The sequence below is a fragment of the Octopus sinensis genome, linkage group LG11, assembly GCF_006345805.1.
Source record: "Octopus sinensis linkage group LG11, ASM634580v1, whole genome shotgun sequence".
In the NCBI taxonomy this organism is placed as follows: domain Eukaryota; kingdom Metazoa; phylum Mollusca; class Cephalopoda; order Octopoda; family Octopodidae; genus Octopus; species Octopus sinensis.
The window spans coordinates 53,356,538-53,414,037 of record NC_043007.1 but is presented as its reverse complement, the minus strand read 5'-3'; the positions used below and the strand labels follow the sequence as shown (position 1 = coordinate 53,414,037).

At 37.7% G+C, this 57,500-nt stretch overlaps 2 long non-coding RNA genes across 2 annotated transcripts in view; one reads left to right on the top strand and one right to left on the bottom strand.

Annotated features, from left to right (window-relative positions):
• Nucleotides 1-21,437: 21,437 nt before the first annotated feature.
• LOC118765427 lies at nt 21,438-42,277 on the top strand. The gene is made up of 3 exons (XR_005001291.1): nt 21,438-21,687; nt 31,606-31,609; nt 42,264-42,277. It is a non-coding gene; the product is annotated as an uncharacterized LOC118765427 (long non-coding RNA).
• A 9,200-nt stretch (nt 42,278-51,477) lies between these two features.
• Nucleotides 51,478-57,500, bottom strand: part of LOC118765277 — a 7,659-nt gene continuing 1,636 nt past the window's right edge. Inside the window, exon 3 of the long non-coding RNA XR_005001116.1 lies at nt 51,478-51,686. This is a non-coding gene — a long non-coding RNA (uncharacterized LOC118765277). The remainder of the gene's footprint in view (nt 51,687-57,500) is intronic.

Genomic DNA, 57,500 nt, shown 5'->3' with positions numbered 1-57,500 from the left:
TTGGGCAAGTGTCTTGTGCTATAGCCCCGGGCCGACCAATGCCTTGTGAGTGGATTTGGTAGACGGAAACTGAAAGAAGCCTGTCGTATATATGTATGCGTGTGTGTCTGTGTTTGTCCCCCTAGCATTGCTTGACAACCGATGCTGATGTGTTTACGTCCCCGTCACATAGCGGTTCGGCAAAAAGAGACCGATAGAATAAGTACTGGGCTTACAAAGAATAAGTCCCGGGGTCGATTTGCTCGACTAAAGGTGGTGCTCCAGCATGGCCGCAGTCAAATGACTGAAACAAGTGAAAGAATATATATATATATATATATATATAAATATATATATATTATATATATATGAAAGTAAATAAATGGTACAACGATATTTACTGGAAAATAGCAATCGTAATAAATACGACGCTATTGTATATCTTCACTGCGTATATACTAGCAAAGACGCGTGTGTGCAACAAACATGAAAAAATTTTCGTCTTACCTCTAGGAAGAACATCTGCAAAATGGAAAACCTAATGCTGTACCGGTTTCAGACTCTTCAAATACGTTTGACAACGTATATTTGATTTGTCCTCATCAGCTGCATATACCTAGACAAAATTTCATATGTTGCCACATCTATCCCAGTACACTCGACTGAACGCCAAAACGTTAACAGAACGATAAAAGTGAAGAAGTTTCAATGAAAATAATAATGCAATACGAAAGTATTGCTTTCCAGTAAAAGATAGCCCATAAGGGTAAAATTATACATATAAAAGTAAATAAATGGTACAACGAGGCACCGATATTTACTGGAAAATAGCAATCGTAATAAATACGACGCTATTGTATAGCTTCACTGCGTATATACTAGCAAAGACGCGTGTGTACAACAAACATGAAAAAAAATTTTCTTACCTCTAGGAAGAACATCTGCAAAATGGAAAAACCTAGAATCGGGTAATGCAGTACCGGTTTCAGACTCTTCAAATACGTTTGACAACGTAGATTTGATTGTCCTCATCAGCTGCATATACTTAGACATATATATATATATATATATATATATATATATATATATATATATATATATATATATATATATATATATATATATACGAGGGACGTTCAATAAGTAATGCCTCTGACCCACTTGCAGTTGTTTGATCTAGCTGAAATTTTGCATGTGCAATCATTTATATCTCTATAGAGTAAGTGGAAAATTACAGCACTGAATTAATTGTGGTTTCAGGTTTACAGGTGTTTGAACCGAGTCAAGTGTTAAATGGAGCCTGTTGAGTGTCGAGCAGTGATCCGGGAAACTTTTGATGAAATGAAAGTAACTTATGGTGATGATGCCCCATCATATGACCTTGCAAAACGCTGGCATCGTGAATTCAAACATGGTCGGAACTCTGTGGAAACAGCTCCCAGATCTGGTCGCCCCCTTCTGCCATTGATGAGGCATCTGTCCGTCAAGTTGAGGCTGCCATTTTGGAAGATCGACGCATAACTATTCGCCAAATAGCCCATGAGGTCAAGATTAGTACCGGGTCTGTGGAAACTATCATTCATGACCATTTGCATATGCAAAAGGTATCTGCCAGATGGATTCCCAGGTTGCTCACACCTTTCCAGAAGCAAGAACGCGTCGAGTGCTCGAGGGTGAATTTGGAGATGTGCCAAGAAGATGAATCAAAATTTTTCAAAAGACTGATTACACAGGATGAAACCTGGGTCCATCACGATGATCCAGAGACCAAAGCCCAGTCAATGCAGTGGAAGCACCGTGACTCACCCCCTCCAAAGAAGGCAAGGGTGCAGCCCTCCGCTGGCAAGGTCATGCTCACAGTCTTCTGGGACCAGGACGGAGTAGTGATGACAGATTTCCTGGCAAAGGGTACCACAATTGCAGGAGCCTATTATGCTTCACTTTTGAGGAAATTAAGAGAAGTTATCAAAATCAAGAGGCGGGGCAAGATCAGCAAAGGCATCCTCCCCCTGCAGGACAACGCTCCGGTCCACAACTCGCTTGTCGCCAGATGAGAAGCACAGGCGTATGGCTATGAACTCCTCTGACCTTGCACCCTCTGATTTTCACCTCTTCCCAGTCTGACCTTGCACCCTCTGATTTTCACCTCTTCCCAGTCATGAAGTTGTTTTTGAAAGGAAAGCGTTTCCCAGATGATGCAGCCTTGATTTCTGAAGTCGCGTTCAGGTTGGAGGACCAAGCTGGGGTCTTCTATAAAAACGGTCTGCAGAGCTGCATCAAACAATGGGAGAAATGCGTAACTCTGGGTGGTTCCTATGTAGAAAAAAGACTAATAACTGTGCCAAGTTTCGTTGCTCTACTGCTATGGGAAGTGGGTCAGGGGCATTACTTATTGAACGCCCCTCGTGTATATATATATATATATATATATATATATATATATATATATATATATATATATATATAGATAGATAGATAGATAGATAGATATTTATATATATATATAACAAACATATATATATAACAAACATCCTAAATTAAACACTACATGGATTTAATCACATGAATCTCAACCCTCCAAGGTAATTTTTCCAAAAACTATCATTGAACTCCAGATACACAAAGACTTTACAATGTATCGGTGTACCTATTTTTTGATTTTTGTATATGTTTATTATTTTTTTGCAAAAAACAATGTAATTTTCTTTTTTCCCCCTCCTCAATTATAAAAAAATTTTCTTTTCACCTTACGATTCTTGAAAAGTCGCATTGCGAGGAAAACCGGTTTGAATTAATATATATATGTATACTTTTTTTTTAATTTTAAAAATTTTCCATGCACCCATTTTCATTAAAATTTACCTTCAATTTAGCATTCTGCCTTTTTATAAGTTTTCCTTGCCTATCATTTCTCCACGTGCGGTCAACACAACCCCACCATTTATTGATTTATATATATATATATATATATATATATATATATATATTATATATTATATATATATATATTTATATATATATATAACAAACATATATATATAACAAACATCCTAAATTAAACACTACATGGATTTAATCACATGAATCTCAACCCTCCAAGGTAATTTTTCCAAAAACTATCATTGAACTCCAGATACACAAAGACTTTACAATGTATCGGTGTACCTATTTTTTGATTTTTGTATATGTTTATTATTTTTTTGCAAAAAACAATGTAATTCTTTTTTCCCCCTCCTCAATTATAAAAAAATTTTCTTTTCACCTTACGATTCTTGAAAAGTCGCATTGCGAGGAAAACCGGTTTGAATTAATATATATATGTATACTTTTTTTTTAATTTTAAAAATTTTCCATGCACCCATTTTCATTAAAATTTACCTTCAATTTAGCATTCTGCCTTTTTATAAGTTTTCCTTGCCTATCATTTCTCCACGTGCGGTCAACACAACCCCACCATTTATTGATTTATATATATATATATATATATATATATATATATATATATATATATATATATATTTATATATATTAGAAGAAATGAGGTAATCAGAAGATCGGATGGTTTATATTTACAGATATTTATTTATATATTACATTTTATATATATATATATATATATATATATCATATCACTTAGATCGTTAGCACTTTCTCCCATTCTAGTGGGGTTTTCAAATCAAAATAAGTTCCTTTGTGGGGAATTTTAATCATTTTATAGAGTTTCGTAGTGGTGGGGAGGAATATAAGACAGTACAAGAGGGTGAGGTGGATGAGGAGAAAGTGAGAGAGAGAACATGTGTGTATGTGTATGTGTGTGTGTGTGTGTTTGTTTGTATCTGAGGTAAGTGCTAAAGAGAAAGAGGGGAAGGGAGAGGGAAGAAGAAGGAAAGAATTTATTGGTCTGCTGGACAGAATATTGACTCCAAGGGGGTTCTAAGAATTTCAGCTTTGACCACTTCACAGTGTCACTGAGTGAGTGGTGGCGGGGAGGTAGGCCATAAATTATATTTCCTTTTATCATTGTGAGAATGGTCAAATGCATTTTTGGGATTAAGAATTATTTCCACTTTTTATGATCGTTTTGTGGAGGTGTGTGTGTGTGTCTGTGTGTGTCCGTGTGTGTTTGTGTGTGTGTGTGTGTGTGTGCGCATGTGTGTGTGCGTGTGCGTGCGTCTGTGTGTTTGGAGAAGGGGAGAGAGACAAAAAAAGAAAAAGAAAAAGAAAAATAAGGGAGGAAGGGGAAAAAATTGTGTTGATATTTTTACCACTATATATATATATACACGTTTATACATGAAATATTTGGAAAAACCTTTTATCGGTTCAAAATGAACAACTAAATTACATCATCTTGAAAATTGTATATCATAGGAAAGTTAAAATTAAAGTGACAATTAAAAAGTAAAGATGAAGTAAATTATAAAAATAATATAATGTATATAACAGGCAATATATATATATACACACACACATATATATATACATATACAGACATATACTGAATGTTCTACTATATTAGATTGTAAATCGAAAGATGTGTCCTTCAATGTCACTATATATATATATACATGCTTATACATGAAATATTAGAAAAAAACACCTTCTATCGATTCAAAAGGAACAATCAAATTACACCATCTTGAAAATTGCATATCATAGGAAGGTTAAAATTAGAATGACAATTGGCAAGTAAAGATCAAGTAAATTACAAAAATATATTATGTATATAACAGGTAATATATATATACACACATATATTAAATGTTCTACTATATTATATTGTAAATCGAAAGATTTGTCCTTCAATGTATGATGACTAAAGTTTCAGCCATTTAATTTGGGGGAGAACTTAGCTATGAAATATTTTTCCATATTCCTCCTGAAAGAGGTGTCGTTCTTCGGACATTTGTAGAAGGGAAAGGTCTTAAATTTTCCTTCTCCACACGTATCTAGGTGTGTACTTAGTGGTATTTTGCGTAGTTCTTCCTGCCGAATATGTTGTCGGTGAATCCTGGCTCGCTGGCACAAAGAATTACCAGTTTCACCTATGTAATTCTCCTTGCACGTGGGGCAGGTTATGCAGTATATAACGTTCTGCGTCTTGCAGTTCATATCTGCATTTACTTTGAATATGTCACCACTTTTAAATCTCATCTCTCTGTTTCCCTCTATGTATTTGTAGGTGGGGTTGCTGCAGATCCCACATCTACCATCTCCGCACTCTTTTGCAAAGAATTCCGTTTTAGTTTCTGAAGAGAATTTCGCTCTTGTTAGATGTTTCTTTAGGTTTTTGTCCTGTCGTCTACTGTTTTTTATGCTATATTTGTTTAATGTGTTTTTCATTTTGGGGCTTTGTAAGGCTATTGGTAGGTTTGAATGTATGGTTTGGAACTCCAGGGTTGTGCGTGTTTATAAAAGGATAATGTTTTCTTTGTTTTTTGTTTTGGGTGTCCTGAGTTGTGCGATGTCTAGTTTTAATGCTCTTGTGATTCCATTTTCTATTAGTTTAAGGGGGTATTTTTGGTCTAGGAGGAAGTTTTTGAGTTCATCTAGTCTTATTAGTCGTATTTGTGAATCAGTTACTATGCTACATATTCGTATATATATATATATATATATAATATATATATATATATATATATATATATATATAATATATATATATATAAATTTATATATATATATATATATATTATATATAATATATATATATATATATATAAATTTATATATATATATATACTCGTCCTGTCGAAAGACCCTTGTCCTGACGTCCTGGTTTTGTTTTTATCCTTACCATTATTGTTTTTACGTATTTGTATTCTTATTCGTGCTTTCTTTATTGTTTTTACGTATTTTTGTATTTTTATTCGTGTACATCGTCCGTTTTCCGTCCTTGTGTTGTATACATTCGAGGCTTTCTTCCAAGGGATCTAATGCGCTTGGCTTAGATTTCCCTTGGGGGCTGCCCAGATCGGAGCAATCTCAAGATTAATCAGCCGAAATTGCGAAGACGATCCGGTTCGTGACTGATGATTGAGGGCTTCGAATGTCCCGTCCTGTGTTTCTTGTGTATATATTTATATATATATATATTACTTATATATATATTACTTCCGGTTTTCGTGGAGGAAAGACGCGTTTGCTTTTGCTCTGTGAAAAAACAAAAAGGTTTGCATAGATCGACGAAAGAATCTACTAAAACTAACAAAACATAGAACTTGTTAACTCATAACGATCTACTCAAACACATTAATTAAAAATATATTAATTAAAAACGTAATATATTTCGCTTGAAACCAAATATAATACATTAAAGTAAGTTACGCATGCTAGATTCTTCGCCGAAAAGCACGTGGTGGCAAGTCTTTAGTTTATCTCCAGCCAAATGTAAGAAGGAAAAAGAATTGTTGTCTTTTCTGTTTTGAAAGAAAACTTCTTCGTACAAGCACGAGGGTTTGGACTGTACCTTTTACGATAAGTATCGTTTCCAGTTGTTTGTTTATTATTCTTTTATTTTCCTTTAATATAAGCTAACATCTCAGTTACGATTTACGACGCCATCTTTATTTACACTCTGAGAATAACTTTCTGTCAATTTCTGTTTCGCTTTCAATCTATCTTTCATTTCATCTCTATAAAACTAATGTTTAAAAATTATTTTCATATGTATTTTTCTAGTAATGTAAGTTAAAATTTGAGGTACAACTGAGCGAGAAATATAATCGTAATTTTATCGTAATTTCATTTTATCGTAATTTCATTTTATCTCTATAAAACTAATATTTAAAAATCCTTTTCAATCGTTTATTTTCCTGTAATTTAAGCTAACGACTGAGTTAGAAATATAATCGTAATTAGTTTAGAATTAAATATTTCTTTCATTTCCTCATTCTCTTCTACCTCCTCTCTCCTCCCTTACATATATTCCCCCACTTCCAGCTCCTTTCTCTTTTCCTTTATCTCTCTTTACGCTTACCCTTTCTCTCTCTCTTGCATATCTTACTCTTTTTCTCATCTCTCTCCCTCCCTTTCATATCCTCCTCTTCTCTCATTTCTCTTTCCTTTCCATCTCACATCTACCTCTCCTCTCGTCACCTCACCCTCTCTCTCATATACTTCTCATTCACCCATTCTTCTCACTCCGTCTCTCCCTCTCTCTCACATCCCTCATCCTGTCTCTCCTTCACTCTGTCTCTCTTTCTCTTGCTATCCTCTTCCTCCCTCTGTTTCTCTTTCTCTTCCCCTCCTCTTCCCCTGCCTCTCTTTCTCCTTCACTCTGTCTCTCCTTCTATTCCCCTCATCTCCCCCTCCCCTACCTTCCCCTATCTATTTAACACACCACACCCCTTTGCTTTCCTCCTATCACCCTCAATGGTTACGAGAAATTTATTTCTCCTAGCCGAGGGGGAGGTGCAGGCGTGGCAGTCCTTATCAGGAAGAACTTAGACTTACAGGTAAGTACTGTCTTTCTAGACCCAGAAGGTAGGCTGGTTGTCCTAGATGTGACTCACGTGAGTAAGCAGTCCTTCAGGTTGGTAGCTGTCTATGCTCCTAATGGTTGTGGGCAGACCGGTTTTTATCGGGACCTGGAGCACTTTTTAGTGACGTCTAAAACGGTAGTCTTGGTAGGGGACTTCAACACTATTCTCGATGCGCGGGTTGATAGTGTAGGCTCGAACGATAGAAAAGGGAATCCTTGCCTCAAGGCTCTACTAGCGAGCTTTAATCTAGTAGACCGTTTTTGACTGGAGGAGCCGAACGTTCCACAGTGGACGTGGAGTAACAACGACGGCTCACGCAGATCGTATATAGATACGGTATTTGTTAAGGAACGAGATAGGCATAGCGTTAGCTGTCCACAATTTTCTGTTGTGCCTTACACGGATCACAAACTTGTGACGTGTGAGGTACAGATAGATAAATGCCATAGACAGGGTCCCGGGTACTGGAAAATGAACAAGTCTATTTTGACTTGTGAAGCTTTCCGTACCCGGATAAAGGAATTAGTCCAGAGGGCATTAAGTGGCACCATCATTAATAATAGATGGTGGCTCGCCCTCAAAAGAGCTATCCGCTTGGATTCCATTAGATTTAGCAAGCAGCTAAGTTAAGATAGGACTAGAATAGAGGGCGAATTAGTTAAGAACTTAGACGAGGCAATGGAATCTGGCTGTGCATCTGGAGTGTTAGCAGCGAGAACGGTCTTGTACCGTCACCTCAAAGCCAAGCATGAGGGGTGTAGAGTCAGAGCTAAATTACGTGCAGGGAAACGAGAAGGTATTAATGTTGCCGGATGGGCCCGTCGTGAGGAGAGTCAGAAGGGCAAAAAGTCTTGTATTAAGTCTTTAACTGATGAGCAGGGTCGCAAGATCTATGGACAGGAGGAGATGCAGAAGGTCCTTCACCAGCGTTTCGCCCGGTTGTTTGGGGATGGCGGTCCGCTCGAGCGAGGGGAGGCCTTAAAGGTGGGCCGCGGCTCTCGACACGTGAGGCGGAATGCTGTGAAGGATCGATCTCTCCCGCGGAGGTAAGAGAGGTTATGGCCGGTTGCGCCGGGGTTAGAATTATGAGTTCTATTGTTGTATGCCGGACTTGTTCGGAGATATACTGGCGGGAGTCTATGCGAACTGGCAACAGAATGAGAGGATTCCCAATTCTGTGAGCCGGGGAGTTGTGACCCGAACAAGGGGGATAGTATTAGTAATTATAGGCCCATAACTCTACTTAATGTAGAGTTTAAGATTTTGGCCAACTTATCGGGAAGGCACAGACATGTGCAATCCCAGGCAGGTCGATCCAGGATAATCTTCACCTTCTCCGCTACACTATAGACAGGGTCGGGAAATTAGCCGGCAAAGGAGGGGCATTGGTCCATTTAGACCAAAGTAAAGAGTTCGATAGGGTAGACCATCGGTACTTGGCGGCTGGGCTGGGCCCTGGCTTTTGCGTGTGAATCTCAGCTATGTACAGCGGCATCAAATCCATAGTCCAGATAAACGGTTACCTAACGGAGCCGTTTTCGATTAAGCGTTCAGTTCGTCAAGGGTGTCCCTTGTCCCCGCTCCTGTATGTTTTGGCTCTTGAGCCATTGCTGCGGAAGTTGGAGAAGTTGGGAGGCAACCCTAATGAAATCGGATGCGGTAAGTCTGTTTCTGCCTATGCGGATGACGTCACCCTCATCGTGTCCAACGAAGCACAGCTAACTCGTGTAGAAGGTGCTCTCCGAAGATACGAAGCGGTGGCAGGGGCAAAAGTTAACAAGGACAAGTCCACCGGTTTGCGCCTCGGTACCTGGAGGAACAAGCCGATATTGTCCAGTGTTGTTGGACACTGGACAGATGGTCCTGTTAAATTGCTCGGAGTTTGGTTTGGTCCAGACTCCCAGACGGAGAAGAATTGGAGCGAGGTAGCGAACAAGGTAGAAGCTATAATACGGAAGTGGTCCGGAAAGCATCTTTCCTTGAAAGGGAGGGCGGAGGTGGTACAGATGTTTATAGCCTCTGTCATCACCTACCGCCTGACAGTCGTGCCCTGCCCCGATTCGTGGTTAAGCAAGTTAGAACGACTCCTTTTCCGCTTTTTGTGGAGGGGAGGAAAGCCCCTTGTGAGACGCTCCGTGTGTTGCCAGGAACCGCTAAAGGGAGGGCTGGGGTGCCTTGGCTAATGATGCGCAGGCATGCGTTGAGGCTGAGACATCTCTGGTGTCACCTGGAGGGTGATAAGGTGTGGAGTCCGCTGGCAGAGGAATTCTTCCCGCGACCGGCCTCTAATGAAACCCGGTTTCATTAAAAGACGTAATCTGACTTTATGGCAGAAGGAGCGCCGACAGGCACTCTGGCTGATCCACAAGGTGGGCAAGGCCGGCAGCGAGAATACCACCTCGGTGTTCTATAGAGGGCTGGTTGAGGCAAAAAATGACGACGTCCTAGGAGGGGCTCTGGGGTTCGATGAGAATCAACTCTCCAACCTGTTTAAGAAGACTTTCAGGCCGGGGTATTTGGACAATTACTAAAAATCCCTGACCTGGCAGTGCTATAGGAATGCATTACCTGTTCGCGATAAGTTATCCAGGCACGGAATGTCAGTGCCACCGACGTGTCCAAGATGTGGGTTGGACGATGAAACCGTTCAACACGCTTTTGTACAATGTTGGGAGCTGTCAAGCTTGATAAGTTACGTTGAACACGTGTTGTCGCATCTGGGACGAGTACAGCTGTCAGCTGGATCTATGATAAAGATGATACCGCCAACTGGACTCTCAAAGGAAGGTAGGGCTTGTTTTTACTGTACGGTGGCAGTTCTGAAAGAGTGTGAGTGGAGAACCAGAATGGAAGGTTTAGTGACAGGGTCCTTTGTCTCTGGCCCCGGTTTGTTAAAATACTTCAGATATCATCTGAAGAGCAAGATGGGGTTGGAGAAGAGGAGCCTGCCACAGAAAGAGTATATGAAACATTGGAAGGGTGTGATGAGAAAGGTGGGTGTTAGTAACCCAGCTTAATCATCGAAAAAAGGAAAAATTAGTTGCTGGGCCTTATAGGCTGCCGGGTTCAAAATTCGAAACCGGCACTTCCCATTCCTTTTCATTTTACATATGTTATAATGTCTAATGATTTTTTTGTTTTTTTTTTAAATAAAACAACACGCACTAAAGTTCTCTTTATAAAGGCAAAAGTAAGCCAAGTTTTCGTTCATGTTACATTATAATTAAATTTTTATAATTTTTAAGTATCATTCGAACTCTCATAACATTCTTTGTAATTGTTTGTCTTGTGATGTCGCACGATTTTAATAAAGATTTCATCTTCATCTAGCAGGCCTCTGCTACTCTAGACCGATGATGGGCAAAGACCCAGAAACATGCGTGTCTCTAGATGCAGGCCTAGTTGTTGGGGTATTTGTCTCCCCTTCGTAAATATATAAGGACACAGGAAATGTGTTGAGGCCGACAGGAAGCGTCGATGCTTCCTAGGGCTAACAGCGGTGGTGTAATTCCCTACTGTCACGTTAAGTTGACAGTATACACCCCTCTCTCTCTCTCTCTCTCTCTCTCTCTCTCTCTATATATATATATATATATATATATATATATATATATATATATATTGTTACGTAAGGGTGGGACCTCCGATTCGAAACTGTTACGGAAATCCTCACACAGGCCCGTTCGATGCAGCGAATAAGCCACGGAAACTCGTCGGAGAGAGGAGAGAGAGGAGATATACACAACAACAACAACAACCGCAGCAGCACAGAGATACAGAGGCAAGACGGCAACACTGGCTTACATTTAACAACAGTTTATGACAATCAATTGTTACAACATCAAATACATTTAAAGGAAACATGCATGTGACAACTCAATACATCTCCACAACAGATCAAAGCATTTAAACATGCATGTAACAATATAACAGTGTTCATACACAAACAAGTTCAGATCAAATAATGTTCACGATACGTCACAGTCCATCAGAACACGTCGATACATTATACAATGTTCGTATCACAACAATTCACGTTACGATTCAAAGTTCATTATCGTCTACGTCAAAGTCCTTCTTTTTCTCTCTTCTTTCTCTTCTTTTCTTTTACATCGTAACACGTATCAATACATAATCAAATACCTTAATTCCTAATTGAATCGCCAATGTCCCATACTGCACCTCATCTCTCTCTCAATACTGCTAACTCCAGCTTGCCAACTCTCGCATCCCAATCGCTTGCTCCTAAAATTCCAACTCCCTGCCGACTTCCAAGATCCGTCTGTGCTCTCTGACGACCGACTACCACTGCCCAAAACCTCACTTGCTCTCTCCCTTCCCACTGCCCTCTCTATCTGCCCTAGTCCCTGGCTGCCTGTCCTCCTCTGCCCCCTCATCCTCTCTCACTGCTAATATCCTCTCTATCCGCTCTTAGATTCCTTACTCTATCTTTATCCTCAATCTGTCCCTTAGCCTTATACTCTATCTCTCTCACTACTGCTAGATTCTTCCTCTTCTTCAAGGGGTGTCTAGGACGACCTCCAATCGACCGCACAAGGCCAAAAGGTCCCTCCCAAACCCCATTAATCTCCCAGTAAACAAAGGACTGTCTCTTTTCTTCCAGACGTGCCGGCGCCACACCCAAAAGTGGGTCACCAAGAACTGCGCTTAGCCAAACTCATAACACTACCCCCTACCTAAGCTTTGTCGACCCGACAAAAGCATAACAAACCCGCAGCTCCGAGGGCGAGCTCCAGCAGACGCTCCAGGAACTGGAGGTCCCCTCGGGTGGTTTCTCCTCCCGGGGTCTCACCTTCAAGGCCACCACTTCAGCACCAGCCACAGGTTGGCACCTTCCCTCTGCGGCTTGGGTAACACCTCTGCCAAGGCCGCCAGGCTTCCTACTAGCCGTCTACAAAAGGCGCACCGTCCGAGGAAGTTCCTCAAATCCCTTACACAGGCAGGGTCCGGCCAATCCTTCACAGTGGCCACCTTCCTCAGGGCTCTAATCCCACGTAGTATCTCGCTGTGCCATCCCCATTCCGCGCAATTATCGCCGACGACCAGGACCATTCCGCTTTTCCACTGTTCCCCGTCGCCGATATCTCCTCTTGCGCTGCTGTACTGGGACCTTCCTCCGGCCTCGCTTCTTCTCAAGCGACGACCGCCTTGGTTGATGAAGCACTCCGCCATGTTCGTGCGACCAACCTCTGACAACCTTCGCGACCAACGTCCTGCGCTCCTCACCAACGGTTGCCTCTTCCGCAACTGCATCAGTGGACCACGATCTCCTTTAACTGCATCACTGCACCGGCAGAACTGACCCCGCCGCTGGTTCACCGTCCGGCGCAGTTCCACGATTTGCCCTCTGCAAATCGCCTGCGCAGCCTTCAATAAATCGGCCGACCCAACCAGCGCTCTGTCAACTTCTGCCTCCACCAGGGTCCAGCCGACCCTCAATTGAGCTCTTACTCTGCACTGCCTGTCGTGCTCCACCAGCCCCACGCAACCATCGAATACAGAGCCAACCCGTGTGCCAATCAAGCACCAGCGACTCCTTGCGGATCGCTTCCTCAACTGCATCAGTGGGCCACCATCTCCTTGAATTGCGTTGCCGTATCGGCAGAACTGGCCCCACCACTGGTTCGCCATCTGGCACGATTCCTCGATTTGCCTTCTACAAATCGCCTGTGCCACTTCCAAAAGATCGGCCGACCCAGCCAGCGCCCTGCCAGCTTCTGCTTCTACTAGGGTCCACCCGACCCTCAATTGAGCTTTTACTATGCACTGCCTGTCGGGCTCCACCGGCCCCAAGCAGCCATCAACCACAAAGCTCTCCAACGCTGAAGCAGTCTTCCTGGTCTGGTGGACCCACCACCGTTCATAGCCGTCTCGCCTCGTCAACGGGCCTGGTCCTTTTCCTCACCAGCTTTCGCACCGCAGGCCTCACAACACGCACGCTCGGCCGCCAGTCAATTCACGCCTGTGGCCTCTCCACAGTGGGAACCATACAGTCCTTCTGGGCCCCTAGAGACAGGGGCCCAGACACCAAAGGACCCGCATACGGCATAACACCTGCCGCGACCATTACACACAGAGCCGGAACCTCGGATTCAGCGACATCCGCCCCAGACCTCGCCAGCTCTTCGTCCCGAGCTCCGAGAGACAGGGGTCGAGATGCCAAGGGCTCCAGACACGGAAAAACAGCATCAGCCATGACACCTTCAACAGGCCCTTTGGTTTCCTTAACATCGGGCTCAGCAACATACGCTTCAGTTTCCGCAAACACTACCGGTCCAGCATCACAAATTTCGGCAACCAACCCAGGTTCCGCAACACTTCCTTCACTATCTGTTTCACTCGATGCTTCGTTCGACGGGCAATCTCTGCCCACAAGACCGTCGCTATCCCCGGTCCAACACCGATCCTCCAAAGCTGACCCATCCGCAACCTCAAGCTCCTGCTGATCTGCCCACAGGCCCTGTCGCCTCTTGTCCATTCTTTCTAAGAATGCGTCCATCTGCGCCATCTGGCCCCTCAACATCTCCACAATCAGGGCAAGCGAAATCTCCTCGTCTCCGGTCTGACAACCAGACAAATCCATAGCGAAAAAAAAAGCCGATCGAAACGCAGCAATCAGGATAATCCCACTTCTGACACCAGTTGTTACGTAAGGGTGGGACCTCCGATTCGAAACTGTTACGGAAATCCTCACACAGGCCCGTTCGATGCAGCGAATAAGCCACGGAAACTCGTCGGAGAGAGGAGTGAGAGGAGATATACACAACAACAACAACCGCAGCAGCACAGAGATACAGAGGCAAGACGGCAACACTGGCTTACATTTAACAACAGTTTATGACAATCAATTGTTACAACATCAAATACATTTAAAGGAAACATGCATGTGACAACTCAATACATCTCCACAACAGATCAAAGCATTTAAACATGCATGTAACAATATAACAGTGTTCATACACAAACAAGTTCAGATCAAATAATGTTCACGATACGTCACAGTCCAATCAGAACACGTCGATACATTATACAATGTTCGTATCACAACAATTCACGTTACGATTCAAAGTTCATTATCGTCTACGTCAAAGTCCTTCTTTTTCTCTCTTCTTTCTCTTCTTTTCTTTTACATCGTAACACGTATCAATACATAATCAAATACCTTAATCCTAATTGAATCGCCAATGTCCCATACTGCACCTCATCTCTCTCTCAATACTGCTAACTCCAGCTTGCCAACTCTCGCATCCCAATCGCTTGCTCCTAAAATTCCAACTCCCTGCCGACTTCCAAGATCCGTCTGTGCTCTCTGACGACCGACTACCAACTGCCCAAAACCTCACTTGCTCTCTCCCTTCCCACTGCCCTCTCTATCTGCCCTAGTCCCTGGCTGCCTGGCCTCCTCTGCCCCCTCATCCTCTCTCACTGCTAATATCCTCTCTATCCGCTCTTAGATTCCTTACTCTATCTTTATCCTCAATCTGTCCCTTAGCCTTATACTCTATCTCTCTCTCTACTGCTAGATTCTTCCTCTTCTTCAAGAGGTGTCTAGGACGACCTCCAATCGACCGCACAAGGCCAAAAGGTCCCTCCCAAACCCCATTAATCTCCCAGTAAACAAAGGACTGTCTCTTTTCTTCCAGACGTGCCGGCGCCACACCCAAAAGTGGGTCACCAAGAACTGCGCTTAGCCAAACTCATAACAATATATATATATATATATTATATATATATATATATATATATTGTTACGTAAGGGTGGGACCTCCGATTCGAAACTGTTACGGAAATCCTCACACAGGCCCGTTCGATGCAGCGAATAAGCCACGGAAACTCGTCGGAGAGAGGAGAGAGAGAGGAGATATACACAACAACAACAACAACCGCAGCAGCACAGAGATACAGAGGCAAGACGGCAACACTGGCTTACATTAACAACAGTTTATGACATCAATTGTTACAACATCAAATACATTTAAAGGAAACATGCATGTGACAACTCAATACATCTCCACAACAGATCAAAGCATTTAAACATGCATGTAACAATATAACAGTGTTCATACACAAACAAGTTCAGATCAAATAATGTTCACGATACGTCACAGTCCAATCAGAACACGTCGATACATTATACAATGTTCGTATCACAACAATTCACGTTACGATTCAAAGTTCATTATCGTCTACGTCAAAGTCCTTCTTTTTCTCTCTTCTTTCTCTTCTTTTCTTTTACATCGTAACACGTATCAATACATAATCAAATACCTTAATTCCTAATTGAATCGCCAATGTCCCATACTGCACCTCATCTCTCTCTCAATACTGCTAACTCCAGCTTGCCAACTCTCGCATCCCAATCGCTTGCTCCTAAAATTCCAACTCCCTGCCGACTTCCAAGATCCGTCTGTGCTCTCTGACGACCGACTACCAACTGCCCAAAACCTCACTTGCTCTCTCCCTTCCCACTGCCCTCTCTATCTGCCCTAGTCCCTGGCTGCCTGTCCTCCTCTGCCCCCTCATCCTCTCTCACTGCTAATATCCTCTCTATCCGCTCTTAGATTCCTTACTCTATCTTTATCCTCAATCTGTCCCTTAGCCTTATACTCTATCTCTCTCACTACTGCTAGATTCTTCCTCTTCTTCAAGGGGTGTCTAGGACGACCTCCAATCGACCGCACAAGGCCAAAAGGTCCCTCCCAAACCCCATTAATCTCCCAGTAAACAAAGGACTGTCTCTTTTCTTCCAGACGTGCCGGCGCCACACCCAAAAGTGGGTCACCAAGAACTGCGCTTAGCCAAACTCATAACACTACCCCCTACCTAAGCTTTGTCGACCCGACAAAAGCATAACAAACCCGCAGCTCCGAGGGCGAGCTCCAGCAGACGCTCCAGGAACTGGAGGTCCCCTCGGGTGGTTTCTCCTCCCGGGGTCTCACCTTCAAGGCCACCACTTCAGCACCAGCCACAGGTTGGCACCTTCCCTCTGCGGCTTGGGTAACACCTCTGCCAAGGCCGCCAGGCTTCCTACTAGCCGTCTACAAAAGGCGCACCGTCCGAGGAAGTTCCTCAAATCCCTTACACAGGCAGGGTCCGGCCAATCCTTCACAGTGGCCACCTTCCTCAGGGCTCTATATCCCACGTAGTATCTCGCTGTGCCATCCCCATTCCGCGCAATTATCGCCGACGACCAGGGACCATTCCGCTTTTCCACTGTTCCCCGTCGCCGATATCTCCTCTTGCGCTGCTGTACTGGGACCTTCCTCCGGCCTCGCTTCTTCCTCAAGCGACGACCGCCTTGGTTGATGAAGCACTCCGCCATGTTCGTGCGACCAACCTCTGACAACCTTCGCGACCAACGTCCTGCGCTCCTCACCAACGGTTGCCTCTTCCGCAACTGCATCAGCGGACCACGATCTCCTTTAACTGCATCACTGCACCGGCAGAACTGACCCCGCCGCTGGTTCACCGTCCGGCGCAGTTCCACGATTTGCCCTCTGCAAATCGCCTGCGCAGCCTTCAATAAATCGGCCGACCCAACCAGCGCTCTGTCAACTTCTGCCTCCACCAGGGTCCAGCCGACCCTCAATTGAGCTCTTACTCTGCACTGCCTGTCGTGCTCCACCAGCCCCACGCAACCATCGAATACAGAGCCAACCCGTGTGCCAATCAAGCACCAGCGACTCCTTGCGGATCGCTTCCTCAACTGCATCAGTGGGCCACCATCTCCTTGAATTGCGTTGCCGTATCGGCAGAACTGGCCCCACCACTGGTTCGCCATCTGGCACGATTCCTCGATTTGCCTTCTACAAATCGCCTGTGCCACTTCCAAAAGATCGGCCGACCCAGCCAGCGCCCTGCCAGCTTCTGCTTCTACTAGGGTCCACCCGACCCTCAATTGAGCTTTTACTATGCACTGCCTGTCGGGCTCCACCGGCCCCAAGCAGCCATCAACCACAAAGCTCTCCCAACGCTGAAGCAGTCTTCCTGGTCTTGGTGGACCCACCACCGTTCATAGCCGTCTCGCCTCGTCAACGGGCCTGGTCCTTTTCCTCACCAGCTTTCGCACCGCAGGCCTCACAACACGCACGCTCGGCCGCCAGTCAATTCACGCCTGTGGCCTCTCCACAGTGGGAACCATACAGTCCTTCTGGGCCCCTAGAGACAGGGGCCCAGACACCAAAGGACCCGCATACGGCATAACACCTGCCGCGACCATTACACACAGAGCCGGAACCTCGGATTCAGCGACATCCGCCCCAGACCTCGCCAGCTCTTCGTCCCGAGCTCCGAGAGACAGGGGTCGAGATGCCAAGGGCTCCAGACACGGAAAAACAGCATCAGCCATGACACCTTCAACAGGCCCTTTGGTTTCCTTAACATCGGGCTCAGCAACATACGCTTCAGTTTCCGCAAACACTACCGGTCCAGCATCACAAATTTCGGCAACCAACCCAGGTTCCGCAACACTTCCTTCACTATCTGTTTCACTCGATGCTTCGTTCGACGGGCAATCTCTGCCCACAAGACCGTCGCTATCCCCGGTCCAACACCGATCCTCCAAAGCTGACCCATCCGCAACCTCAAGCTCCTGCTGATCTGCCCACAGGCCCTGTCGCCTCTTGTCCATTCTTTCTAAGAATGCGTCCATCTGCGCCATCTGGCCCCTCAACATCTCCACAATCAGGGCAAGCGAAATCTCCTCGTCTCCGGTCTGACAACCAGACAAATCCATAGCGAAAAAAAAAGCCGATCGAAACGCAGCAATCAGGATAATCCCACTTCTGACACCAGTTGTTACGTAAGGGTGGGACCTCCGATTCGAAACTGTTACGGAAATCCTCACACAGGCCCGTTCGATGCAGCGAATAAGCCACGGAAACTCGTCGGAGAGAGGAGTGAGAGGAGATATACACAACAACAACAACCGCAGCAGCACAGAGATACAGAGGCAAGACGGCAACACTGGCTTACATTTAACAACAGTTTATGACAATCAATTGTTACAACATCAAATACATTTAAAGGAAACATGCATGTGACAACTCAATACATCTCCACAACAGATCAAAGCATTTAAACATGCATGTAACAATATAACAGTGTTCATACACAAACAAGTTCAGATCAAATAATGTTCACGATACGTCACAGTCCAATCAGAACACGTCGATACATTATACAATGTTCGTATCACAACAATTCACGTTACGATTCAAAGTTCATTATCGTCTACGTCAAAGTCCTTCTTTTTCTCTCTTCTTTCTCTTCTTTTCTTTTACATCGTAACACGTATCAATACATAATCAAATACCTTAATTCCTAATTGAATCGCCAATGTCCCATACTGCACCTCATCTCTCTCTCAATACTGCTAACTCCAGCTTGCCAACTCTCGCATCCCAATCGCTTGCTCCTAAAATTCCAACTCCCTGCCGACTTCCAAGATCCGTCTGTGCTCTCTGACGACCGACTACCAACTGCCCAAAACCTCACTTGCTCTCTCCCTTCCCACTGCCCTCTCTATCTGCCCTAGTCCCTGGCTGCCTGTCCTCCTCTGCCCCCTCATCCTCTCTCACTGCTAATATCCTCTCTATCCGCTCTTAGATTCCTTACTCTATCTTATCCTCAATCTGTCCCTAGCCTTATACTCTATCTCTCTCTCTACTGCTAGATTCTTCCTCTTCTCAAGAGGTGTCTAGGACGACCTCCAATCGACCGCACAAGGCCAAAAGGTCCCTCCCAAACCCCATTAATCTCCCAGTAAACAAAGGACTGTCTCTTTTCTTCCAGACGTGCCGGCGCCACACCCAAAAGTGGGTCACCAAGAACTGCGCTTAGCCAAACTCATAACAATATATATATATATATATATATATATATAACGGGAAGCTTTATGAAAATAAACAAAAGACGAAGGCAGGTGGAATACAAACAAACAATTGTATTAGTATGGCGCTCAGGAATATAAATAAAACAAGTCTTTTACGTTTCGAGCCTACGCTCTTCAACAGAAAGATACACAGAAAAGAAACACAGAAAGAAACAAGGAGAGAAAAAAATGCGTGCAGAGGCTAATATATATTGTTATATTTCGGAATGGTCATTTTGCCAGTTTAGAGACTAAAAAACACACGCACTATATATTTGATGTTATTTTGCTTCAGTGTTATTTATTTTTTATATTAATCTTATCTTATTTCCGCCAGAGTTCTTTCGTCACACTCCTGTGACCGCATCAGTGGTCCTTTGTTTTCTTCTTTCTTATATATATATATATATATATATATATATATATATATATATATATATATATATATATATATATATATATATATATATATATATAATTTTAATCCAAACGGGAAACAAAAAAACAACAACAATGGAACAATTACAGTATTATTATTAATAGGCGCTCAGGAAAAGGAAGCAGGGAGGTATGACGTTTCGAGCGGAGCTCTTCGTCGGAAACATAAAGAAGGAAGAGAGAGGAAAGAAAGATCCCAGAGCGGGCAACAGGGAAAGAGAAAAAAGACGACTGGTGTTTACGAGTTGCACATGGTGAAAGATATATATATATATATATATATATATATATATATATATATATATATGTGATGTGGTCACAGGAGTGTGACGAAAGAACTCTGGCGGAAATAAGATTATATATTTATTTATATATATATTTAATTATATATATATATATATATATATATATATATATATATATTTATTTATTTATATATATATAATATATATATATATATATATATATTTCTATATATATATCTATATATATATATTGTTACACATTCATATCATATCTATGTGTATACGTGCATAGAATACATCCCCACTCTTGGCACTATTTTGTTAGTGAATAGTAAAAACTGTGTGTAAAGTATATAATGTATTACTACGCTGGAATGTTGAGAAGTTCGTGTAACATGAATAGTAAATAAACACGTTAAACAATAACAATGGCTTTCATTTGGTTGTCTATCCCATTAAAACCCAAACTACACATAACATGGTGGCAGCGGTAAATAATTAATCGGAAACTGTGCCTTTACAACAAAACAGAAACACAACGAACCAGAAATTTAACAAACAAAACATCGCTTCGTCTTCGGACAACACGACGATCCAAGATGGCGACCCCCGTCGCCGTACAGATGAATCTACATCCGATTATGAATTGGGATTCCGTTGATGTCGTAGAAGCATTTAAAAAATTCAAACAGAAAACTCAACTAGCTTTCAAAAGTTTCCTGAAAGACACAACTGACGATGAGAAGGTAAGCTATATCCTTTTATGGACGGGCAATAAAGGTATAGACCTATTCAATAGCTGGGATATGTCAGAATCGGACTGCAATAACCCAGACACACTTTTAGAGAAATTTGAAAGGCACCTAGAGCCCAGATCGAACCATAGAATTCACAGATTCGAATTCCAGGGCTTGAAACAAGACCCACAAGAAACGATTGACAATTTTCTGTCCAGACTAAAGAATGTTGCCGAAAAATGCAAATTCAAAGATAAGGACGAAAGAATCGTTGATCAATTAATATAGGGGTGTACTCATAAGGAAGTTCAGAAATCCCTCATAGGTAAGGACGCTCTCCAAGTTGATAGAAGCAGTAGACACTGCAAGAGCATTCGAAGCTACTACCAAACAAATGGCCTCACTTAGCTTACAAACAAGCTCACTAGGCAGCAGTGTAGATATTGTATCTAGGCACAGGACACATACCCGCAAACAAAGAACATGCCAGTACTGTGATATGGAGCATGAATTCAATAACCGAAAGAAATGTCCTGCATTCGGTACACACTACAAAGCATGTGGAAAACTTAACCACTGGGAAAAAAATGTGTAGGTTAACAAAATCCCAGAAAAACAAGCCCCAATTTTCAAAGAGGAGCGGAAATAGAAGAAGAGATATACATGCCCAATAACAAGAACAAAACACCTCAGAGGAGGAATTCTTGGCAGTCGGCACAATAAATGTGCATGAGATGGGAAATGACGACCAGAGAAAAAATGAGGCATACACAACAATAAGAATACAGAAGAAGTCTGGCAGGAAACGAATAAACATAGACTTAAGGCTAAAGATTGACACTGGAGCCCAGAGTGATATCTTACCTGTCAACCTCAACAAAAAGATGTTCCTAGAACACATAACACAAGAGGTACGGAGGTACCAGGATTCCACAACTGGGCAAAACAACTATCACAGGGACACACAAAGGAAAAACAATCAAGTGTTCTTTTTATGTCACAAGAACAGAAGGCCCAGCAATTCTTGGACTCAATACCTGCAAAAAGCTTAATATTGTGTCAATCAATGCTGAAGTGAAAGCAGCTCCAAGCAGGATTGACAGTGATATGCCTATCAAAGATCGACCACAAATCACAAACAAAGAAGAACTGATAAGCATATACCCTGAATGCTTTGACGATACAGTCGGGTGCTTTGTGAAACGTCGATATCATATAACAGTCGACTCCAATATCAAACCAATTGTTCACCCACCTCGCCGCGTCCCACTAGAACTAAAAGAGAAGCTGAAGACAGAGTTGGACAGAATGGAAAGAAAAGAAATAATCACCAAAGTGACACAACCAACAGACTGGGTAAATTCAATTGTAATCAAGGAAAAACCCAATGGTACCCTACGGATATGCTTCGACTCAAGGGACCTGAACAAAGCATTAAAAAGAGAGCACCATCGAATTCCAACCCTTGAAGAAATCACACCATCATTAGCTGGATCCAAATTATTCAGCAAACTGGATGCCAGCAATGGGTACTGGAATATAAATATAGACAAAGAGTCATCCATGCTCACTACCTTCAACACACCATTTGGTAGATATCGATTCAACCGACTCCCATTTGGATTGAAGGTGAGCCAAGATGTTTTCCAGCGCCAAATAGATGAGACCTATCAAAGCTGGAAGGGAGCAATTGGAATAGCAGATGACATCCAAGTGCATGGCAAGGATGAAACCACACATGACTTCAATTTACATGAAGCTATGGAGAAAACCCGACAAGCAGGCATCAAACTCAATGCAGACAAGTGTGTGATAAAAGAAAAGGAGTGCAAATTCTTTGGAGTTATATACTCTGCAGAGGGAGTTAAACCAGACCCCGCTAAAGTGGAAGCCATCTGAGACATTAAAGAACCCAAAGACAAGAAGGAACTCAGGAGCTTCCTGGGACTCATCCACTACATGGGAGCCTTCATACCCAAGCTGGCCGATCACACTGCAAATCTCCGAGAACTAAACAAAGATGACGTAGAGTTTGATTGGTGTGCTTCACACACACAGGATTTCAAAGCAATCAAAAAGCTCATCAGTAAGGAGACAACTCTGCAATATTATGACAGACGTAAGCCAGTAACACTCCAAGTCGATGCTTCTGTGAGAGGAGTTGGCGCAGCACTGATACAAGAAGGTAAACCCATTGCATATGCCTCGAAAGCTCTCTCACCCACAGAGACAAGGTACGCGAATATTGAAAGGGAACTCCAGGCAGTAGTATATGGATGCGAAAAGTTCCATACATACCTGTATGGCGGACATTTCGATATAGAAACAGACCATCGCCCGCTAGAACAAATACATAGAAAAAACCTGACAAAAGCACCAGCCAAACTGCAAAGATTACTGTTAAGGCTTCAAACATACGACTATGATATCAGGTACAAGCCAGGAAAAGATCTGATATTGGCGGATGCTCTTTCCAGACTATCCTCACATGATAAGCAGGAGATGGAAGGACTAAGCATAAAGGTCCACCACATTGTAAATGTGACAACCACAAAGCTAGCGGAAATCAAAGAGGAGACCAGCAAAGATGAAGAACTTCAGCTCCTCACTCAGATGGTGATTCAGGGGTGGCCAGAAAAGAGACATCAGGTGCAGCCCCTAATTCGTGAATATTGGGCCATCCATGATGATATATCAGTGGAGAATGGAATCCTGATGGCTGGATCCCGGAATAATTATACCCAAGTCAATGCAAAAAGAGATTCTTGACAAGATCCACCAAGGGCATCTAGGAATGGAGAAATGCAAGCTCCGAGCCAAGTCAGCAGTATATTGGGTAGGCATGTACAAAGACATAGAAAAGACAGTTTCTACATGCCACATCTGTCAAAAGTACAGAAACTCACAACAAAAGGAGGAAATGATATCTAGTGACATCCCAAGAAGGCCATGGCAAACTATTGGAGTAGATCTGTTCACAGAGGGCCAAGAATGGTATTTGATAATGGCCTGCTACTACTCCAAATTTCCATTTGTGAGAAAAGTGAAAGACCTGACAGCCAAAACAATCACTACAGTGGCTCGAGGACTTCTAGCAGAGCAAGGAATACCAGAGCAGATCATATGTGACAATGGAACCCAGTTCACATCACAAGAATTCAAAAAGCTAGCCGATGAGTATGGGTTCAATATCACAACCTCATCTCCACACTACCCCAAAAGTCATGGGTTTATAGAAAGACAGGTACAGACAGTGAGGAGAACACTTGTCAAATGCCGAGAGACTAAGGAAGATCCACACCTGGCACTTCTGTCCCTACGAGCGACACCACTGAGAGCTGACATGAAATCCCCAGCAGAATTGCTGAATGGCAGTAAGTACAAAACTACCCTACCAACTAAGATCCAACCTCCTATTGACCAGGAAGAGACAAGGGCAAAGTTAGCAGCCACTCAAGAACAATCACAGAGGTATTACAACAAACACGCACAATATTTACCTGAGATACTTGGAGGACAACATGTGCCTACTCAAGATCCCATAACTAAAACATGGATCCCAGCACAGGTTGTCAGTAGAGCTGAAACTCCAAGATCATATATAATAGAAACGGAATCTGGTGGGCAGCTGAGACGTAACAGAGCCCACATCCGCCCAACACCAAAGCTGTCGAGGACAACGTGTACAACACCTGCTGCATCCGTGACAACACCCACAGAATCATCACCCCAACGGGCACAAACCACCTATCAGCAGCCCAACAACACACCTCAGACACCGGTGCGAAGCACAAGATCCACCAGATGGAGAAAGAACATTCTGCCACCGGTTCGATACCGTTAAGGAAAAAAAAACCAAAATGAAAAGATAAGTAACAAATTCAGCTAGACTACAAAGCAGAGGCAGAATAATCTCACGATTTCTGCTGTAGGATTGCCACCTCAGGCTGACAATCCATTAGAGTAAGGGAGACTACTCATAATTGTCTTCACTGCCAGAAGACCCCTTTATTTTTTTCAAGAAGAAGGGATGTTACACATTCATATCTATGTGTATACGTGCATAGAATACATCCCCACTCTAGGCACTATTTTGTTAGTGAATAGTAAAAATTGTGTGTAAAGTATATAATGTATTACTACGCTGGAATGTTGACAAGTCCGTGTAACATGAATAGTAAATAAACACGTTAAACAATAACAATGGCTTTCATTTGGTTGTCTATCCCATTAAAACCCAAACTACACATAACACACACACACACACACACATATATATATATATATTTATATAGATATTTATATATATATTTATTTATATATATATATATTTATAGAAGCAACAAGAATGGATTAGTTTTTAGTACAATTGTTTCATACAAAGACAGGCTTTATTAAAATTTGCAAAAATTGCAGCAGATAAAAGTGTCCCGTACTCATCAGCTAAAATACATATGAGTTCTCCAAACATCTTAGTGGGTGAGGCTATACTCATGAAGTATTGGAGATAATTTCATTATTTTCAATATAATAGACAATTCCATCACACCTTGTTAACTAAATTCTAAGTTTTGACCGGTAGTCTGTCAATGTATAGATAGTAACGGCAACAATTTAAGACAGTAACAGGAATAAATAAATAAATAAATTTAAATTACTTCTTGTTAAGGTTGCACTTAGATTTTTTCTCTTAATGTATTCCCTTTGATGATAGCTTTTGATCCCTCTACCCCTGACCTTGTTATCTCTTTAGATTCTCTTTAGATTCATATCTGCTTTCAACTACGTCAGGTTGGCAATAAATAGCTGTTTTACTGGTCAAAAATAATTTTCTCCTCATAGTTCCTGGATTCTTACAAATTCAAGCTAGCCAGGCCGTCTACAAATTCTTCTGTAGTTGGTCACTTTAGAACCCCCTTTCCCTCTAAGTTGTCACAGTATACTCTATGTGGGCGTTTTTTCTTTTCTCCCTTCTTCCCCTTTTTTCTTTTTTCTTTTTCTTTTCTTCTCCCCGTTTTTCTTTTTTCTTTTTCTTTTCCTTTTTTCTTTTTCTTTTCATTTTTTCTTCTTCTTTTCCTTTTTCTTTTTCTTTTTTCCTTGTCTCTTTTTTTTCCTTGTCTCTTTTCTCCTTTTTCCTTTCTTTTCTTTTCTTTGCTCCACAAAAAATTCCTTCAGCCTTTAGAAGTCATAACATAGCAGTTTTGCGTGGAGAACAGTAATGTGGCAAATACCTTATCATATAGCATGAAATGATTGTGGATTAACCATGGATAAATTCATCGTCTGTGAGTATGAAATTCCTCCTCATATCTCTGGAAATTTAAATCTACACTACGGATTAATTCACCTTCTCTGTGAAGCTAATAAGCTTTTAAAAACCTGTGATAAGTCTGTGTATCATCCTCCTCATATCTCTGGAAATTTACATCTACACTACGGATTAATTCACCTTCTCTGTGAAGCTAATAAGCTTTTAAGAACCTGTGATAAGACTGTGCATCATCATTAAAGAACTTTGGAAATCTGTTTGCAACCGAAATCTGCCTTTAATGAAATTATCTCCAATACTTCATGAGTATAGCCTCACCCACTAAGATGTTTGGAGAACTCATATGTATTTTAGCTGATGAGTACGGGACACTTTTATCTGCTGCAATTTTTGCAACTTTTAATAAAGCCTGTCTTTGTATGAAACAATTGTACTAAAAACTAATCCATTCTTGTTGCTTCTTTCTCGTTTATAATCACCCCACATTACTGTATGGTTAACACCATATAGTTTTCTGGTGCATCTAAGTTAAGTACCATATTCAAGTAAATTCATTGGAATTGACTTGAATCTTAATTGCTTTTATATATATTTATATATATATATTTATATAGATGAGTGTATTTTTACCTTGTTAACAATTAACACGGAAAAAAAAATAGTTACCGGGGTTGCAAAAATCTCACAAGTAAAGAGGTTGTAACTCCTTGTTTATAAAGGTAGAAACTTCGGGTTTACGTGGAATATTTTGAATAATATATGAATAAATATATGGAGTTTAACGCAGGTGTAAACCAAATATTTTTACTTTCGACACATGTTTCGAAAATTCCACTGATACTATTCAAAAGAATAAATGGTATAAACAATGCAATCTTCTCTTCAGGAAAGTGAAAAAAACGAAACTCGTCAATAAGACATTTTAGCAAAAAATGATGGATTTGTATAGCGATTGACTGAACGCTATTAATATTGTTTAAAAAAAACGTTATATGATATAACGTCATAGGTAGCTTACAGAAAGAGTAGGGATATTAATAGTGAATGTAAATATAAAGGAAATTAAAGTTTAAATTATATATAATGATAGAGACTACTTATATGCACTAAATGTGTGTTTTTGCCAATGTTTACATTGCTCGCTCTATAACCGTGTTTACTAGGGGATTTTTAGAAAAAATAATGAAAAATAGCTCAGAATTGCAGAGAAGACAGAATTCCTTGCCAAATCAGTTTGCTGAGACCGGTGGATAGAGATAACTCTAACGATGTGCTTCCAATTTAAAATCGTACTTTATTACGATTTAAGATTTATGGAAGGTTTATGGTATGGGAAGTACGAGTTATTTTGTAAATTGAGAGTAATGTCTAAGAAGTTGGCTTTAGTTAACTCATCGTCAAAAACGATGTGCAATCCCATTCTACTAAAAAACCTAACTAATCTACTCTTAACCTTGTGTATTTTTTGATTTGAAATGTTTTGGTGGTACAGCAGACAATCGTCATGACAAAGCCCTCCGCAGATATATATATATATATATATATATATATATATTATATATATATATATATATATAATATATATATATATATAATATATATATATATATATATATATATATATATATATGAAAAAACAAGTCAAAAATAGAAATGCTAAAATAATTTTATAGTGAACATTTCAGTACCGGTTTCGGTCATTTTGAGACCTTTTCAACTGTAACGATTAAATAATTAAATTTAGAAAAATTAGAAGAAAAGTTTTTTTAAAAGAATATTTCTATAGTAGTGTTCAGATTTAAGTGGCATTCTGCCTTTCTCTGACTCCCTTGTTTGCACTTGTGCGTTGGAGGTCGTTGTGAGTTCTTGGTAGGGTAGTAGAGGAAGAAGGCTGGTGAGGAAAGGGGGGTGGGAGAATCTGGGAGTGCCCTGATGGTCGTATTTTGAATGGTCAGTGGCGGCTGGCAGTCTCAGTTCAATTCAGGAGAATATTTATATTGACAGGCTTGTTTATAGAATTAGCGTAGGTGTTATACTAAAAAACATTAGTGACAAAGTTATGGGGTAGGGGGTGGAGAAGTAGAAGAAGAAGGAGAAGAAGAAGAAGAAGAAGAAGGAGAAGGAGAAGATGACGATGATGGTGATGGTGGTGATGATTATGACGACGATGATGATGATAATAATGATGATGATGAAGAAGAAGAAGAAGAAGAAGAAGAAGAAGGAGGAGGAAGGAGGAGAAGGAGAAGATGGTGGTGATGATGGTGGTGATGATGATGACGACGATATTTATTTATTTATTTATTTATATTTATTTATTTATATATATTTATTATTTATTTATATATATTTATTATATATATATATATATATATAATATATAAATAAATAAATATATATATATATATATATATATATATATATATATATTTATATCTCTATATATATAAAACTGAGAATGTGTGTCTGTCTGTCTGTGTTTCCCTAAAACTTGAGAACTATACAACCAATTTCATTCAAATTTTACACATGCCTTACTTAGGGTCCATGTAGTTTCATGGGCAAAAAATGTTCAACTTCTTGCCTAGGGCGAGCCCATAGCAATATCATATCTTCTCCACTATTTCAGTATTATGTGTTAAAAGTGAAACAAAAACATTTCTCTATTTTATGTCAGATACTTTCACTTTAACAATAAAAATTAGCGATAATAATAACAATTGAATTATATGTAGTAAGTAATAATTAAAATCGAACTAAAGTATAATATAATCGTAACATAACAAAAGTAAAAATAGCAATTGGTATAAAATTGCATCAATGACTCGAACTTGAATAAGTGGTTTCACATGAATGGGAATAAATTAAAAATAAAATTAGTGTGCAGAAATGGAATAGTCCAGATGGAGCTGCGCACATACCTTTTACCACGGCTTTTACATTAGATTATCTGCTAATTAGCTAGCATTAAGTATCTATATGAAGTTTGGCTGTATGTAATGTCTGTTTTCTCGAACAGCTGCTTCTACTGAGTACTGCAGTTGGTTTATTTCTTATACATAAAGGACTATAGCTTCAACTGCGTACTGCTTTTTGATTCACCGTAAGGTTTGTTGTTATTATTATTACTGTTTAACTATTGTTATCACGTTTGTTGGTTCCTCGAAAGGGAAACGTTGTTGTGTTGCATTTGTTAAATAATTGTAAACCGTAACCCTCCCCCTTTGTGAGAAGGAGCTTTGATTATTGTTTAAAAATTGAATTGTGTCCCTGTTTGGGGAAATTGACAATATTTTCACAATACGGAAGCATTTTTGTTAAAATGCCTTCGATAGAAGAAAGTCTAAAAATGAATTTCGCTGCAGCCGTCGGCGACCGCAAACTCATTAAAATTAAAATAGAAGAAATACAAACTTATTTCGGATTGATCACCGACAAAGACGGTGAATCTAGGATAACACCACCAAACGAAATAAAAAATTAAATTAAAGAAAAGACTATTGTCTATAAAGTATACAATGTAGAGAAAAAAACAAGATTTGAACACCTGGAGGAAAGCACCATCGAAAAGTATCTTCGGCGACTATGAAAGATAGCAAGTATCTAACCAGAGGCGGTAAATTCACCACAATAGAAGCAAGGTTCGAGTCAACGGAGCGTGCAAGGAAGTACTCGACTTGAAACTTACAAAGTGGAAATATTTTACTTTTACCTTTATATCTGGGACGTAGGACGTCCCGGATAAAAATTAAAAATGTCCCCCCAGAAGTAGAGGTAGGCTGGATTGTAGCCACACTTCTATACAAGAGGGAGGACAAGATACAATTGATCGAAATTGTAAGAGTCAGGCCTACAATTCCAGTCTGTTATATATTTTGAGTATTGTTATCACAAGATATAACTTTGTATTTTGTATTTTATGTGTAGATGTATATATATAGATGTACATGTAATATGTACACATATATATACACATATATATATGCACTAGCACTATGACCTGGCAACGACGGGTCATAATGCTAGTATATATATATATATATTTATTTATACATACACACACACACACACACACGCACACACACACACACCCAGAGTTCTACACATGTTTTGTTTTTTGAAAATACAACATTGAACAAAGGCTATCCTAATATTTTAATGAAACCATTTCACTGTCAATCTGTGAGATATTAGACTAAATCAATTGAAGATCAGACAACAGACTCAGTAGTTGTCAATTTGTATTCTATCATTTGTAAATTCAACACAAGAAAGTCTCTTTTTCAAGTATGGACTGTATTAAACACACACACACACACACACACAGTTCTACACATATGCTTTGATTTTTGAAAAATACAACATTGAACAAAGGATATTCTAATATTTGAATGAAACCATTTTACTTTAATTTGTGGAAACATTTGCTCCTGTATGATAAAACTTAATATCTATATTAGACTAAATCAATTGAAGATCAGACAACAGACTCAGCAATTGTCAGTTTGTGTTCTGTCATTTGTAACTTCAACACAAGAGAGTCTCTTTTTCAAGTATGGACTTTATGAAAATTTACTCATCATACATTGAAGGACAAATCTTTCAATTTACAATTTAATATAGTGGAGCATTTAGTATATGTGTGTATGTATATATATATATATATATATATATATATATATATATAATATAATATATATATATATATATATATATATATATATATATATATATATATATATATATATATTTTCTTTCCTCTTTCCTTCTTTCCTGACCGTCCAATAATACTATATTTGTTCCACGTCCTCGCGCTGTTGTTTTTTTTTTGTGTTTTCTTCTTTGGATTAACTTTAATATATATATATAATATATATATATATATATATATATATATATATATATATATATATTACCTATTATATACATTATATTATTTTTGTAATTTAATCTTTACTTTTTAATTGTCATTTTAATTTTAACTTTTTTATGATATGTAATTTTCTAGATGGTGTAATTTAATTGTTCATTTTGAATAGATAAAAGGTGTTTTTTTTCTAATATTTTATGTATATTAATATAAATACATGAAAGTACATGAAGTTTGTTAAAAAAAGCGGATCATGTATATGTTCCTTGTTTTTCCTGGTGGAGCATATACAAAAAGGTTTCTTTTGGTTCCTACTCTTGAGCAGCCAACATACAGTTGCCCATGCGAGAAGTAGGGCTCTTCCAAGAGAAGACCAGCTACAGAGAGGGTTTGACCCTCAGATTTGTTAATGGACATGGCAAAGCTGCAGTCTTCTGAATGTAAATGGAATTTCTGCTCCTGATGGAGTAAGAGGAATTCTTGGAATAAAGACGTCATCACCTTTTCCACACCCAGAAAGAATGATCGCCTCGATAACGTGTGACATCATTTTCTTTATCAACAGTCGTGTTCCATTGCAAAGTCTTGGTGGTTCCAGATTGCGGAGTAGCATTACAGGAGTTCCAACTTTAAGTGCTAATATGTGAGCAGGTAGTCCAGGAGGCTCCAGTGAATTGAGAAATTCAGGAGGATAGTTCACAACATCATTTATATCTGGAATTGTATCAACAGACTTGTAAGTGTGTATAGTGCCGGGAAGAGAATGCATTAGCTGTTGATTAATTTTGTTAACAGCGACGTTATTTGGAGCTAATATTGCTCTTTCACACAGCCAATTGTGATTTTGGTAGTTTTGTGTGAAGTTGAGGTCATCTACAGAATTAACAACAAAGGAAAATGACCACACTTCCATTTGTCCAGCAGTACCGAGACGCATCTTGCCTTTACCAAGTGTCAAAATGTCCTGTGCAAACTTTGTGGACATTTTGTCACCGTGTAGCTGAGCTCTCATGTTAGTGGTGAGACTGAGGATTGTAACATGATGCCACAGTCTCGGGTGTCTTTCATGGTTCTATCTAATGCTTCCAAAGCTCCCATGTGAGCCATAGTGCACTCGTCCCAGACAATTAGATGACACATTTTAAGTACTTGTCCCTGATCTGAGCTTTTGATGATGTTGCATGAAGGCATTTCGGATGCTGCTAAATTGAGAGGGAGCTTAAAAGTTGAGTGTGCTGTCCTGCCACCGGGTAACAAAGTAGCTGCAATGCCAGAGGAGGCTACAGCTACTGCAATGTCCTGATGCTGCCTAATTTCAGCAAAGAGAAGCTTTGTAATAAATGTTTTTCCTGTCCTTCCAGGAACATCGAGGAAGAAGATTCGTCCCTTGTGTTGGCGTACATTGTTAAGAATAGTTCTGTAGGCCTGCAGCTGGTCCGGAAGTAATTTAGGCTCATTTTCAACAATGTACTTTGAAAGCGCTTGAGTGTCGTAGGTTGTTTCACGAATGACAGCAGTGGAAATGCTATTTGACCCTGACCTGAATGCTTGTGGCAGGCCATACGTCGACAATTCATTTCCACCCAGTTTAGTAATTCTGTCTTCAATGTCAATGAGTGTTTTGTTATAGATTTCATTGCTGATACCCTCCATGTCCGGATAGAGCAGTTGAGGTTGGCGCTGAAAGTCTTCAGACAGGTTGTCTCTATATTTGAGCCATAAAGTGGCCGGATCACACAGTTCGCATGCCTGTAGTAATAATGCAAATAGTGCCCTGAGACTTTTAAGTGATTGTGATAAAGCAGCCTCTCCTAAAGTTGTGTAACGGTAATGAGTCGCTGATTGCACTTTTTGGGTGCAATTGGTGCAATCACGATTTCCGTTGCTTTACTTTCCAGACTCTACCAGTCAGAAACAACAAGACGCAAACGTAAAAAATATATATACTCTTTATTGTCTTATCCAACACGAAATAAGTGGTGTATCGGGTATCCCTTGGTTCTGGGCGTGCAAGGCTGAACTTTAACGCTGTAAGATTTTACAATGTTCAACTACAAACAGAACTGGTCAAAATGGCGTCAGGAGAGAGCGAAGATAATACGCGTCTGCTTCAATGAAAGGCTTTCTGCTGTCTGCTGTCTGCCGTGTCTCTGGACGCTTAGTTGGTCAACGTTTTTACGCTCCCTTGCCTCTTTGTTATGGTTCGCTTTCCCCTGCCATTCAACTAATGCCACGACAGCAAATCCCTTCTTCCGGTCTTCGCGCATGCGTGAGAGGGCTCTTCCCCTCTGCCTTGGTGAAGGCACCAACCCCGCACGCGCGCGCACAGTTGTATAGGATCACTACAGTTGCATCTCATTGTGCACCATCTTCTAACAGACCTTGTCGATAGCAGGCTTCTCTGTATGTTGTGCACAAATGTCCATGAACGGTTTTTAGGGCCTGGAAAGACGTTGGCCGGCTGACTTCATGCAGTAGTAGACGAAGGTAGAATCACTCTTGTTGAGTGGGATGCACTGTGTATACTCACCCAAGGCAAGTGTGAAACTTAATGCCAGGGTATCCATGAACATTTTGACCTGCTTTCCGTGGGGCCAATTTTTTCCATTCCAAGTGTTACACGATGGTATCTGTGGATACAGCAAGGTTTGAGCGAATGGATCCACTTGACAAAGCTTGAAGAATGCAGTGAGTGTGCTATCCCTTGGTTCATCTGCCAACAGAGAAGCATTAGCATCGGTGAAGTATGGGTAGATATATTATGCATGTATATATGTGTATATATATGTGTGTACATATTATATGTACATCTATATATATACATCTACACATAAAATACAAAATACAAAGTTATATCTTCATATCGCTAGTGATAACAATACTCAAAATATATAACAGACTGGAATTGTAGGCCCGTCTCTTGCAATTTCGATCAATTGGATCTTGTCCTCCCTCTTGTATAGAAGTGTACGACTGCAGCGAAATTCAATTTTGGACTTTCTTCTATCGAAGGCATTTTAACAAAAATGCTTTCGTAACGACGGTGAAAATATTGTCAATTTTCCCAAACAGGGACACAATTCAATTTTTAAGCAATAACCAAAGCCCCTTCTCCGAAAGGGGGAGGGTTACGATTTACAATTATTTAACAAATGCAACACAACAACGTTTCCCTGACGAGGAACCAACAAACGTGATTACAATAGTCAAACTGTAATAATAATAACAACAAACCTTTTTAATGTATCCCCATTTATGTGAAACCACTTATTCAAGTTCAAGTCATTGATGCAATTTTATACGAATTTGTCTGCTTCTTTGTCTGCTCTTTCCTTTTCATGGGAGAGTTGCAGACATTTTTCAATTTCCAACAGTTTTATTTTCAGGCGGGACTTTTCACTGCTTTCAATTTGTTTGTTTAGGCGATTTGAAATTTTTGTACGCCGTCTCATTAAAATTTTCCTCTCTCTGGGGATTTTGTTCTTGTGTACAGTGGCCTTTCTCTCTGGGACACATTTGTAGCATATGGCTTGCATTACAGACATGAATTGTTGAAGTTTCACGTCGATGTCTGGCGAGGAGAGACATTCAGGCCAGTTTTGTTTGAGGATCTCTTTCTCAATTTGTTTCCAGTTTGCCTTATGGAAGTTCAAGCTGGAAAGATTCTGAGGGTTTCTTGTAGGCTGCATGTCCATGCTTTCTTTGGCCCGTACATGGTCAGCTCTACCATGTTGTGATCCGAGAGTAGTGTCGGTGTCACTTTCACATTATGGATGAGATCCATATTATTTGTGAAGCAGAGATCCAGTGTGTTACCTGCTCTGGTTGGTTGGAGTATTACTTGCTCCATGTACAGGGTGTTGATGAGGTTCAGGAGGGACCTCGCCTGTCCTCGTTCACATCTTGTCATTCCTGGGAGAGAAAGGCCCTCGGGCCATCTGACATTGGGTAGATTGAAGTCTTCCATAAGAAGTACACTTATGTGTTGTTCTAATGTGATTAGAACTTCTTCTATTTCTATAAGGCAGTCTTCAAACTTGCCTAAATGGCTTGGGGCATCTGGAGGGCGATATGTAGCACACACAACTACATCAAGTTGCCTTATATGTACAATTAGTGTGTCACACACCGAGTTTGAGTATGACAAAAGGACCTGGGGTGTGAGGTCCTCACGGATGTACATAGCAACTCCTCCATGACTCCTTTCTTTTCTGTCGGTCCGTAGTACAACATACTGTGGTATGTGTAATTCCGCATCTGCTATGTCCGGTTTTCAGGTGCGTTTCCGTAAGTGCTATGCATAAGGCTTGATTGCATGCAACAAAGTCTCTCAAGAACGGGGTTTTGTGTCCTGTTAATGAGTGTATGCAGTCCTCTGATGTTCAGTAGGAGCATCGAGGTGAGGTGTATGTTGTTGCCGTTGTTGTGTCCACCTGGGGTCTGTTTGCTGTGGTGGGTGGTTGTAGATTGTGGGTAGTCCCATCTGCGAGCTTGGTTTGAAGAAGCCAGGTTAGCTGCGTACAATCTTTGTGCCATGCACAAAAAAGATTCTTGCTCAGCAGCTGCCCTTTCAACAACATCATGTTGGCGGTTTTGTGGCACGCACCACATCTGCGTACCTCCGTTTTGGGGCAGGTGGTGCCGGTCCATCCTTTTCCTTTTGTTGATGTTTTGTTTCTTATCTGTTTCGTGTCTCTGCGGCAGGGTCCCCGATGTTCGAAGCGGCAGCCTGCACCTTCCTCTCCATGCCAGCAGGTACCTCTCAGGTAGAACCTACACACCCGTGTGCGCTGTTTGTTTCCATCCTTTGTGGTTCCACTTTTATTCCTGGCTGTTTCACCCTTTGGTCCTGCTTGAGCTTTTCTTTTAGTTCTTTTAGTCCTTCTTTTAGTTCTTCCTCCCTCTATTTCTTCCTTGGGTTCTTCATCTCCATGGCCTTTGTTGCTGGTAGGAGCACTTGCACTTGGGTTCACTTCCCGGGCAGGTTTCTCACTCAAAACCTCTACCCGGGTGTCCACCAGGTGGGGGTGACTTCTTTCATCACCACCCGCGTCTCCATCCTTGCCATCTTTGCCCTGCTCGTTCGCAAAGATGACATCAAGCGTGCCAATGTGCGATCGTACAAGCGCATAGGAGCGTATGAACTCCTGCTTCTTTCGCTCTATCTGAGCTATTGTCCTTTTATAACTGCCGCTCTTCAGCGCAGCCGTAATTACATTGTTAGGGTTATCTCCGTCGGCGCATTTCCAGGCTCGTACGAACAACGCCAATTCGTCACGTCTCCAGGCTCTGGACATGTTGGATACTCTATCTATTTATCTATCTAATTATGTTCAAAATTCAATAGTGTGACAGAGGGCAGAGAAGAAGTAGAGAAAGAAAGTGACTGTGTATTTAGAGAGATTGAGAGCTGAGAAAAGATAAGAAGATATTTTATTTATTTATCTACCTATTTATATCTGTCTAATTATATTTATTTATCTATCTAATTATATCTACCTATTATATCTAATTTATCTATCTAATTATATTTATTTATCTACCTAATTATACTTAAAATTTAATAGTGTGATGGAGGGTGGAGAAGAAATAGAGAAAGAAAGTGAGAAGGAAAGTGACTGTGTATTTAGAGAGATTGAGAGCTGTGCGGCTATATATTTAGAGAAGTTGAGAAGGTGAGAGAGGAAAGATTGTGACAGAGAGAAGTGAAGAAGTGAAGAGACAAGTAAAGATTGAACGGCTGAAAGAAGAGAGATGGTGTGATAGAGAGAAGTAAAGAGACAGAGGGAGAAAGAGAAGAAAGAGAGGGGGTTACGAAGCTGCAATAAAAATGAAGGATTAAGAAAATGAAAGATTATTAAAGAGAGGAAAGAGAGGGGGTTACGAAACTGAGATAAAAATGAAAGATTAAGAAAAATGAGAGATTATTAACAGGAAAGCTGAAAATATACGCATATATATATACACATATACACGTGCACATACATATATACATATACACGTGCACATACATACACATATATACACAAGCGGAGAGAGAGAAATAGGAAATAATAGATTCTAAAATAAAGACGGAAAGATTATTAAAGTTCGCGTCTATGCATATATACGTATACATATATACGTATACATATATACATACACGTGCACACACACACACACATATATACACAAACGGAGAGAGAGAGAAGGTGGAAGAAAAGAAAGTGAGGAAAATATATTAAAATATATTAAAGTGTGGAAAAGAAGGGGTTATTTAATCCTAAAGCTAATTACAAGAAGATAGAGGTATGAAAACGAAGACAGAGATTGAAAGGGAGTTATTCTCCGAATGTAAACAAGGATGGCTTCGTAAATTTTAACGGAGATGCTAGCTTAAGTTAAGGGAGATAAAATAATAAATAAAATATGAAATAGAAGATGAAAGTGATACTTATCACAACGATGCAGTCTGAATCTTCGTGCTTTACGGAATTATTTTCCTTCACAGGAAAGATGTTCTTTTTCTTTCTTACAGGAGATAATTAAATTTAATGAGTTGCCAACCATGTGCGTTTTCGGCGAAATGAAATTACTGTATTACATTTGGCTTCAGGCAAAATATATTACGTTTTTGATTAATAATTTTTAACCAATGTGTTGTAGTAGACTTTATGAGTTAAAAGTTTACGTTTTGTTACTTTCAGTAGATTATTCGCCGATTATGCAAAACTTTTCTGTTTTTTTCACAGAGCAAAGGCAAAACACGTCTTTCTCTGCGAGAACCGGAACTATATATATATAATATACATATATCAAATAATAGAGGTAAGTTTATATTTTATGAGATATAATATAAATATATTTATCTCATAATAGAGTTATGTTCATATTTTATCTTATATAATATATATATATTTATCTCATATTAGAGTTGTGTATGATATATAATATAAACATATTTATCTCATAATAGTGTGAAGTTTATATTTTTTGATATATAATATATATATATTTATCTCATCATATGATAAAATATGAACATAACTCTATTATGAGATAAATATATTTATCTTATATCTCATAAAATATAAATTTGCCTCTCTATATATATATATTTATCTCATAATAGAGATAAGTTTATATATTTTGAGATATAATATAAATATATTTATCTCATAATAGAGTTATGTTCATATTTTATCATATATAATATATATATATTTATCTCATAATAGAGTTGTGTATGATATATATTATACACATATTTATCTCATAATGGTGTGAAGTTTATATTTTTTTATATATAATATATATATATTTATCTCAGCATAGAGTTAAGTTTATATTTTATGATAAATAATATATATATATATTTATCTTATAATATAGTTAAGTTTATATCTTTTGTAATATAATGTATAAATATAGATTTAGGTTTATATTTTACCATATATATTATATATATATTTATCTTATAATATAGTTAAGTTTATATTTTATGATATATAATATATATATATTAATCTTATAATAGCGTTAAGTTTATATATCAAATATAATATATATATATTTATCTTATAATAGTGTTAAGTTTATATTTTATGATATATAATACATATATAGAATGGTTGTATACTGTCAATCAAACGTGAACGTGACAGTAGGGGATTACACCACCGCTGTTTAGCATCGACGCTTCCGGATGGCTTTGACACATTTTTTTTATCTGTGTCCTTGCTGCAGGCGGTGTTTGTCTTCCCATCGTAAATATATAAGAACACAGGGGAAAAAATGTGTCGAAGCCATCAGGAAGCGTTCTATCGCCCCACCATCGTACATATCTCTATGAGATATTTAGAAATTATATATGATAAAATATAAACTTAACTCTATTATAAGATAAATATATATATATTATATATCATAAAATATAAACTTAACACTATTATAAGATAATTATGTATATATTATATATCATACACAACTCTATTATGAGATAAATATATATATATTATATATCAAAAAAATATAAACTCTATTATAAGATATATATATATAGTATATATCATAAAATATAAACTTAACTCTGAGATTAATATATATATATTATATATAATAAAATACAAATTTAACTCTATGATGAGATAAATATATATGTTTATCTTATAATAGAGTTAAGTTTATATGTTATTATATATAATATATATATATATTTATCTTATAATATAGTTGTTTATATTTTTTGATAAATAATATATATATATATATATCTCAGAATAGAGTTGTGTATGATATATAATATATACATATTTATCTCATAATAGTGTTAAGTTTCTATTTTATGATATATTATATATATATTTATAATATAATATATATATATATATATACTTATCCCATAATAGAGTTGTGTATGATATATAATATCTTTACTCTTTTACTCTTTTACTTGTTTCAGTCATTTGACTGCGGCCATGCTGGAGCACCGCCTTTAATCGAACAACTCGTCCCCGGGACTTATTCTTTTGTAAGCCCAGTACTTATTCTATCGGTCTCTTTTGCCGACTGCTAAGTAACGGGGACATAAGCACACCAGCATCGTTTGTCAAGCAATGCTAGGGGGAAAACACAGACACACAAACACACACACGCATATATATATATATATATATATATATATATATATATATTATATATATATACATATATACGACAGGCTTCTTTCAGTTTCCGTCTACCAAATCCACTCACAAGGCTTGGTCGGCCCGAGGCTATAGTAGAAGACACTTGCCCATGGTGCCACGCAGTGGGACTGAACCCGGAACCATGTGGTTGGTAAACAAGCTACTTACCACACAGCCACTCCTGCGCCTAAATATATACATATTTATCTGACAATAGAGTTAAGTTTATATTTTATGATATATAATTATTCTATATTAGATTTGAGTTTATATTTTTTGATATATAATATATATATATTTATCACATAATAGAGTTAAGTTTATATTTAATCATATATAATATATATGTATTTATCTCATAATAGAGTTGTCTATATTTTATGGTATAAAATATAAGCAAATCTACTATAAGATAAATATATATACATAAAATTTTAGGAGATAAATATGTATATATTATATATCATACACTATTATGGAATAAATATATATATATTATATATCATATAATATAAACTTAACTCTATTATAAGATAAATCGATATATACTATATATGATAAAATATAAACTTAACTCTTTTATGATAAATATATATATATTATATATCATACACAACTCTATATATATATTGTATATCATAAAATATAAACTTAACACTATTCTGACATAAATATATATATATCATATATCAAAAAATATAAACTTAACTCTATTATGAGATTAATATAAAAATATTATATATAATAAAATACAAATTTAACTCTATGATGAGATAAATATATATATATATTATATATCATAAAATATATTAGATAAATATATATATATATGTTTATCTTATAATAGAGTTAAGTTAATATTTTATGATATATAATATATCTTTATCTTATAATAGAGTTGTTTATATTTTTGATCTATAATATATTATATTTATCTTTTAAAAGAGTTTATATTTTTTGTTATATAATATATAGATATTTATCTCATAATAGAGTTAGGTTTATATTTTATAATATATATTTTTCTCATCATAGAGTTTAGTTTATATGTTATCATATATAATATATATATTTATCTTATAATATAGTTAAGTCAATATTTTATGATATATGATAAATATATATAATATATATATATATATATATATATATATATATATATTATATATTTATCTCAGAATAGAGTTGTGTATGAAATATAATATATACATATTTGTCCCATAATAGTGTAAAGTTTATATTTGATGATATATAATATATATATATTTATAATATAATATATATGTAAATACTTATTTCAAATTAGAATATGATATATAATATATTTAAATATTTATCTCATAATAGAGTTGTTTATGTTTTATGATATATAATATATATATATTTATCTCATCGTCCTGGATAAAAATTAAAAATGCCCCCCTTCCGCCCCAGAAGTAGAGGTAGGCTGGATTGTAGCCACACTTCTATACAAGAGGGAGGACAAGATACAATTGATCGAAATTACAAGAGACGGGCTAACAATTCCTGTCTGTTATATATTTTGAATATTGTTATCACTAGCGATATCAAGATATAACTTTGTATTTTGTATTTTATGTGTAGATGTATATATATAGATGTACATGTAATACGTACACATATATATATGCACTAGCACTATGACCTGGCAACGACGGGTCTTTAATGCTAGTATATCATAAAATATAAACTTAACTCTATAATAAGATAAATATATATATATATTATATATCATAAAATATAAACTTAACTCTATTATAAGATAAATATATATGTATGATATATCATAAAATAAAAACTTAACCCTATTATAAGATAAATATATATATATTATATATCATAAAGTATAAACTTAACTCTATTACAAGTTAAATGTATATATATTATATATCATAAAATATAAACTTAACTCTATTACAAGATAAATGTATATATATTATATATCATAAAAAATAAACAACTCTATTATAACATAGATATATATATATTATATATCATAAAATATAAGATATATATAAGATATATATACTCTCTCTTTACTCTTACTCTTTTACTCTTTTACTTGTTTCAGTCATTTGACTGCGGCCATGCTGGAGCACCGCCTTTAATCGAGCAACTCGACCCCGGGACTTATTCTTTTGTAAGCCCAGTACTTATTCTATCGGTCTCTTTTGCCGAACCGCTATATTATATATTATAAAATATAAACTTAACTCTATTATAAGATACATTTTATATCATCATCATCATCATTTAGCGTCCATTCTCCCTGCTAGCATGGGTTGGACGGTTCAACTGGGGTCTGTGAAGCTGGAAGGCTTCATCAGGCCCAGTCAGATCTGGCAGTGTTTCTACGGCTGGATGCCCTTCCTAGCGCCATTTTTTATTAATTAGTTTTTTATTGATTAGTTTTATTTCAATGTATTGGTTTATGATTTTCACTGTTTGATTTGCCTAAAAGTGGTTTTATCTCTAATTTAATATATATATGTAAATATACATATATATATATATATATATATATATTTTATAGAAGGAGCTTCTACAGGACTAGAACTGTTTCATTCAAATGAAATCATCAGGAAGCCAATTGGTTTAAAGGAGTGGTGGTGGGGGACTTTTTGGGGGTAGACATGGCGCAAACTATCATTCTTAGGGGAGTGGTCAAAGGAATCAGTGATAAAGTAGATAAAAGAATAAATAGAATAATAGAGTTTTAGGTAAATAAGGAGACTCTCACTTATATATATATATATATATATACACATACACACACACATGTATATATATACACATACACACACACATACATATATATATATATACATATATATATATACATATATATATATATACATATATATATATACATATACATATATACGCACACATACATCCATATACACATGTACATATGCACCCATTTACATACATCTACGTACACTCATATCTCTACACACATATATAAGAAAATATAAATGTAAATATAAACACAAAAACAAATATAAAGGAGGATATACACCCCCATACTCACACGCTCACATATCTCTCTCTCTCTCTCTATATATATATATATATATATATATATATACATATGCATACATATATGCATACACATATATATACATACACATACATACACACATACATACCCACACTTATACATATATATATATATATATACACATATATATACACACACATATATATATATATACACATACATACATATATACATACACATACGTATGCATATACATGCACACACATACACACACGTTTCTTCCCTAATTTTAATTTTATCTTTATCTTTATTTTTATTTTGACTTCGACTCACCAGGCCAGCTCTCCCAAGGGAGCAAGCCTGGTCGGCCTAAAGACACCATTTATTGCCCTTCTCCCTTCCTTTCTATCTTTTTTCCACTGATACGAACACAAACACTCACACACGCACACACACACACACACATGCACACTCATACACATACACAAACGCACGTGTTATATTCATACATACATAAGTGTACCGACTTTCACATAAACGTACACATAACTATGTACACACAAAACCACATACACATATATATATACATATACATATATATACACATACATATACATACACATATATATATATATACACATACACCTATATACACACACAACATATATATATATATATATATATATATATATTATATATATGTATACACATATACCCATACATATACGTACACACACATCTACATACACATACATATACATCCGTACGCACACCCTATTACATGCATACATCCACACGGAGGTATACAGGCATCTACACACATGCATATACACACACACATATATATATATACATATATATATATATATATATATATATAATATATATATATATATATATATATATATACATATATATATAAAATATTATTGGTGAATTGAAGAAATGGAGCTGAACGAAGATTGAACAGAAATCGTTTTATTTCATTCTACACGTGTTTCGAAAGGCACAATTTACCAAAATCCGATTGAATAATGAGACCATATTGTGTCTTTCTCTTCAGGAAGAAATAGGAAATCCGTTGGAAAAAACAAAAAAGAACAGAGGCGGAGCAAAACAATCGAACTAGGCTCCTAAGAGCCCATGGCAAAACTGTTTATCAGTGTATGTTGAGAACCGGTGGTTGAAGATTTTAACGGGTCAGGCAGCGGTCATTCCTGTGGGTGAGGGTGTGTAGATGTTCTTTGTGACCGAGAATAAAGTTCTGACTATTTAAGGAATATTGGATGTTTTATAAGGGGCGAGAAAAAATCTACTTAGAGACATGTGTGTGTTTACTGTTCTATATATGTGTGCTGGCGCAGGTTGGCAAGACCTCCGTCAAGGGGTAGAAAACATTTTTTGTGTACGTGTGTGCGTTTGATCGCTCGGCTGTCAGTGGTTAAGCCGCTCTACACAATGGCTACTGCAGTAGAACCGTTGGGTGGCGAGAAAAAAATATATTATGTTTTATGTGTGCGTGTGTTCGTCTGAACCTGCCTTGTCAAGGAAACCCCCCGTCGTCAAAAAACAAAGCCTCGTTTATCTTACAGGAGTAATTCCCCTTGCAGTGGTTAATCGTAATTATCTTAAAGGCTATTTCAGAATTTGTTACCAAGGGCTATGGGTGCAGGTATTATTTATAAACGCTATTTAAAAGCCAGATAAGTGTAACGCCGCCAGTGGGGGCATCGAAAAGCCGACTGTAAAAGTCCGTTTACCATCCGGCCTCTGGCGAACAAAATATGGAAGAGTTCGGAGACACAAAGGTTGCACTTCCTTCTGCCCCTATCAAATGGGAGGGCCACCGACAAAATTGACCATTCCAGCCTGTAGCTTGAGTTCGTATCCTTCAATCGCCATATTAGCTTGCTGAGTCCCGTGGTCTGGCGCTTGTTCATGTCCCGAAAAGTTGCGTAATGATTGGAGATTCGCAAAGCCAATCTTGACGATGAGGCCCCTACATAAGTGTAGACATCTGAGTCCGTGTAAACCTTGCATTGGTAGACGGCGTTTCTGATCTTGGAGTTCGTCGACGTGAATCTTATTCTGCTAGGATTAGTTTCTGAAATTAGAACTGCGTTCCTGTCACTATATTTGTTACGAGAACTGCAGCCGCTTACTACTTTATTTTCCACTACGTCACTATTAACTAACGGAATAACCCCTGATTCTCCACTATCTATCAGAGTGCTGTCATTGCTAGTGCCCATGGTGCTGTGCGAAATGATGCTGGGGTTGCTATTGGGGCTCTACACCCTACTCCCATTGTTACCGTCAACCACAGCACCCCTATTTATAACTATACCCCTAGTGTGTACTCCCTGGCTGGAGCTGAGAGATTATGTGTCACTGTACTGGCTCTCATATCATATTACTACTATAATTATTCCTACTGAGCATTAAACCGGGAGCGGAAGAGGCTGTGCCTCCGGAAAAAGGTGATAGGGTCTTAGTAAGTAGCCTATTATTATGGGAGGCGATTATCTGGGCGAGGTTTTTAGTGTTGGAGAAAGCTATCCTAACTTTATGCGAGTTAACCGTGGAGTAATATTTGGAATTTCTGGGGAAGTTATTGGCGATGGCTTGTCTAAACATGAGGGGAGGTTAGTTCTAATCTGCTTACCAAGGGAATTACAAACCATATATGCTTATTCCTATCTGTGTGATGGGTCGGGACGCCAGCTCTCGCATTCGGGTGGGTGATTCTCGGATGAATAACGGGTTTTGGGTTAGTGTGAGATCTCCCGGACCGATAATTATCCTTGTTCGCTAAATTAAATGCGGGAGCGACTGCCCCAGCACCCGCCGCGCTCCCGTCCCTACTTAAATTGTTTATGTTATTATAGACGGCCCTATCCTGATGACCGAATGATGGCATCGGAAGGGCCGGATCAATATAAATTACCTTCTGCCTATAACCGGCCTTGGATAGTGGGGCGTTATAAAATTCCGCTTTCTGCATAAAAATATCGGCACTGGCGGACAATCTTAGAGAGATGTTTTTAACCAAATTGTCTGTTACGGTTTTGGCATGATTTGAGAAGACACTGACATACTTCAAATTAGTGGAAGGCTTATGGTAAGGGCAGTATGAGTCGCTATTAAGGTTAAGTGTAACGTCTAGGAAATTAGCCTTGGTGAGTTCATTATCAAAAACTATACTCATGCCCATTCTATTAAAAAACCTAGCTAACCTGCTTTCTTTTTTCTGCACTATTCTGTTCGTGGTGTTTTGCAGGTAAAACAGACAATCGTCACGATACAGGCCGCCCGCGATCTCCGGGAATTGGTCGGACAATTCGTAGAGAATATATATTCCGACCAAATCGGCTATCTGCGCACTATCCGAACTACCCATAGGCACATCAAATTCATTGGGAGTATCTTTACGGATCCACAACTCACTATCAAACTTAATAAACGATTTCCTGGCAACTAAAATGATATCTATCTCTTCTCTGGTGAGGCCAGCCTTGTTGTGAGCATGCCAAAGGGCCTTATTTAGCACACTAGGGTTAATCGAGGGGTAGAAGCTGGCGATATCAAACTGAATGAACCTAGTACGGTTCTTATTGGGGATGGAAGAGAACCACTTCACTACCTGCGAGGAGTTGGCCCAGAGGCTGAGCTTCAGCTTGTTTACTAAACTAGGGATATATTTATCTAAAATGTACTTACTGATTATCCCGATATCAGAGCTAGCAGGGCATATGAGTCTTAGCGCTGGGTTGGTGTGGAAGTTCGGTTTATGGTCCTTCACTATAAATCTGGGTTGCTTAGGGCTAAGCGGCTGAGTTCTCATTTGAAATCGGTGTTTAAATATTATTTCCTTAATTTCCAAGTTTACCTTCCTCTGGGTACTCCAATTGGTTTTTCTATAATTTTTCTTGATCTCTTTACCGAGTAAATCTAGGTACTGCTTAATGGGTAGCTTGTATGTGTTCCTGGTCTTGTCGGACTGGACCAGGACTCCGTCCGTTCTATTAATGTCCTTGGTAATTTTATCTAGGTAACTGAGGTGGGCATTTCTCCTGGGTGACTTCCTGAACTTAATCTTTCTAACTATGTCCCACAAGTCGTCCTCAAACTTCTTCAGTCTTGGGTTAGGTGGCGGCGTATCCAATGTTTTAAAAAGCCGGCCGTATTCGGACGATGCTGTTGTCCGGTTCGATTTTAGATCTTCGTTCTCGTGGAAGAAAACGAGCCATCTTATCCGGTTTATGAATGCGTTGGTTTTACAAACCAACTCCTTAAGGAAGGCGTCCTTCGGTGGTATGTAGAATGAAATGAAATAAAACGATTTCTGTTCAATCTTCGTTCAGCTCCATTTCTTCAATTCACCAATAATATTTTAATTTCAATTATCCGCACCAACACATATACACGGTTGCAACACCATATGGTTGTACCTCCAACCGTGCTGTCTTCTGCTGTGATTTTTGCTACCAAGGTATCGGTTAAACTTTTGATTAATCTGCTACAAGATTATTCATCTTTCTATTTCACATAATATATATATATATATATATATATACATATATACACATATACACATATATATACACATATACACACGAACGCACACAAATACACATATATACACGTATATACACTAATACACATACGCATACATAAATGTATACATATGTATATACATATGCATACACATACACACACACACGCGCATCTATATTTACATAAATACATACATGCATACAAACATATACATGTATACATACATGCATACTCAAATAATAAATATAAATATATATACATGCGATTACCTATCATACAGACGGATGCATACATATAAACATATAAACATACACCTATATACCTATTTACACATATGTATATATACATACATACATACACATACACATAAAACTACATACCTACATATACATAAACACACAGGCGTACATATATATATACATATATATATATATATATATATATGTATATATATCCACATACATACACACACACACACATACACACACATATATACATACATATACATGTATGTAAATACACGCACACATACATATATACACACATATATATATACACACACATATATACACACATGTACATATATATATATATATATATATATATATATATATATATACACACACATATATACACACATGTACATATATATATATATATATATATATACATATACACATACATATACATACACACACATCTACATACACATACATATACATCCGTACGCACACCCTTATACACACATACATCCACACAGAGGTATACAGGCATATACACACATACACACACATATACATGTATATATATATATATACACATACATATATATATATATATATATATATATTATATATATATACATACATATATATACATATATATACATACGAACACACACAAATACTCATATATATACACATATATTCACCAATACACATACGCATACATAAAAGTACACACACACACGCGTATCTATATATACATAAATACATACATGCATACAAACATATACATATATACATACATGCATACTCAAATAATAAATAATAAATAATAATAAATAATAAATAATAAATAATAAATAATAAATAATAAATATATACACGTGCAATTACCTATCATACATACGGATGGATACATACATATAAACATACACATATATACCTATTTACACATATGTATATATGCATACATACATACACATACACATTGTAGCAATATCGTCTCTCATTACTATCTTCACTGTTGGAGGAAAGCAAAAAGAATGATCTCGTTTGAGATAACAAACATCTTCGGCTAGTTCAACATTGTTGTAAACACTAATTCGATTGGCTGGCACGTTGGTCTCTACTACGTTCGCACCGCTGGTTATCACTTGACGCGATTTCCTCCGCTTATTTTCGCGCCATAGTTCCAAGCAGCCAATCACAGCTTCCCATTTCTGAAGTTCATTTGGAGCCGTATAAACCTTATATAAAGAAGGTTTTTCAGACAAATATTCGTCTTAGGCTTTTAGTTCTTTTCAGAGCTAAGTCTCTGACCACAGAGCTCGTCTGTCGGCTTAAGACCTTCTAAGGTCTTGGTCGGAAACCATATAACCAGACATAACGGCATCACCAACTCCGTCGCTACCTACGAAGCTTTAGCTCGTACATAAGATGGCTACAAAACCAACTCATATTGTTTGCGTGAAATCTCACCACGGAAAAAACGGCTACAGTTAACATATCTGGAGTATATTCATATCAAGAGAAAGATAAACGCAACAAGCGATTCAACAGATGTCAGCTCCGAGACACAACATCTTGATATTGAACTTGAAACGAACTTAGTGAGTGATGTGAATATCTGATCTTGTACTTTCGGGGTACAAGAAAGCAATCACTCACTAGCCGTTGCTTTACTGTCCAGAATTCTACTAGTCAGAAACAACAAGACGCAGACGTGAAATATATATAACTACTTTATTCTCTTTCTTGGTAACAATAACAATAAGTGTGTTATCTGATGTCCTTGATTCTGGGCGCGCAAGGCTGAAAGTTAATAGATTGTAATATTTACAATGTCCAGCCGCTAAACCAGAAAGGGGTCAAGATGGCGTCGAACAGGGAAGTTGAATGTGGTCGGCAACAATTTGGTTAAAGGCATTCGGCCGACTGCTGCTATCAACCGGAGAGAATATATGCGTGACCGCCGCCTTCAATCGCTGGGTCCCAAGTCGCCGCTTGCTGCTGCTAGTGGTCAAACGTTCTACGATCCCCCTGCCTTGGCCAGGGTCGTGCTTCCGGTGGTTCGCGCATGCGCGAGAGGGCCCTTCCTTTCTGTGCCTTGGTGAAGGCACCAACACGCGCGAAATACAAATGGACGGTGCGCGAGCGCGCGCCGTTGTAGGATCACTACAGGCTCCCCTCCAGTGCGTACGCACGAAAGGAAACTTATTGTAGTGACTGCAAAACTCAAGGTGGACACCAGATAACCAAATAGCACACAATAATATAATGGCAAAATTTATAACATACACAAGAAATTTACTAAAGGAAAAAGAGAAAAAATACTCAATGAGCAAAATCAAGAGTGCATGCATGAAAGTGTATACGTCACAAAGTATAGAACCTTCCGCTGAAGGGAGCGGAAGAAAAGGCAGAACTCACAGTTATTGAACCTAGGCGAAATTAAAAATCCAACTTCTCTAAAGGTAGTTGATCCTGCGAAATAGCAGTTAAATCAATTGCTGCAGGAGAGGAAATGGAATTGACAGAAGCTCGCTAGTAACACAAAAGGCAAAAGTGCAAACATGCTGGTGTGATGCGCGACACAGATAATTTTCTGTTAATTACGTGACCAACAGTGGTCTAACAGGGAAAAATAATTACGCCTAAACATGGCGCAGCGCATGTGAACATCCGACGTCCTATGAGTCGGGAAGAACTAAGCGACTGCAAACGTGTTGCAAAAAACAAGGCAAGTACACGTGCGGAGCAAGAGGCGCATGAAATGCAATAGAGCTTGCCAGACCGAAAAACAGCAAATGAATATGCCAGTGGTTAAGCGATTATATGCTTCGTTCGTATAGGAACAAAAGTATGACATGCTGGCGCGTTATAATGGACAAACAACCCTCTCTATGTATACGTGACCGCTAGGTCTATAGAAAGAGGGTGTCCACAAAAGCAAATTCAGCATGGAAAAAAACAAGCGAGAAAAGCATGTGTGACGTATGTATGTGAGAGAGAGCATTTATGTGTGTGTACGTGTGTGCGACAGAAATACATACAAGGTGAATGCGAGCAAAATACAAAAAATACAGCGCATAGAAAAATGTCTCTCATGTGCTATTTCAGACAAGAGTTAATTTACCAGTCTGTAATAGCCTGATGTACAAATAGCAGTTCGTTCTGTAACAGAATGTTGAGATCACAAATGCAGATGCCGATTGAACACATATCGTGTAGCGGTTGTGGCTTCAATGCTGTGACAGGTTAACTGGAACAGAAGAAATCTCATAGATAGTGCTGGGCTGTGAATTCTTGGTGTGCATATGCACAAAACAGCGTGCACGCTAAAGTTCCGCGAGTTGCTATGTACATCTTGTGGAGGTCGACGGTGTTGAAAGGCGACGGTGGTGGAGGAAGGCGACTGTAGTGGACTTGGGACAACATCGTTCTTAGTGATGATGGCGACGAAGATAGCGACGACGTGAAGTAGACAGACGACGATGATGATGACGAAGGTGGAGAAGAGGCATCGAATAGATGATGGCGTCCGTCATCATGGCTGTAGAATAAGAAAGAGGCTCCTTCTACAACTGTTTGTGGTGGCCGGAAACAAATCGTCGAAAGATGAATGCGTAGAGTTAATCGTGTTCCGACTTCGCAGAAAAACTGGATTTTTTTTTTTGTTGATAAGTGATCTCTGGTTTTAGACCAGAATCACGTCGGGGTCACCAGTGAAACGAACTTAGTGAGTGATGTGAATATCTGATCTTGTACTTTCGGGGTACAAGAAAGCAATCACTCACTAGCCGTTGCTTTACTGTCCAGAATTCTACTAGTCAGAAACAACAAGACGCAGACGTTGAAATATATAACTACTTATTCTCTTTCTTGGTAACATAACAATAAGTGTGTTATCTGATGTCCTTGATTCTGGGCGCGCAAGGCTGAAGTTAATAGATTGTAATATTTACAATGTCCAGCCGCTAAACCAGAAAGGGGTCAAGATGGCGTCGAACAGGGAAGTTGAATGTGGTCGGCAACAATTTGGTTAAAGGCATTCGGCCGACTGCTGCTATCAACGGAGAGAATATATATGCGTGACCGCCGCTTCAATCGCTGGGTCCCAAGTCGCCGCTTGCTGCTGCTAGTGTCAAACGTTCTACGATCCCCCTGCCTTGGCCAGGGTCGTGCTTCCGGTGGTTCGTGCATGCGCGAGAGGGCCCTTCCTTTCTGTGCCTTGGTGAAGGCACCAACACGCGCGAAATACAAATGGACGGTGCGCGAACGCGCGCCGTTGTAGGATCACTACAAACTATTACACGTCGTGTACCTCATAAACAGTAAATCAATTACCTGTCTTTAGTTCTTGTAAGAACTAGCTTCAGAGACAGCGCTAAACAACAAAATGATACAAGGGTTCCTTAACCACTATGCCAATGTACGCTCAACAACCAAAGACTGCTATCTTCCACCATCAGGTACTTTTCTATGTCAACCACATTCATTGTTCTGTCGCACACTAACACACAGACACAAACACGTGTTGCATGCTCCCATACACTTCCAACCTTAACTTCATTGTAAATAAAATCTTATCTTGCCTCTCAAACAGTGACTTGTTGTCAATCCCTTATGTTCTATTGTGCCGCATGTATAAATGGTTTGTCTAACTCAACAAGAATGGGATCGCGTGCGATTGTATTATCTATATGATGCGACCACATGTGATCCCGTTTTACTGGTGACCCCTCAAATACGCAGCCATTCTGATATACTATGCGGCCAACATAAGTTACGGATTGATTGACACAAGAACGCTGAGGAAGGAACTTTTTAAAGAAAAAGAAAAAAAAAGAAAAAAAAAAAAATTTTTATCGTCGTTTTGTCTATGACAAAACGTCTGGCAAGAGGCTATATGTAGCAATATCGTCTCTCATTACTATCTTCACTGTTGGAGGAAAGCAAAAAGAATGTGTGTGCGTGTATGTGTATATATATATATGTGTATGTATATATATGTGTATATATATGTATATGTATATATATGTGTATGTGGTTTTGTGTGTACATAGTTATGTGTACGTTTATGTGAAAGTCGGTACACTTATGTATCTCTTATTATAAAAGGCAAATTTTATCTGCCTCCCTTTGGGAGTTATACAAATCTACAATATAGGATTTCTTCAATTACAATTTACCTAGCAGTTTTAAGAGTACAATGCATCGCGTCATGCCAGGTCCAGTTTTTAAAATTTAAACTCCAATTAAGCAAAATTTACAGAAAACTCACATTCTGGTGTGTGTGTCAAATGCTTTTCTTAGTCTGGTTTACACCACACGCAAACGCACACAACAGTGGGCAACGAATAAAATGAAAGTAATTGACTTACTGTAGTGAGTGATTCTTTCACTCTGCTTCCCACTTCCTCTTTCACACATACACACGCAAATATATAATAAAATTGTAAGCTAACGTGCGTGTGTGTGAGTGGGTGTGTGTGGGTTGTGCGCGCGTGTGTGTGTGTGTGAGGGTGGTGTGTGTGTGTGTGTGTGCGTGTGCGTGAGTGTGTGATAGGAAAGTTTTTTACGACGAATATACACCTATATCCAAGTAGCAGAAAGATAAGACAGTAAGGTGTGATTTGAGGGAGATTGGGCTGCTATTTCTACCATGTCTAGCTGCCATGTAGGGGTCTCCCTCATAGGCTCATACATACATATATACATAGATAAGACAGTAGGTGTGATTTGGGGGAAATTTGGCTGCTATTTCTACCCGGTCTAGCTGCCATGTAGGGGTCTCCCTCATAGGCTCATACATACATATATACATAGATAAGACAGTAAGGTGTGATTTGGGGGAAATTTGGCTGCTATTTCTACCAGGTCTAGCTACCATGTAGAGGTCCCCCTCATTGGCTCATATATATATATACATAGATAAGACAGTAAGGTGTAATTTGAGGGAGATTTGGCTGCTGTTTCTACCAGGTCTGTTAGGCCTTCTCATGTAAACTCAAGCTTTCTCATGCCTTGACCAAAGCAGAGAATGTATTCTTTTATTCTTCTGCTTTTTCCAGCCATTGGTCTGTGGCCATGCTGGGGCAATGCCTTGAAGAATTGTAGTTTAATGAATCAACTCCACTTTTATTTTTGTAAGCATTGTACTTATTCTATCTGTTTCCTTTGTCAAACCACTAGGTGACAGGGATGTAAACAAACCAACATTCGTTGTCAAGCGTGGGTGAGGACAATCACAAGCACAGACACGCACACACACACACATACATGCATACACATATACACACATACATACATACATACATATATATATATGTGTGTATATATATATTGCAGCGTGGAAGGTGTTTGTAAGCCATTAAGAAACACACAAAAACCGTTACATTCACTTCAACATTTAAATTTAATTTGCCAAAATATTTTCGTCGCTTTGAGACCGCGACCTGTTCACTGACAAAAATATCGTGCTAACAGGTCGCGGTCTCAAAGCGATGAAAATATTTTGACAAATAAATTAAATGTTGAAGTGAATCTAACGGTTTTTGTGTTTCTTAAATGGCTTATAAACACCTTCAACGCTGCAACTGTTTTCGTTCCAGCACACGATCTCAGATCAAGTCACTTGCTATGCAAGTACATCTCTGTAACTATATATAATTTATATATATATATATATATATATTATGTATATGGTTAAAAACAGTAAGATAACAAAAGAAAGAAAGAGACCTCATATTATGTAAATAGAGGAAATCTTTATATATAAAAGTGAGGTTGTGTGTCCGTCTCCTACGATTTAGATCCTAACTACTCCCACATTTTGCGGTGCAGTTTAACCAAAACCGGGTATCATATAGTCGTGATTCATATCGAGACCGTCTGGGTATTAGCGCGCGTCTACGATGAGTATACGATTTTTAAAAAATTTACCATCAATTTTTCCCATTTTTAATCCATTTTTGACATATATAAGGGAAGCAACTCTCTAAAATTATTATTAAATCTCAGAACGTAAAAAGCTACAGTAACACCCTCCCCCTTTGTGGTTAGCCATATTGAGATGGCTATTATACTTTACATCTCTAAAAATGCTTATATAATTATTTCCCTTACAAACCGAGCAACGCGGGGCGATACTGCTAGTGTATATATATATATGTATATATATATATATGTATATATATATATGTATATATATATATATATATGTATATATATATATGGTATATATATATATATATATGTATATATATGTATATGTATATATATATATATATGTATGTATATATATATGTATGTATATATATGTATATATATATATATGTATATATATATGTATGTATATATATATATGTATGTATATATATAATGTATGTATATATATGTATATATGTGTATGTGTATATATATATGTATGTATTATATATATATATATGTATATATATGTATATATGTGTATGTGTATATATGTATATATGTATATATATATATATATATATATATGTATATATGTATATATATGTATGTATATATATATGTATGTTATATATATATGTATTATATATCTATGTATATATATATATATATGTATATATATATATATGATATATATTTATATGTATATATTTATATGTATATATTATATATATGTATATATATATATATGTATATATATATATGTATATATATATGTATATAATATATATGTATATATATATATATGTATATATATATATATATGTATATATATATATTATATGTATATATATATATATGTATATATATATATATATGTATATATATATGTATATATATGTATGTATATATATATATTTATATATATAAGTAAATATTATAGATAGTATGTATAATATATATGTATATATATGTATATATATATATGTATATATATATATGTATATATATATGTATATTATATTATGTATATATAATATGTATTATATATATTGTTAGTATATGTATATATATACTATATATGTATATATATATGTATGTATATATATATATATACATATATACATATATTATATATATGTATATATATATGTATATATATATATATACATATATATATGTATATATATATATGATATATATATGTATATAATATATATGTATATATATATATATATGTATATATATATATATGTTATATATATATATATATGTATATATTATATGTATTATATAATATATGTATATATATATATGTATATATATATATGTATATATATATATATATGTATATATATATAATGTAATATATATTATATTATATATATATAATATGTATATATATGTATATATGTATATATATATATGTATATATATATATATATATATGTAATATATGTATATATATATATGTATATATATACGTATATATATATATGTATAATATATCTACATATGATATATATATATATATATATATGTATATATATGTATATATATATATATGTATATATATATATATGATATATATATATGTATATATATGTATATATATGTATATTATGTATATATATATATATATGTATATATATATCTCTTATTATAAAAGGCAGATTTTAGCTGCCTCCCTTTGGGAGTATAGAAATCTACAATATAGGATTTCTTCAATTACAATTTACCTAGCAGTTTTAAGAGTACAATGCATCGCGTCATGCCAGGTCCAGTTTTTAAAATTTAAACTCCAATTAAGCAAAATTTACAGAAAACTCACATTCTGGTGTGTGTGTCAAATGCTTTTCTTAGTCTGGTTTACACTACACGCAAACGCACACACACAGTGGGCAACGAATAAAATGAAAGTAAATGTAATATTTGTTTCTGTCTATCACGCTGAGTAAAATGTATGGGAAGCTAACAGATAACAGTGAGTGAAAATGTTCTTGGAAGAGAGTAAATTAGCGACAGTGATTTGAGGAAGACTAAACTGAAACTATGAAACAGTGTTTATGTATAGACAGACGACACTTATATAAACCCTTTCGTTACCAAACCGCCCGAATTTACCTATTCATATTTAAATGAGAATATCAGAGTAAATCTCTTTAGTACATTCGTGAAAACACGTATTATACTTCGTAAACACTTCAAATACAGTTTTGTACAAAAACGAAGTGTAATTTTAATTCCGTGAATTATGGGAGATTTTTTTCCGAAATTTGTTCTGTTGTGTTTTCAAAATTTGTAATTCTGACAAAAAATTGATACGAATTTCATTATATCAAGCAGCAAGTCAGAATTCGAGGATTTTCTACTGAAGACCTTCATAAATCTAACTCTATGACTGAAAAAAAAAGCATCTTTATATAAGAGTGAAGTTGTGTGTCTGTCCCTTCGATTTACATTCGTAATTACTCCCACATTTTGCGGTGCAGTTTAACCAAAAGCGGGTATCTTATAGTCGTGATTTATATCGAGCCCTTCTGGGTATTAGCGCGCGTCTACGATGAGTCTACGATTTAAAAAAAATTTACCATCATATTTTTCCATTTTAATGCATTTTTTCGCTTTTATATAAGGGAAGTAACTCTCTAAAAATATCTACGATGTGTCAACGATTTAAAAAAAATTTACCTTAATTTTTTTTCAATTTTTAATGCATTTTTTTTGCTATTTTTTGGCTATAACTCTCTAAAAATGCTTATATAGTTATTTCCCTTACAACCCGAGCAACGCCGGGCGATACTGCTAGTGTATGAATATAACACGTGCGTTTGTGTATGTGTATGAGTGTGCATGTGTGTGGATGTGCGTGTGTGAGTGTTTGTGTTCGTATCAGTGGAAAAAAGATAGAAAGGAAGGGAGAAGGGCAATAAATGGTGTCTTTAGGCCGACCAGGCTTGCTCCCTTGGGAGAGCTGGCCTGGTGAGTCGAGGTCAAAATAAAAATAAAGATAAAGATAAAATTAAAATTAGGGAAGAAACGTGTGTGTATGTGTGTGCATGTATATGCATATGTATGTGTATGTATATATGTGTGTATATATATATATATATGTGTGTGTATATATATATATATATGTGTGTGTATATATATATATATATATATAGATATGTGAGCGTGTGA